The following is a 69,843-nucleotide window of genomic DNA, read 5'->3' on the forward strand; positions in this document are numbered from 1 at the left end:
CCTATGGCCCTCACCTCCCTCTGCCCTCCCCTGGGGCAGGAAGGGAAGCCCAACGTCATCCCACGCCCCGTGCCCTATTTGGGGGCCCTTTCCTTCCTTCCCAAGCCCTAACGCCTCCCGGCCCTTTGTTTCTGGGGGAGCCCCGGGGCGGCGGGGCCGTGGCGGCGGGCGCTCGGCCTCACACACGCCCTGTGAGGAAGCCGTGGGCGGGCGTGAGGCGGCTTATCAGGCCCAGCGCCTGCGCGCCGCCCGGCCTTCCCCCAGCACCCCGGCGGGGAGACAAAGTCCCTGGGTGAGGCCAGCGGCCACCGGGTGCCCATGGCCCGGTGCTGAGCCCCTGCCTCCTCCTCCCTGCGGCACCGGGAGGCCTCGCTCGCCCGGCAAAGCCCCACAGCGACGGGGACGGAGCGGGAAGGTGACTTGAGTTGGGGTTTTGGGGAGGCAGCAGGCGTCGGGAGCTCGCGGGTGCTGAGGCTGCCAGCCCAGCGCGACACGAAGATGGGGAGCCTGGCCGTGATGGCCGGATGGCCGCTGAAGAGGTGGCTCGGACTCGTGCTCGTCGTGCTTCACCTTGTTACTTTGGGTAAGTAAAAACAACCGGCACCGCGGCGTGCCCCACGAGGGAGATGCTTGCAGCTGCCAGGCTGGAGGTGCCAGGCGGTCTCCCCACCCGGGTGGGAGGACGGAGGGTGTTGGCGGGGTGGCTGATGCCCACGGGAGCACCCGGTGGGACCCCCCAGCCTCTCCGGCAGGGAGGAAGCGGTATGTCGGCCCCGAGGGGATGAGCGAGCTGCCGGCTCCTGCGGCGGGGTGGTTTCTGCAGTTTTTTGGCTGAAATTGAGTTTGTGGATGGGAGACAGGGCAGGGCGGTGGGCTGTGCTGCTGCATGCTGGGGCTCCCTCCGGCAGCACAGCTCCGTGTCGGAGCACAGCGAGGGCTGTCCCCAAGAACCGGCCACAACACACCAAAGATCACAGATAGCCCCGACCTCAAGAGGCTTAGGGTTGAGTCCTCGATGCTGTGTGAAATGTTCACCCTGAAACCACACGAAGCTCACTCCCGAGCTGGGATTTGTTACGGGTGCGAAACAGGCTGTGCTTACCGGTGGTCCTAGTGTTTCATGGCAGCTAGCAATACCTGGGAGAAAACCCGGCCTGAACAATTAAAAATGAAGTGATGCAGAATCAGGAGGTTTTCATGGTAGTGTTGTGAAACTACGAGATATTTGATGCTCTCCGCTGAGTTTCGTTTTGACTTTCAGTCTCAGAATCTTAAAACAAAACTCGGAGAATTGAGCAGGGATGCAATCACAGGGCTCGCCTGGGAAGAAGGCAGCCTCGGGCCCCCCTCGTGAGATCTCTGCTTGATGCTTTCCCCCACGCTCCTTCGCTGACCTCTGAGCTTGCGAAGCACATGTCAGACATGGGCCATGTTTTGCCCGTATTTCAGTCGGCAAATAACCTGCCACGTGCAGAACTGCTTCTCCCTCTGTAATTTAAGAGCTGGTGTTTTAATGTAATAAGGAGCGGGCGATAATTCGCCAGTCCTGCGGTTTTTCTAGATGGGGTGCTGATTCCAAGACCAAAGGCGGACAGCAGCCAGATATACCACTTGATGCTAATAAGCAGTACTGGAAATAGGGGTTTGACAATATTAGCAAACCAGGAGTCCCTGCAGTTACTGTACTTTTTTTGGTATGGTTTACTAAGGGAACGCTGGTTCATCCTGCTGGCTGTCTCTTCTTCTGTTTCTCAGGCCCCCACCTATAACTTTTGAACCCCCTGCCCCGTTCGGACCAAATCCGAAGGAAGGCAGAGCTGCAGTGTTCTTGCCCGCTGTGTGGAAGCTGCGGGCCCCACGTTGTGCCCAGGTGACAGCAAGGGCAAGTGGCAGCTGTGAGGGGGCTGTAAGCAGCATGATGTCCCCGAGGGCCTGGGAATCAGCTGTGAGAGGTGGGGAGAGGTGCCTGGGCCAGGAGACACAAAGGGTAGGCTTTGGTCAGCCTGCGGCTGAGCAGAGTTACTTCTATAAATCTGATTGATTTCAAAATTCCAGGGTTTAACTTGGCAAGACGCAGAGTGGGCAAAAAGCTATCTTGGAAGTGTTGCATCGGCTTTTGGGGTGTAATTGTTAGATGCTTCCCATGCGATGAGTCTGCGGGGGGCCTGGTGCCTCGGGAGGGGGTTGCTTGGCAGACTGATGAGGGCAGCACAGCCGATGCACTTTCTTTCTCCCTCTCTATGCACGCATGCACACCCTGCAACCTTTCTCTCCCCAAAGAGGTATTCCTGCATTAGTGACGCTTAAAAATTCATGGTACAGTACCCACATATGAGCAGTTTTAAAAGCTTCACTGGGACTTTTAGGCGATGCCTTCCCAAGGGCACCACAGGGACCACAAGGACCGGCTTCAGACCTTCTCGTGGCAAAACAGTGAAGCCCTGAGAGCGTGCCGTGGCCCTGCCAGTGAGTTCCCCATGCACTGTTGAGCACGTCACCAGGGCCAGCATCTTCAGAACCAGCCTCGTCTGGGACTGCTGATCACCACGGCACGGCACGAAGTGGGCACCCACAGCCTGTGGCTACATCATGCATCCTTGGGCTCAGCCCGGGTGTCCTGGTGCTTGCACACCTTCCTGCTGCAGCGCTCTGAAAGGCCAAAGAGCACGCGAGGGTGAAAGTGGGTGCGCTCCCTATGCTGTGTGTCCATAAAATGGTAATATTGGGAAGGCTAGGCTGAATTTTGATATGGTGGCAGTAGCGGGCATTGAGGTGGGGATTAATTAAAAAGGATGACTTGAAGATTGTGCTGTATAGGAAATGATGCATGCCCAAGCTGCCTAGATTTGTTTCCCCCTACAGTGAATTTCGCGTTCACCTGAGGTGACCCCCTGAAATATCATTGTAATTTAGAGCTGCTCCTGAGATGTCGTCTGCTGCTGGAGATGCTGATGAGCACAAACGCCCTGCCATCTCAGCACAGTGGAAAAGGGGCAGAACAGCCCTGATTACATCCCTGATTACAGCACAGACTTACTTATTTATGGTCTGGATGCAATGCTGGTATCCTCATGGGCTTGCTTTTCTCCTGCCATTGCACCTTGACACCCACCTACTAATCGCAGGATGGCCGTGTTCTCCAGCCCCATTTGCAGTTGTTATAATGGGAAAATATTGCTTGAAATCACCCGCAATGGCCTTTCAGTGCCCTGGGCACAAAGCTGGTGTAGGCATTGGTGGAAGGGACGCAGCCGCCCCCGGCCTGCGTCCACGCAGTATTCCCTTTTAGACTTCCCTGGAGTCTTTTCATCTGACCGGAGGCAGTCCCGTTCTCGGTTTCTTCCCAGTCGTGAAATTTTTGGGAAGTTCTGAGGAAAATCCCTACGGCTTTTCTGAGTTATTGGAGAGCTGGGGAGGGGAGGGGGGAATATTCACTTCCCTCGGCATCACGAACGAGTGTTTGCCCACAAGTAACTCACTCTGGGAATCCCCTCTCGCGTGTTAATACCGATAAAGTGCTCAGAGTGGAGCTAGGTTTTGGAAGGGGGTAATGAACCTTGAGATTAAGAAAGATTACCTGTTTCACGGCCTCTCCCAAACAAAAAGCAGCTAGTAGTAAGCTCCAGGTGCTTCGCAGCTGATTTCCGTGCCAGCTCCGGTACTAGTTGTGCTGAGGGCAGATTGCGTGGTGGAGGTGGAGGTACAGAAATTTTTCTTTATGTACAAGCTTTGCCCACTTTGACACTGGATGCAAATTGAGTTTCTATCTTATCACTCTTGCTGTCTTCAGCTTTTTTTCTTTCTTTTTTTGGACCAGTTTCTGTCTCCTCCCCCCATTCCAGATACGCAGAAAAGAAATGTCTTCAGTTAAATAGCAATGGCAGCGGAACTGAGGAACTCCTTTCTCTGTCTGTCTGTCTATCCAGAATGAAACCTGCTGTAACAGCCTGTCTGGAGAAACAGAAACCCATCTACAGGCTCCTGCTTTTGCTTACAGACTGCTTCACTATTTCTGGCTTTTTTAAAATGAGAGAGCTCTTTGGGGGGTTAAAAAATAAATTGAACAGACAAGAGAAATTCCTACACAGTCAAATTATAGTTATATGCACGTATACAGAGTTTGTAAAGTTAGCCGTGCAACATTTCTTTCACCCACATTGTTTCCTTTTTCCAGTTAAATCAGAATGAACACAAATACCGCCGGTGAGCTCATTACTCTGTGGCCAAAACGTTTTTTGCATTTCTTGGATCCCCGAGGCCTTTGTAGCCCTTTTACGATGTGGATGTCAGACATTCCTGCATTTAAACATGCAAAGTTTGGGGCTGAAATTTGTGCACGCTGAGGTTGGCTACCAGCAGAAGTGGCTGCCCTGCACGCCCTCACACCTCTCCTGCTCGGTGCTGCCTCAAGCCCCAGTTACAGGCGTGGTTGGTGGCGTAAGTAATAGGGCATAAACCCTACTCCTCTCCCCGCTGCACCTGGCAGAGTTTCCCTTTTTCCCCTTTTTTCCTTTTTATTTTTGTTTTCCTTTTTTTTTTTTTATCCTTTTTGCTTCCTTTTTTCCCTTTCACCCTGCTGCACCCTGAAGTTGTGCCAGGCTGGAGGAGAATTTCCACCCTCAGAGAAACGCTCCATCCTTCCTAACGTGTTTCCTCCCATAAGCACCGCGTGCCTTCAACGCGGTGTTCTTCGTGATGTGGCAAGGCCGATGCGTTAGACACACTTAAATCTGTTTGCCTGACGAAAGGAAGTTGGTTTTGTTTTAAGGATATGAACTTTATGTCGAATTGTAGCCATTCTGTCCCCTTGGAGGGGCATCAATATCAGGAGTCTCAGGAGGTCATTTGAGAATATGTAAATCTTTCCCAACGCGGAAATGCCACGGGCTCTGCTTCTGCTTTTTCACTGTTATGCTTTTAAAATATCATTCGTCCCAGGGGACTCCCTGACTGAAAATAAAATTGCTGACTGCTGGGTGGCACCTCTAGCTACACTGTGCTCAAAAGGCGTCCGTGCCCCAAATGCCCTCGTGTCATACAAAAAGCTAGAAAAGACCATCCAGGCCGGTCCCTCTGTGCATTGCTGAGCTCTCTCCATACCAGGTACCCTCCAGTGTAGTTTTATGTGCCTGACAGACCAGGACTTCATCCCTGCTCCCCGAGCAGACCTCGCCGTCAGCCGCTGCTTGCCACCGGCGGGGAGCCCCGAGCTGCGATGCTGCCGGCCGCTACCTGCAGCGCCCGAGCGGTCCCTGCCCAAGTGTCATTTCGCTCCCTCTGTGGTTTCTGCAGCTTTCAGACACCCCAGGGCCGCTCTGTTCTGGTTTTGTTAGCCAGCCTCTTTAATACCCGTTTGCCAGGCGACGCTTTTGTCCAGGCTGTTCAATCTTTCTCCAGCCGAGGGGCTATGACAAGCTCACCTCCCGCAGAGCGCCACCGAGTTAGTGCCGGGGCAGGGACTGCCGTGTGTGGACAGGGTCACGGCTGGCAGGCCTGCAATTTCTCCAATTCTTACGTGAGAGGTGTAATACTTGGTTTCCCTGGTCACTGGGCGTTTTCACCTCCTGTTAGTTTCAAGAGGGGCTGGCTACGTGGGGAGCATGTGAGGCAGCGAGATTTAGCGAGCACGGAAGAAAACAGGGGCCTTAAGCAGTGGGGGGACCTTGACTTCAAAAGGTTTGCTGTGAGGACAGCAGTACTGATGGCAGGGGCGCTGGAGGAATTCGGAGAATGATCTGAGGACATCTTCAGCTGGGAGATAAATATAGGGGAAGTACAAAGAGATCCAGTCAGCAAGGGACAAAATAAAAAATAAAATAACAAATTTATTTTTGTCTTCATGTGCTACAAATCTCCCCCAAAGGCCTGTCTTACACAACTGCCACATCTAGTTTCTGCCCCGAACTGGGAAATCATAAGAGTGCTGAGCCAGATGCAGGGATTTGAGCTTGAAAGGAACTAAAACATGCAAATCCTCCAAGGGCATCCAGATTTTGTGTTTCCCCTGCTCTTTTTCTTCTAGCTGGGTCACCCACTCCCAGTGCTGGGAACAGAGAAAGGGGAAAGGCTTGGAAAGACTCTTCCCTTCACTCCTTTCCCCAAGTCAGAAATGTCCCCATCCCCAGCCTCCCTTCTGGTATGCACCCATGGGCGGTAAGCAAGCCCTCCTTCCTTTCCTCCCCTAGCAACATCCATGCACAGGGCTCCGCAGCACAGGGGAGGATATTAAGAAATGATTTAGTCCCCCCAAGTACTTTGACTTCTCTCCAGCTCCATGCTCGGAGGTGACCTCCTGGCTAGCACCAAGATCAGAAATTTGCCAACTGACTTGTGATGTGAAGAGTTGCAATCTTAATCATCTTATAAGCAAAGCAGACTGGACATACCCGAGCGGTGGGCTTGTCCCAGCGCGAGGCACTCGTGACTCAGAGAGCGGCAGATTTTTATCTCAAGAAGTTCCGAAACAGGACTCGGGCAGGGCAGGAGCAGGGGGGGGCAGGACCGGATGGCTGGAGTTGCCCCAGTGCTGCAGTGAGCCCCTTCACCAAAGTACTTCAGATTCCCTTTCGCCTTCTCAGTTTCTAGTTGCAGATCGTGGAAGCTTTCATGACTGGTGGAGTTTCTTTCTCTTCAAGGCCAGGTTTTTGTCAGAGCAGCGACTCAGTTGCAGAGCGTCTACTCACCCCCTTGTTTTTCAAGTTGGTTGGTCTCAAGGCTGGTTTTCATGGCAGAAGGATAACCAAGAGGGAGTGAAATCAAGTTTCTGGTGCTTTTGTCAGGAACCTGCCAATGCAACTCTAGTCAGAGGGAGGAAGGCCACAGCAGGACCTGACGGGAGTGGTGCATGTCCAGGAAACCAAGCCCACACCTGACAGCACACATGCTGGGACAGCCACGTGAGCTTCTCTGAAGCAAGCGTTGCCCACAGCACATAACTTCTTACCAAGGTGTCATTGGGGAGACAAATAAGATTGATACTTTCCGATTTGTCATCACTACGGCCCTGGGTTAACAGCCTGCTGGAAAAAATGGGCTTAGTGCCCATCCCCAGATGATGCAGAAAGGTCTCCTCTGCTTTTCACAGCTGCTTTGCGGTTTCAAGGATTTCTCCTCTAAAGGAGAAACAAATATTAAAAAAAAAAAAAATAGCATTAAATGGAATAAAGGCTGCAGGACTGGGGCACAAGAAGTCCACAGATACGCCAGGGACACTAACACCGTTGCCAAATCGAGCTGTGTAAGGCCGGGCAAAGCGAGGTTGGTGTTTTGTTCAGCAGGAGCGTGGCTGTGAGGATGGAAGCACACAAAGGTAGGAAGCACAGCTGAAACTGCTGAGAAGGGCACCCCCAAGTTATGGCTCAAAACTAAGCAGAGCCAAACTTTTAAAAAACCTCCTTGACCCCTCTCCCTGTCTCGACATTGTAAAGTAGGATTAATCCCGGCTTTGCCCTGCTGTGGGCACACTTGCCAAGTGTGAGCACGTGAAAGGAAATGAGACTAAATGGAGCCGCTGCCAGATGAAGCCTGTGGCAGCTTTTCTTCAGGATGCCCTTAACCCTCCTCTCTCACCGCATCTGGGATGAGTAAGTGAACATGACCTACCAGAAGGTCACTGTGACGCCAGCTAACCAAACTCAGTTCACAGCTGCTTTGCTTTGCCAGAGCAGTGCAGAGCAGCTGAAGGATGGATAGCAGCGGTAATTAATTCATCACCGAAGGCTGGGCTAGAGTTTATAAAAGGAGAAAGGAGCATTCCTTCTTCCTTTGTGTGCTGAGACCTCCCTGCCTGCTGAAATGAAGCTTGGGCAGCAGGACCCTTGGAGGCTTCCTAGGCACTCGTGTGCAGGTTAGTAGCCAGTCCCAGCCTCTTTGAAGAGGGCTGCCAGCACCTGCTTGTCTCTGTTTCATCCGGTCTTTCTCATTTCATGGGGTCTTTGTAGTGAAAGGCAGAGTGAGGCAGCGATTTTGTCCCAGTGTCTCCAGACACAAGTTATCTGAGCATCTGTTGGGCTCTTTTCAGAATATTCACAGTGTGGGCTAGCTTACATATAAAGTATTTCTCCCAGTGTTCAAGTGTAGCACAGGATGCTTGCTGAGCTTTATCTTCATGGAAGTCTTTGAAAGAATCTGATCCCTCATTGGTAAATTTTCCTGGGGTAAAGAGAAGATCAACAGAGAGTGTCCAGTCCTTTAAAGACTCAGCTTTTCAAAATTTCTCAATTTTTAAGCTAATATAAAAGCCTGACAGTCTGCTTCAGAGCTTTTTGTAGAAGTGTCAGCTGGAAAATCGTACAGGTGCACTGTCATATGCGCCGCTTCCGCGGAGGGGCAAGGGACTCTGTGTCCACCACGAAGGACCTTTCCCTCCGTGTGGCTTGCCTTGTGGGTTGTGTGTGGAGCGAGGTGACACAAGGTAAGACCGAAGAACGTGTCAAAATGGCTCAGCAGGATAGAGAAGTGGTGAGTAGAAGGGAAGGAGAATGGCTTTGGGCTCTCCTTTCCCAGGGAATTAACTGAAGTTTCCAGCAGCCCGACACTGCTCCTCTAAAGCCTCGTGTGGTCTTTTGCTGCCTTTTACAGCCAAATGTCTCAGCAGCGCTCTGCCCCAGAGGCAAGCTGCTCTCCTGTGCGCCTGGCCAGCAGAACTGAGCTCTCTGTGACCAGGGGAATTTCTGAAACCTGGCTGTGGCGAGGGATGAAGGAAAGGGGGAAATCTAGTTAAAGATTTTGTTAAGAATTAAAGATTGTTAAAGACCTCTTAAAAAATGTGAGCTCAACAGCCTTTCCACCCTCTGTCTCAGAGCGAACAAGGAAGGATGCTTTTCCTCTAAGTTCACCTTTCTCTTCTAATCAGCCCTGTTCTGTTTAGGAGTAGTTTGAATGAAACACACCTTTTCTGGCTTTTTGGTCAGCCCTTTCCTCGGTTCAGCACCGCGGGCTGCCAGTGGAGGAGTAACGCGAGTGCCCAGCGAGCGGGTGGGCTTCGCTGGGTGCAGGAGGGTGGTTTGTTTCTTTTTCTAGAAAAGTCATTAAAAATTATTTCCATGGTGGATACCTCCCCCGCAGCCTGGTTATGGAGAGCATTCAGCGCAGAAATGGGACAGAACTGAGTTTTCATTTTTGCTTTGCAGTTCACCTTTAAAGTGAAAGGGGACTTTTGTGGGACTGAATGACTCTTCATGGACTTTGGTTCCTTCAGGCCTGCAGCATTCAGGTTGCAGTTTCAAGGGTGCAGAGCCTTGTAAGGGTAGATGTGACATCAGCAGGAGTTTCCAGCCCCTGCACATGTACTGCCGAGGAGGTTTTTGTTCTCCTTTTGGTTGCAAAGGAGACTCTTTGGGGCAAGGCGTGGAGAACCTCATGCAACTCATGATGTGATGTCTCACTGACATTTACTGTACGCCTACTCTTCCCCTATTGCTGCAAAAGAAAATAGAAAATACACACTCGACTGCGTTGTTATCACCAGGATCCGTAGTCCCGAAGCTTTGCTGGCTGCTCCTGGTGGTCTCACCAGCAATAGTAAGAGCTGAACTGTGAGAACAAGCAAAGAAGTGGTCGAGGAAAAACACACACAGACACACATGCAAGTGCACAGCAGGAGGAACTTCAAGAATCGCTGTCCCAAATGGGTTGCTTTTAGAGCAACCAGAAGGAAATGCTTTTTCACACAGCATGTAATCAAGCCATGTAACTCACTGCCATGGGAGTTTTGCTGCGGAAGCCAAAAATATACACGTGTTCCTGAAGGGGCAGGGCCTATTTGTGGAAGATAGCTCCAGCAGTAGCAGTAAGCTGCCAACGTCAGGAAGCCCCTAAATTTGTGACCGCCAAAGGTTGTTGGCATATGCCAGGTCTCATCCTGTGCAGCGTGCAAGAACTGCTTGTTCTACCCTTTTGGGCCAGTGGCTTTCTGCCACAGGTCAGTGGGCTGAGTGGGCCCGTGATCTGCCCCGGTCTGGTTGTAGCCATGCCTGAGATGCATTGTAAGGGGAAGTACAGGTGGGGGGAAATCGTGACTGAAACTATCACTTCGTTCCCTTTGGAAGATGAGCAAAGTGGTGAGACAAAGCTGGCACGAAGCATGCAGGAGGGACAGGGAGAGCTGTGCGGGAGACGGGGTGGGAGCTCATTTCACATTCTGTCTCAGGCTCTCTGTCAGGGCTCGGGACTGCTAAACTGAGACCCACTACCGCCAGTGGTCGGCACTGCACTCGGGGAGCGCTCCCTGCTCAGGACCCTCCCAGCATCTCTCAGATGTGTTTCTCGAGGTCTGCTCTGCAGGGAAAGTGGAGGGAGTCTGAATCTTTTCTGCGCCCAGCTTATTCCTTATTTCTCTGCTGTCAGTCAGTGGAGTGCAAGGGGTCGGTTTGTCTCCCCGCTTCTACCGGAGATAAGCGCCAAGGCGGTGGGGCCTAGGCAAGCAGGGCAACCCCAGAACAACCCGGCCCTCTGGACTAGGGTGTGCAGGGGATGAGCACCATCCCGGAGGCTGCGCAGACCCAGGCAAAGGCAGACACATCTGCCCTGGCCTTGTGCAGGGCTGCATGCCAATTCTGTGTTGCTCTTCCAGCAGCTGCAGGAGCCTCTGGCTCGGCGGCTCCCTTGCGTTGACTGCAGACCGGTGCCCGCTGGAAAGAGGAAGGGCAGTAGTAATGCAAAGCAGTGGGATTACTGCCAACTTGGTCAAAGGTTAGCAATAATGTACATATTTCCCTCTTGCAAGAGTCCCAGTTTGTCACTGAAGGTGCACACCTGTACACTGAGTGCCAGGAGGGGGTTTGGGAATACGTGTGGTGCTTTACAGGTAATCCCAAGGGAGGCCCATGGGCCTTCAAAAATATTATTTTGTTTTTAGGAAAAAATGTTTACTTGCTAATACCACACTAATATTATGATAAAAGTGTGGATCTAACCACAGCTTATTATCATAGGGCTGCTTCTAGCTTTTGGGATCTTAAAAGGCTGTTTGTGTGTTGTTGTTACTATAATGGCAACTCTTTACTCTGAAGTTTGGTGTTGAAAGTGCCACCAAAATGTATTTTCAGGCAAGTAAGTCTGCTGCCTTTGCCTTTGGTAATACACACTGAAATCCTTGTGTGGCCACTGGCTCAGGATCCTAAGAAGGACTGGAGCATCGCACAAAAAGGCACTGCCAAGGTAGTCTTCCCCTCAAGGGGAGCTGAAGTTGTAGGTGGGTAGAGGAGCAAGGTAGATAAGGGGGGTGCAGACAGCCGAGATAGGTGAGTTCTCCACGGCAGGTCCTGCCCCAGGGCTGCACCCCTGTCTCACTGCCTTTTGTTTGCCTCCCAAACAGACTGCGCGCTGCCGAAGGAAGTCAAGAGCAAAGTCGGGGAGAAAGTCGGCCTGCCTTGTTGCCACGAAATTCCCAGCTCGGAAAGCCTGCGCAACTACCGGGTCTACTGGCAGAAGAACACCAAGGAGGTGGTGCTGGCCTACTCGAAGGGGGAGAAGATCTCAGATCACGACCAGTACAAGAACCGGACAGAGCTGGACAGCAAGAACCTCACCCTGTGGATCTCCCCTGTGGAAATCCTGGACAATGGCACTTACCAGTGTGTGGTTCAGCACTTCAGATTTTCACATGACTTTTCACCCCGCGTTTTGTGTGATGCGCCCGTGTCCCTCTCTGTTACAGGTAGGTGGGCTGCCTCCCTGCACCTGAGGCTTTCTGGCACCAGCCCCTAGGGGAAAAGGACACTCCTTGAAGCTTTAATAACAGTGTAGCAGATAGCCTTTCATCAGGAAGCCTAAAAGAGCACCAGAAAGTCTGTTAAGTCCCCTGTATTTCCCTTCTAGCAGCTCCCTCCCATCTTTCCAAAGCCACTCGAGATACAGAAAATCGGCCTTTCCTCTCCCACCACCACCCCACCCCACCATCCTCCCCTTGATGACTCCCTCTTGGGAAAGGCCCTCTCCCAGGACACCTCCCAGTGGGTGTCCTGGGCCACCTCTGCCCCCTGCTGTCTTTTAGGCAAGGCTGAGACCCTCGTTGCATGGGAAGCACCCAAGCCAAAGGTGGAGCAGGGTGGTGCTGCTTCTCCATGGCCTCAGCAGCATCCCCTGTGGGGCTGGCCCGCGCACAGGCTGCACAGCAGCTCCACAGCCTGAGGCTGGAGACTTGAGGCTTTCTACCTCAAAGGCAAAACCCAAGTTCCTTTGCTCAAAACGAATCTGAATCTGTTATTGGAGGCTGCAGAAAGTTCCGTTGACATTATTTTCCACTTGCGCCACTGTTTTTGTGGTGGTTGGTTTCAACCAAGAGCAGAGATACTGTTAACGTGTGTGTATATATATTTAAACACATTTGAATACCTTTAGCAGCAGAGTTCCAGAAGTCCTCCAGACAACCACTGAATGAGAATTCCCTACCTTGAATGAATATTTGTCAGAGAAAAAAAAAAAAAAAAAAAAAAAAAACCACCACAAGTTCTTAAGGTTTGGCCACTGCCTGCCTACTTGGGTGAATGGAAGTTGGACATACATGCAATGAGACAAATTAAGTGATCCTTTTGGGAATCAATAAGTAAAAAATGGAATTGTGCTGCTGGAACCCTCTCTAGCAGTGGAGGAAAGTATTGTTGAGGGGATCAGTTATTGTGTGAACTAGCAAAGGGAAAGCTCCCTTTGCCACAGCTGGAGTCAGGCTACCCTGAGCGAGAGGTGGAGCAGTGTTATGCCCTGATGACTGATCAGGGAGCTTTGGTGAAGCAGACTGGGAGGTTTGAAGGGACTTTCCAGATGTCAAACTGGATGTCAACGGTGTATTGCTCAACAGCGGGCCTGGAAGGAGAGTTGGGTTTTTGTCTGCCACTAGTTGGCTATGCAATGTTGATCAAGTCTATTTCACTAGTTGCTTGGTAGTCTAGACTATGGTTTCATGGTCAGCTTAGGCCATAGAAGACACGCTACGACTATAAGGGACCGTTTCCCATTTCCTTGCCTTTGTACGCTGCCCTCTGCCTTCTGCAGGTCCTGTCAGTCATGTGGCCAAAGGGTGAGTCAGGCAGAGAACAACTGCAGACACAAGCGTAGCTGCTCCAAAAAGGGCTGTTTTGCAGTGAGATAAGCAAGTGCTGTAGCTCTCTGCATAGCCTGGCCATGGCTGGGGCTGTAGGGAGTGCGCAGGCTGTGGGCTTGGAGCTGGCAGGGGTGGGAGAGGGGGAGAGGCAGTTTGGTCCCTTTGGAAGCAGTGGTACTGGTGGATGCACACCCACCAGGAAGCCACATGTTGCACTGCTGCTTCTGACTGGTCCCTGTCTTGCCAAATCTGTGGTCCTGCAGAGGTTTTGTCCCGTGGAAGAGCTGCCTTAAATAGTCCCCGTGCCACCTTTTGCCTCCGCCTAGGCTATTTATTGCAACCTGTGGGCATCCCCAGTAGTGCTGATGCAACTGTTTAGTCATGCAATGAACCAGACTGGCAAAGGGATCCAGGCTAACAATGAAACCACCTTTTTCTCCACCTTCACCCATACCTGTTTTCTCACCTATTTCACCATGAAGCCTCCGAAACACTTGCACTGATACATCTAAAGCAGATGCGTGGAACAAGCCGTGTGGGTGGGAAGGCTCCAAAAACCAATTTTGGCAATGCCAAAAAAGTCTGGTGGGAACACAGTCTGCGGCCTTCAGAGGAGGACCTAAGGACTGCTATGCGTTTTTGCAATTAGCAGTATGACTGGGTCTTGCTCTCAGCTGGGCCTTCTGGGGGCTCTCATAAACTATAATTTATTCTGGTGCTGGCCGTCCTGGCTGAGAGGCCAACGTGATGGACCCTCTGTGAGCTCCAGGGTGGGAAAGGACAGGGCAGAGCTGGGTGGGGGAGGAAATAGTCTGCCATTGCCTCTAATGCAGATTTTTGTTCCACTGCTTCATATTCAGTCCCATTTTATGACTGTTGCTCCACAAACTGCTGTATGTAGAGAGAAACAGCAGCACTGGAGAGGTGGCATCACAAAGTTTGTGACAGCTGGGGTAGTGATCAGGAAAGAGAAGAAGCAAAGGTCAGCGCTATATCCTGTCAAGACCTGGGGGGAGAATGCTAGGGCACAAGAAGGGCCAAACAGAGGGAGTGTGTCCCATGGGGGAGTCTTTGCTTTTACCATGGGTGATCAGGACTGCGGGGAATCTGACAGAATGGTTTCTCCATCTTTCTTTCTTCAGCTGACTTCAGTGAGCCAAACATAACGTCAAATGTCATTAATACTACTTGTGAATCAACGGAGATGGTGGTAACGTGTTCTTCTCATGGAGGTTTCCCCAAACCCAAAATCTCTGGAGTCTTCAACAACGGGTCCCTGGTCTGGAATACCACCTGGGTGTCTGAGTCCAGCCTCAGCCCATACAATGTCACTGGGAAACTGCATCTCAACGTGACCAAGGACATCAACCTCACTTGCTCCGTTGAATACAATGGCTTTGTCAAGTCCACCAGTTTGCTTCTAAGTAGGTTTCCATAATTGTATTACAAAAATGCTTTGCTGAACCTGCTGATTTGCCTCTTTGAGAAAGCGGTAGATGTTTGTATATCTGTTCATGCAAGGATGACCAACAATCCCACCTGTGAGCTGCATGCTAAAATATTTCCATGGCTCTAAGACAGCAGGGATGGGAGAGCAGTTATGACTGTGGCTGGGGAGCAGACATGGCTCTGGCTTCCTGCCGCTCTGTTGTGGGCCACAGCTGGGCTGACAGGGCAGCCGGATCTCAGAGCCTCAGTGGCTCCCACAGGTTGGGATCGACTCCATTCAGTGCCTCTCTGCACCAGCACAGTCTTGTTGCCAGCTCTGTGACACAGACCAGGCATCTGAATGGAGGGACTTGAGAAACGTGTGCGCCTCAAACGCCACGGGCTGTGCTTACAATTTCCTCATTTAACAAGCGTGTTTGTTCTTGCTTTAGTGACAGAAACCATCAGCTGTGGTCTAGACAAAATTCTGCTTTCATATGTATATCAAATATAGGGTTAAGTCATACAGATAAAATTGCTTGTGCTTGGCTTAAAAGTGATAAAATAATAGGTAAGTGTATGCCTTGAAAAACTTGAGGGACAAGTGGAAACAGCATGAGGCAAGGCAGCATGCTACAGTCCACATGTTTTTGCAGTAGAAAGAGAATGCAATAAAATTCTTAAAGCCAAAAGGATTGTTTTTTTTTTTTTAATGCTGTTACCAGAAAAAAGTATTTTAAAATATGTCTCTGGGTCCGATGGTTTCACTGTAGAGATACAGGCATCTTCAAGGGAAACTAGAGAAGTGCTGTTGTTTTTCCTAGGGAATTGTACCTTATTCATCAATCTTACTAAAATCAAAGGGGCTCATGAGGAGAGGTGCCATTCAGCTTCAGGACGAATGCCAGAAACTAGTGCTTTATGAATTTTGGTTATTACTGGATGTAGCGCATAATCTCCCTAGAGATCATAATAGAAGAAGGTTACAAATATCATACTGCATAGAAAAGGAGAGCAACAAAAAAAAAAGTAGTAATAACAATACACTTTCGTCACGTTCTCAGAAAAGGAAGCAATCAGCAATGAGAACAGCAGCCACAAAAACCCTGCCTTTTGGCTTTTAAGAAGTGCAACCAGTCCCACTTTGGTACAATGCAAATAGTCTGCCAAACGAGTTTTCCATGAACATAGAGTTCTAGACAGAATAAATATAGCTTCTGGTGAACGCAGGAGGCAAAACCTACAGTGGAGGGCATGTGGGCCAGATTGTACAGTGGATCAGGCTAGGGTCTTAGGAGTTGAATGAAGCTTAATTGCACTAGAAGCAGAAGATGAAAATCTGAAGACCATGAACATGTACCTAGTGTGTCCTTTCCATTGGATTAGGGTTGTCTGGTATCCTACATGAATGGCCTGTTACCTACTCTCATTTCCAAGTAGCAGAACAGTTATCTCCAGTGGTGAGAAGCAAAAAGATGCTGATCACTGAAACTCTGTCCCCAACCCCTTTTCCTTCCCTGATGGTACTGACATCTCCAGTCTATTAAATACATCTTATTTTCCATCACCTGAGAATTCAGAGGGGAAAAATAGGCATAAATCAGGTAAAAGCGGTAAGAAAAACTGCAGAGTACCTCTGAGAACGAAAACTTCCTGGATATGGGCTCAGGCTTTTCCACCAAGCCTAACCAGTTTCTTTAAAGGAGCTTATGAGCCTGCCTCAGTCCTGCTCTGCACAGAGACCCAGCATGCTGGATGCTGTGGATGTGTTATAATTTCAGCAAAAAGCAAACATGGGGGAATGGGAGGTCCTCTACGTGTTAGGTGCCAGCTTTGCCTGTTTGTTTATTGAATATGTGCTGAATATCCCTGGTTGGATATCCCAGTTAGGATTTGGCCAGAACCACCAAAATTCATATACCTGCTCTTACATGAAAATGACAGAATGTTGTTGGGCCCTTTACTTATGTTTTGTTTCTTCTGTCTCAGCAAAAACAAATGACTGCATTGCCCCTACCATGCCTCCATCCTATAATGTCATTACTGCTACAAGTATCATCTTTATCATCTTTCTTTTGGCTATCACCCTAGCAGCAAGATACTTCCCAAGGCATGGTAAGTATAGCTCCTTTATCTAGAAACAGTCCCTTACTGTTTATGGAGTATCTATGTAAAATACACATTTATAGAAACGGTACTGACACACTAGGTATTTTTGTACCTACTTCTCATTTCCTTTTTTTTTTTTTTTTAATGCACAATCTACTGTCACAAAACCTAAGTCCAGCTCAGGACTTTCCTATATTTTGTGTGCACGCAGCACTAGCTGCCCAGGGGTGGTGGGGGTTTTGTCAGCTGATCAGTATATTTCCAAAGAACAGGGGCATACAGAGCTGGATTCACAAAGGTCCATTTTCATGTATTAAGATGCTTGAAGATGCCAAGAACCTTGGTCATTGCCATACATACAGCTGAGCAGTATCAGTTTCAAAATGGGATCGATCTGTCCATATGGACAATCCCTCAGAAAAGTCACAGAGCCAAAGTTACAAAAGTGCATAGTGCTAAGGCCACAGGAAGGACTTGAGTACAGCAACATCTCACTTTTTAGAACCGCAATCAGGAGACATGGATTTGCCCTCTTTGTTGGTCCAGAAAGGGCAGAGGTGAGGTGCCCGGTCCTGCGCTACGACGTTTTCAGTAACTTAAGAGATGTCCATGACTTTTTTGACAGCAAAGGGGATCTCAGGCACCTCAGGGTTAGGTGGCAGCTGTGTAGATTTTTTGTTTGTTTGTTTTTGGCTCAAAAATCTTAACTGTTAGCTGTTGCTCCTAGTGTTGTCTAAGCTGGCCTAGCCAGAAAGCCCCTCAAGATGTGGGTAGGCTTCTAAAGGATTTATAAAGGCAAATTGGCACCCAGCCGGTACTGAAACTCAACAGCAGAACATGTCCTGTCAGTGCCCTGTTAGCTTTGAAAAGCAGTCCTGGAGGAAGACAGAAGGCCGTGCAACATGCTATAAATATCACCCAATTGAGCTCTGTCAGGTCTATGGGGAAGTGGAGGCAGGAGACAAGAATCCCACACCGAGAGCACTCAACGTTCGGTGCACTTGAACCAAAAGCCACCAGTATGAGCGTCACAGCTCATCATGGTCACAGCGGTATCTATCCCCCTGCCGGAAAGAGGTCATCTGTTAGGCAACAGGGACTTGGTTCACTCGGGAACACGCAAGTTTGTCATGTTCCTCTCTTCTGCTACCTCTGCTACAATTTCAAGCAAGGTCACTCCCAAGTCAGGGCATGGAGGTGGTGTTGCTATGCTCTTCCCCTCGTCACCAACCACACCCTTCCAAAAACCAATGTGGCCACTGCGTCAGGCTGGGATGATTATTTTTTGGCATTTTATCACCACGAAAGGAAGCATCTGGAAAGCAGGAACCTTCTCTTACCCATACCTGTGCACCTCCCCATTTCCCACTCACGTCCCTCTTGAACACCAGTGCTGGCTCTTCCCTGGAGCTACGTCGATGGGTGAGCAGTAACCATGCGGAAAACATGAAAACCACAACCAAACAGCCTGTGCTGTTAGCTGCATGGACAGTGAACTTCTAATTATGGAAAAAAATGAAGTGGAATTGAAAGATCTGTCTCTAAATAAACGCAGGATGGAAATTAAAAGGTTCCCTGCTATTAGCATTCTGAGGTAGCCTTTTATATAGAAACCAGATTGCTTTTAAGGTAGATGCAAGAAGCATACCAATGCAGTAGAATGAGATCACCTGCACTGTCAGGAGACTTAGCTGTGTAAAGTCACATTTCCTTTTTAGTCCCATTCTCCTAACACACACAGGGAGCAGATCTGCCGAGTCAGGTGGCACAGTCACTTTCCAGACCGGGTGCGAGATGTAAGAAACCAAAGCTAGCGTTTCAAACCAACTTCCCAGTTTGTACAGCTTGCTGCGCTTCGGCGCTGCTGTGTGTTACCACCTGCCTGGGAAGGGAAATGCCTGTCTTAAGAGTGCTTCCCGCTGGTGCTGCTGCAGATCACCTTTCAAGAGACAATGTGGGAGCTCAGCATAGGTCTGAGAGTACCTCTGCTGCACTGACATAGGGAAAGCTGGACCAGGAGGTGCCGTGGTGCTCAGCGTCACTTCTGAGCTCAAAAAGCCATGCTTCATGGAGCTGAAGTGTGGGAGGGAATAGAAAGAGAGAGCAAAACGGAAATAAGGGTTCTCAGATGTGTGATTGTGGTGGTGACCAAAACATGTAAGTGCTTTGTTGAGGTTCACACCCCCTAATCTGAGGAGTTTGGTAAGCTGCATTTAGTAAGATGTACCTTTCACCATTATTTCCCTACTAACATTATCTTAGCATGTGGCAACCTGTCTTTGTATCAGGCTGAAGTTCTAGCTCTGTGCTAAGGAGAACATTTTTATCCATATGACACTATATAGGTAACATCTCTTTATAATGGGCCCTTCTATCAGATCGGATGATGTCTGTGGGCTAACAATATTCAGATGTACTGCAGTGATGAGCCCTACCAAGGAAAAATAGACATAACTAGATTTAAAAGACTTCTTTTCTTTGCTTTACTTTCTTGAAGAAGACATTTAGATCAAACACTTTGATCAGCAGTTCAAAGAATCACAGAATGGCTGAGGTTGGAAGGGACCTCCAGAGATCACCGGTCCAACCCCCCTGCTCAAGCAGGGTCACCTAGAGCACGTTACACAGGATCGCATCCAGGCAGGTTTTGGGTATCTCTAAAGAAGGAGACTCCACAACTTCTCTGGGCAGCCTGTTCTAGTGCTCTGTCATCCTCACAGTAAAGAAGTTCTTCCCCATATGGCAATGAACTTCAAATTCCAAGTGCTAATGAGGAATCTTCTCTTTCAGCCTGTTTTCATTGTTCTAAGAATCAAGATTCAATGGAAGAGGATGAGAAGGAAAGTATGAAGCCACCCACGATCTCTAAAATGACATCTGAAACATCATCACTATGACCAGATCACATTTGCAGGTAATTTTGTTCACCACTCCTCTCTTGGCAAAACAGATTCTCATGCAATGTTAGCTCACAAAACCGTGCATGGTTTTGATATGAGTGTGCACCTTAGCATAAAAGTGGTAGGACCCTACCACCAGTTCAGACCCGTGGTATTTCCCAGCCATGGGATGAGGCTCATGCTGCTTGTGGGGCATTGCCTTCTAGAAATTAATCTAGTGAAAAATGTTAAGAGGACCTCCTGGTCTACTGCCTTTCTCTCTGGAATGGGCCCTGCGTGGGTGTTACACAAGTTTTTGTGGCATTCATTTCTGTAATTAACAAATTTTTTTAGGGACTAGAGGGGGTGAAGAGAGTTAGAAGAAAAGGAACCTTTGTCAAATTTGACTGTTAGTGTCTCCTCTGGAACTGTCTAAGGAAGCTGGCTAATATCTGAGAGGTGGGCTTGTAGCAAGATCATCTGTCTACTGGGATTTGCAGTGATCCCCTGCCACTGGGGGGATCCCCACATTTTAAGGGCCTCCCAGCTAAGAACTGGGATCTTTTAGTTTCTGTCCTATTGGACTCATTTGCGAGTAGCATATCACCTGCTGTTCCCCTCTAAGACTGCCCAGAAACCACTAATATTAAAACCCTAACTAATACTAAACGGTAATATTAAAAGCAGTTACATTTGTTATGAGGTGTTGTAAAGGATGGTACAGGAATGGCTGGGGAACAGTGTGGCTTACCGAGGGTTTACGACTACAAAGCACTGTATACACTTTGGTTTGAAAACTCAGCAGTGTTCAGGGCTGTGTCCTCCAAAAACATGTTTTCCAAATCAGAAGGCTTGAGGAAAGATGAACAGCTAACTGTTACTACTTGTCTTGTTATCCAGGTGACTGTATTTCTTGCTCTCCCCCCAGCATGCTGAATTGCCAGGGTGATGCCATAGAGTAACAGATGTAGAGTCCTAGAAGTCATGAATTTGTCACGCTGCGTTGCAGTAATCTAAAGGCTTCGAATTTTTGAGACGGAAAGAAGGGGAAACTATCATTCAGGCCACTCTTCTCATTTCCAAACTTGACCACCCACTCATATTTTCCTCGGGGGAAGGCCCTATCTGGAACAGATACTAAAACCTTGGTTAGCATGAATCCTGGGGGGTTTTGTGAGTGCTGTTCATGGGTGGGAGTTCACCTACTGGATAAATCCATTCTGCCACATTCCTCTTTTGTTAAAAAAAGTTTTCCACGTTTTATTTTTTTTTTTTTTTGGTAAGCCGCTGTTATTTCCCAACTCCATTGACTGGAACAGCTGCTGTCTGCGGACAGGGATGGAAGCTATACATCAGGGCAACGTATTGCTTCCTCAGTGGCAGACTGTAATCTCGTAACTTTGTGATGCACTGAGCCATGTCCTATTGCTGCTTAAATAGGGCAGCACATTCATTAGTCACCCTCTCTTCGCTGAGGGATGGCACCTCTGTACGGTCCACAGGTTTTCACAGCAAGCAGGTGCTGAGCCAGTCTGTAGCTCACTGTAGGACCCACATTGAGCTGTCTAGTTCTGACCAGCTGTTTTTACTGTAACAGGAGCCCTCTTGTGGACTATAGCAGGTGATCCCAGTTTTTCTTGTCTGCAACATTTTGACTTCTGAGTCAAATCAGTAAAGTGTTCTTTTTTTGTGTCCCCCAGGTTTCTTATCCTGTGTATTCTGCACTGCAGCCCCCACCGTTCTCTACAGCAATGCTTATTGCGTTGACCCTTTGGCTCTCTGGAAGGGGATGACAGCAGTAGAAAAAATTGCTCAAGAAGACGGACAGCATAATCTTTTGTGACCGAATACAAAAACCCACCTACACCACAGAAGCTGTGGGGTGGTCCTGTTACAATGGGGTCACTGGAATTCCAGCTGGGAGGACCCCCCATGTTGCTACAACAGGTAGAAGAAGAATGCCGTCAGCATTGTGCTGCTCCAGCATGCCAGTGCACGAGTTTGGGATACTCTGACGTTGCCTCTACGAAAATCAAGGGGCCTGCAGAGACCTAGAAGGTAGCCCCCATCCACCTGCCCCTTTAGTAATGCAGAGCTGGCCCCAGACCCCACCACACAATCTCAAGTCAAGCTGCACCTCCGCGGTGCAACTGAGAGCAGCTACAACTTTTTATATTCAGCCTCGCTACGGTATTTGCCAGTACTGTTCTTTGTGCCAGACGAGTCTGGATTTAGACTCGACCATTACGGATATGCGATACGATATTCCTTCTTCCCCAAAGAGGCAATAATGCACACACTTTTCAAGAAAAAGCACCTCGAGGTGGAAATATACACCTCATGCTTATTTTCAGCGCTGTGAGACTTTGTAGGGAATGACAGATACTGACGGCACACCTAACAGCTAACTAATATTGCTTACCTACAGCAGTGGCACAAGTTCTCATAACCTTTCTCCCCTGAAAGGATGGCCCTGCCAACCCAGGTACGAAGACACAGCTCCTCCATTAAATGACTCGGTTACAGGGGCACATGGGATACAGTCCACCCCACTGGTGGTGGTGCACGTTAGCACACGCGTGTGCACACGTATACAAGCTCTTATACGCTTGTTTTATATGCTTCCTACCTGCACTTGTTGTAAAGCCCAAATTAAGTGTCTGTAACACTCAGCGGCTAACTTACATGTACCTACAGGAATGAAACTTAAGTCAGGGCCTTGCTCCATAAATACGGGTCTGCCTGTGTTTGTATATTTGCCTAGCAATAGTTGTTAGGGTAGGGTCTCAATTTTGGGGGGAGGGGAAGTCTCTCATAGTGACATAGGGATTTACTTTGCTTTGAATGCTGCTGCTTTCTGTCAGCGTTCTCTCTACTCAGCCAGGACTTGAAGGAAGTTCCCTGCAGGATGCTAACATGGGATAGGACTCATCTGATCTGGGTGATATTCTTGCCTACTGTGTAGGAAAAACAGGTTTCTCATTTTGAGGGGAAAAGAGGAGAAAACCCCAAGCCCCAGCAAGCTTCCTAAGCAACCATACATAGTAACCTAACTCAGAGAACTCATACTCCTGAGTATGCATACTAACTATGCATACTAACCTAACTCATACTCATACCTGAGTACAACGGGTTTGCCTTGTTTGTTTGCATACAACTACGCGTACTAACCTACTAACTGATACCCGAGTATGACAGTGTTGTTTTGTTTTCTCCTGTTCTGTCCTGCTGCAAGCTGCACCTGTTACCTTATTGCTTCATCCATGTACATATTTTAGTGGGGTAGACCAAAGTCTGAAAGCGCCACTCCATCATCTTTGTGGGATGTTTTGTTGCTTGAGCTGTTTATCTTGCTAGGACACAGCACAGAAATACTAATTTCACTTACTTCTAGCAGGTAAATACTGAGAGAAAAATTGCTGGAGGAAGCAGGAGCGCTAACAGCAGTTTACAGAGGCTTGAGCTGTGAGAGGCTAAAGGATCAGGGCAAGTCACTAGTGAAAAATAAGACACTGCTCCGTTTCTACTCCTGCAGAGTCATGCTGCCCCATCAGCATTTTTCCATCTTCCCATTCTATGAAGTGAAATGGGAACTTCAGAACATTTGTACTGAGGGGTTTTTGACAGATAAAAGGAGATAAGCTTGCCACAAGGACCTCAGTAGATGACAAGGAACCAGTGTTCTTTGCACGTGTGCACTCTAGTTGCAGGCAGGACAGGAGCGGCACAGAAGGCAGTGCTACCAAAAAGGCAACCTGACCTTATCACAGGAAGGCTGCAAGGGAAATGAAGTCTTGTGCTTTTCATGTTTCCATTTCTTTCAGCCTGCATTTGTTCTTCCCAGCACAAACTACCAGCTTCTTGCAGGCTAACATCCTCTTTTTAATTTCCATCATTTCCAACGTTTCCACCTTGCCGACCACTCTGCAGCTCTGACAGCGGTACCCGCACAGCGTCTTCCCTCCGACCGTCCCATGCTCTACTTCTGCTCCTGGCTGATAGCACAGGCCTCTGCAGAAGGGTTTGTCGTTTGCACAGTGCCAAACCTTTCTACATCACACCAGACTCCACTGACACTTTAAATAACTCCTTAAAAAGGAAACAAAAACCTTCACTGACAAATATGTCTAGCATCAGTTTGTTTTTATACTCTTGATGGGCAGGTTGTTTGGTTTATTTTTTTCCTTAAGCACTTACATTATGAAACATGTTTTCTATTGCTTTATGCTGTATTCAGTGAATTGCACACAAATGGTTTCCATGAGACCTTTTCAGCTTTATATCTGGGTCGTTGTACCAGGTGAGCTGCTCTGTTTATTGCAGGTATTTTGTATATAACGTTTTTTTTCCAGGGTTTCTCCTTTAATTGTATTAAAAGCGAAACGGTGAACTCGGTGTCCTTTCCTCGGTAATAAAAGATGTCTGTTCTACATCCTGGGAAGTGGTAGAGCCTTTCAATTATTCACACGAGCCCCATCCACCATGTCACAGGTACTAAAAGCGTGGGCCGTGTGGCACCAAGGCAGGCGATGCAGCTGGCTGATGAAGCTGTTACACTGGCTCCAGCTGGCATCAAGACCCAGCTCTGCTCGGTGTGCTCAACAGCGATGGCAGAAGAGCAGTCAGCAACCCAGCTCCTAACTTTCACACACCTCATGTTTGTGGATCTGCCAGGGATTAACTGAGGAGCTTAGCTGTGCAGCAGGTCTTTCTTTTCTCCCCCCCAAAAAGAGAGTTTCTCTGCAAAAGCAAAATCTGGTGTAAAATGTTCCTACTACATCCCTGCTACTTGTGTTACCTACCCTGCAAGTGGCCGACCGATAACTTCTGCATGGTGCTTTTCCGGAGGTGGGGGGTGAGGAAGGCCTTATGTTCGTGTTTGAGGAGCACGCTGAACTAACTCTTCCCACAATCTGGACAGTGACTTTGAGTACAAGAAATGAGGAACTACCTTTAGCAGGAAACAACAAAAAAATGGCTGCCAATCTTGAGTTGAATGTAGATGAAAAGTCTGTGCTTCCCCTTGCTAAAGGGCCACGTAAGGACATCTAGCACCCTTCCTTCTTTACATGGAGACAAAAAAACACACAGGACTGCTACATCTTGTCTCTGACTGCTCTTCCAAGGAGGAACATCCCTCATCAATGGTCAGACACAAGAAAATTAGTATTCCTTAGATATCGCATCCAATAGCCACTGAAAGAGGCACAGAGAAAAACTGAGCAATGACACAGCTAAATGTCATGAGAACTGCGGTACAGACAGTAAAATGGGTGGGATACTGGGTGGGGATGTAAAAGAGAAAAAAAAAGAACAAAGACAAAACATTCCTGTTTAACTACAATGGCAAAATGTGACTCAGAAGGGCCTATTTTGTCTTTTGAGGGGGCAGAGGATAATCACACCAATGTACACGGAGTTTAAAACCAGAAGAGGCAGAGACCTATCCATAGCTCGCTTCTTCAGATCCTTCACTTACACAGAAAAGGGAAATCAAAGCTGGGTGATGAAAACCCTGAAACATATGCACTTCTTCGATGGAAAAAATGAACTACACTGTGTTTAAAAGAAATAAAATTATCATTTCAGAAGTTAGGAAGCACAACACCTTCTTGGAAGCAAGCTGTGCCAAAAATTTGTTTTGGGTGGGTGGAATACACTCTGTGAAATCAACTGTTCGTATTTCAGCAGTAATTAGCTGTAACAGAGGAAAGCATTCATGTGCAACAGCAGGTGGGAAGGAGACCTGAACCCCCCTGCCTGCGTGTAATTCTCTTTAATAGGAGAAAAACCCCAACAAAAAAAAGGGATGAGGACTCTGACCTTCTTCTGCTTTGAGGGAAATGTCGGTAGGCCACCCGGCCCTTCTTGGTGCGGGCCATTGATGAACTATCTTCAGCCCTACTCACAGGTGAATGACTTAACGGTTACTTCTGGTAGTAACTAATAAACAGAGCTGGCACTCTGCTGATTCTTGTTACCGCCTGGGCAGAGGAAGTCTGACACTGCCGCCAGACTTACTTGCTTCCTGGTGGGATCTTAGAACTCTTCTCGTGGGACATCACTCCAGTGTGTTTCTCTAATGTAAACGTTGTACTACACATACAGAGTATGGACACAGTCACCACTGCCAGATGGCTTTATTGAATGTCATGAACCCCAAAGGTCATTTCCCCCAAAGGCAATCCCCTAATTTCCAGCCTTAAAATGAAACTAGAGAACTTTTTATTGCTGTTAAACCTGTCCACGGTGCCAATTCTTCCACCATGACCACCAGAAATAAAAAGGAGCCTTTCTGTGGCTCCCCTCAGCCACACTTTAACTGAGGAACCCAAACCGTGTCTTTTTCGGGGTATTTCCTTCCCTCTCCCAGCTCCTCCACCCTTCCTCAGCACTGACTGTGAAATACCCTCAGTAGTCAAGGAGACAAGCATGTTTTTCTGTAAAAAAGCCTGAAGAAACCACCATCAGCAAAAGAGAATCGGTCCCTGCCAGGCAAAGTCCAGGTGTGGGAAGGCGATGGCGAGAGCAGGAGGAACGCTCGCTCTGGTGCTGCTCGTGCTGTGCTGACAGCAAGGTCCTCGGGTGCTGTCTGTAGCGCAGCTCGCACCAGAACACAACCAGATTTTGGAATCAGGGTACCTTTAGCATCTGAACTATTAAAAGATTCCTTCAGTATTTCTACCTCACCAATGGCTTGGACATCGTCAGCAATGAAACAGGTTCTAGGAGAGGCCCTGGGGCTGCCCTCATCCCCAGCCACACCTAGCTGACACTTGCTAGTCTGGTGTCTACACGTCCACTTTCTGAAGTGGAAGAGGTTTGGCCTTTCCGAGCTCTCGTGCAGTGATATGCATCCATGAAAAATGTTTTGGGCAAACTGCTTTTTCAGAGGTGCAATGGATACAGCTGCATTCACAGAAGACTTCCATGACCCCTTGATTGAAGACTTTTATAAGCAAAATCAAAATACTTTGTAGTTGCTTATGACACAGACTTTGGGGAAGACTCAGCAGCTCCTAGATTCTTTTGCTATCTCCATCTGTGGTCCTCCCAGGGTGTTGCTTTCCATTTGGCCCAGGACTTCAGTCACACTAAGCCTGGATTGCCTAGAGAGGGTAAAGAGAACGCAAGCATATTCCTGACAAAGGCATCACTGCAGAATCCCAACTCTTAGAAAGTTTCTTCTAGAACTGGCACTAATTTGTGAGTTTTACATGCAATCAGTGTCACAGCTCCTCCTCCCCAAGAAGGTGCCCTTCTCTTTTCCTCTCTTTAATGGGAATGGAAAGAAGGCAGCAGGGAAGGAAAAGCGAGAGTTCTACCCTCTCTCAATTTTGGTAAAGAAACGCTAATGTGCATTAAAATACATCCACGTCTCCTGATTATCTCCTCAGACAGCTAAAAGTGAAAAATGGGTGCAGAGTTACTGGGGTGGGGAGCATAAATTCTGACCAAAACTTACTACAAAATAAGCAGCAACATCTAACACTGACTGGGAAGGTTAAATCAGCAGCTCACAGGCTGACGTGAAACGAACCAAAAATTACAGAGCAGAAATGAGGTTTACAAAACCTAGCATGTCATTGTTTCTCTCAATGTTTGAACCACGCAGACCCAGGCACACCTCTAACCCGAGACTTAACAGGCAGCACTGTCCCTTACCACTCTGCTAACTTCTGCTCATACTGCTCCCTGCGCTCACGATTTCTCTTCTCCTGCAAGGTCTCACCAGCAAGTTTTTGGATGAATATTATGAGGCCCCCTGCAGGGATCCTGGAGAAAGAAGGAGAGAAGTCAAATGTCACCCAGGGGACACACATTAGTAATAACTTACCGGCAACAGTAAAAGGAGCATGCGGGGGCCAGCCACCAAGTCACTGGAGCGTTAACTTTCCCCAGTACTCAAATCACACCACAGACTAAGGTACTCCTATTCTAACGTCGGTCACCAAATGCAGCCTGTCTTCAGCTGTGACTCACTGTAGCCCCTTTGATAATATATTGGAATTTACTCACTAGCAGGCACACATAAGACAAGCGGGTGGAAGGTCTTAACATGCCCAAACAACAGCTACAGATAACCTAATCCATGAGTTAGGCAAACATACCCCTGCTTAACTTCTGTCCGGCTCTGGAGGAACTTGTGTTTTCACTGAGTGAAATGAGAATGAAAACTCGTGTTTCTCATTTTTACACAGATTCCTAACCTACTGGCTGGCAGCTCCCACGGTGCCCCGCTGTTCAGAAGCTGCCATCAGGTCATCCAACACCCCTCAGGTGTTCAGCTCTGGGTTTGGAGCTGCTGAAGGAGCAGTTGCTGATTATGCTGAGAAGGGAGCCCAGAAGCTGCATCTCTTACCCTCCTGCCTTCAACCCTAGACAACACAGATCCTTAAAAGAGATGTCAAACTGTTCTGAGCACAACCAATTGGCTCTTTAGGGACTCTGCCTAGGAAGGGACACAGAAGACACACCTAAACCTATCCTCATAGTTTCCCATGTAACAGTAGTTAGTGCCTCCTCTAATATGCAAGCAGCAGAAAGATGCACCACGTTCTAATTACTGAGAAAAACAAATCATAAATCCACAAAAGAAAAAGCAGTTAAACATCTGGAAGAAAAATCATCATCTTGAGGTCCCAAGGAAAATACAGAAAACCCCTCAGGGCAAGAGAGGAAGGAAAGCTTCTGCAGACCCACCTATGATTCAAGGCTTGGTGTGGGAGGCCACCAGCTAACACCTACCATGCCAGTCACATACCGTGACTCAGCCCCTCACCGGCAGTCACAGCTTACCCAAAGGCCGTTCCAAAGATGAAGCCACCGGCCAGTCCTTGCAGGCCCAAGTGCATTCTGAAGAGGGCTCCTGTGAAGGCTAAAAAAAAACAAAACCACTGAAACCGTACACAGCCCCCTCACCAGCCATGGCAGACCTGCTGAGGGAGATGCTCTGCCTCATTTCTGCTCTCCATGAGCTGACATCCACTTTTAACAGAGCAGAAACCAAGCGCTGTGGCCAATGGGAGGACCCCTCACCATGCAGCCTGAGAGGCAGGCACTTTAACAGCCAGAGCTGAGCTGCTGTTGCAATGCTTCCCCAGGCCTTTATCTGCATGCTCTCTGCACTAAAACATAAAGCTCCTTCTTCTTCAGAAACACTCCCCAGGAAATGCTAAAATGTAAAAGTTAACTGCGAGATTAGAACTGACCTCTCTCCCAGCTGGAGCATCATCCCTCCACCTCTTTTTCCCCCTTCTATTCAGCAGCAGCTAATAATAGCAGCTGCCATGTAAGGCCAAAAAGAACAGTAAGGCACGCACCCAACTGCAAGGGCAATAAAGCCTCTAAAACTCAACAAGCAGATCACTTGCCAGGAGCCCTGTCGCCAAAAGCAGACATGCAAAATTTGGCGTGAAAATGGCAGTTCATAAACAGCGCACCGAACTGCTATGAAGAGCGGAAATAAGAAATGCTTTCCCTGCTGAAGAGGTGGTTGCGAGAGCAGGTTATGCACTACATGTTGCATTTAGGCCATGCAAGCATTCTTCACACAGAAACTCCAACAAGTATTTAAGATGAATAACCACAAAACTCCCAGATGGTTTCAGAAGCGCACTGATATCTCTCTGTTACAAAGGCAGACAGCAGCTGAGCAAAGTCACAAAGGCACTCAGCAAAACGGGAAGCAAACCCCAGAAGCTAGAGACCTGCTGAAACCCAAGAGAGATGGATTCCTGCTTAGGATGTTTTGTTTACGACTTCTGCTCCAAGACAGAGACGCACACAAAGATATAGCAGTCTCACCTCCTGCTGTAGCATAATTACCGATGGTGGTTTTATTGCGGTACGCAGACAGACTGGCGCTCACAGAGCTGGAAGGATAAGGCACACAAGTCAGCAGCTACACGTGAACAGGGCAGGTAGCAAACCACAGCTTGAAATAAAGCTGGATTTCATTACGCCCACCCTCAGGATGCTTCCAACTGCCCTGTTCCCAATCTGTCCAGGGCGCGCGCACACCAACCACAAATGCCTTGACTTCTGTAACTTCACTGCATGCAGCTGTACAGTCAGAGGCAGGGGAGTACCACTTCTAGGCCTGGATTTTGGATATTCCTTTTTTCTTTTGTAAAATAAGATTTATTTATTTTTTAAATCCATCATATATTCAAGTCTAAAAGGAACCGAGCAATGCAAAGGTCCTATCAGTCAGTCAGTCATACAGCTACCACCAGAGCTAAATCATGGCATCTGCAGGGTCACCCGCTCTTGGAGCATGAGGTTTCCAGCCAGGATAGACATACCATCTTCTCCAAAAACATTAACTAAGCCCCAAACCACTCTCTGTTCTCAGTTCAGCAGTTGCATCCTTCCCAGCAGTTCGGCAAGCCTCTGCATGACATCAACAAGTCAAGAGCAATCTTCCTCTCTTTACCGATGCTGTCACGGCAGCCTTGCCTTTGTACAAGTAAAGCTTACAATCTGCTTTTAAAACGGGTAACTTGAAATTCACACAACTGCAGGACAAAATCTTCAGCTTGGACTTTACGGAAACAATTAACACTGAGTGGCCAGTATCTCCCTTCAAAGCTTTTTACAAAGGGGTAGTGAAAAAGGGGGATGGATCTGGTGGCAGGGGAGACATCTGGTGGACAACGGTGAGGCTGCACGTCTAGTCCAAAAAAATCTGAAGTAATCAAAAGTCCTGAGAGAGAGCAAACAGAATGCTAACGAAACCTAAGAGATATCACAGCAAAAGGAGACAAAACACAAGAGAAACCTAGAAAGGTACAAAACTAGGAAGAAAGACAGAAATGTAAAGTCAGCCTACTGGGAAATAATGCTAGTCAGTATTGCTGGTATCTGGGAACTTGAACACAACATACCTAGAGATACAGGTAGTACATGTGTAGAACTACTTGAATATTTACCATTTTCCAGGACAGAGAAGGAGATACTGCTTGTTTTAAAGGGCTTTATTTGGAAGAACATGCCTAGTTTGACACTTTATTGTCAGCAATACACTGACACGTCTTGGGGAGAAAAATCGGAGAAGTGGAACACGACCTGTGCATTATCTGTGCAGGAAAATTTGAAGGACTACAGTGGTACATACATATGGTTTGTCCGACGATCAACGACTGCGTAGTAACAAGACAATCATCTGCAAGTACTTGAGGACAAGTACAAAGAATTGTGAGTAATGCTACTGTATACAAACTAGGAGTAATCAGACATAACAAAAAGGAGAAAAATTAGCGTGGGATAGAAAGCTGTTCCGGAACAGCCAACACGCTGCAATACTCTCCCAGAGAAAAATGCAAAAATACATCAAACTGAAGAGATAAAGCAAAAGCAGACATAAGCCACTAAGTACTGGGAAGAGCACTGTTCAAGTCAATAATGGTATGGATTAGATGTAACAAAGAGGGCTTTCCTAGTGTTTCGTTTTTGTGTTGGTTCATCAGAATACTGGGATAATTAAAAAAAGGATAAATCCTCCTCATGCTTCCACCTTATCAATCAGACTCGCTGTTAACACTGTATTTTGAGCCTCAAGATGTCACGAGGAGTCTGAACAAGCTGCATACGTTGAAGGCTCCTTGCCGCTTATGTTCAAACATCAGCCAGTTTTTCCTCCCGCTATTACTACTAAGGAAACACTTACTTGAATATTGCCACGAAAGCTGCTACTCTCCAGCTCCAGCGCCAGCCGTAGCGGATGAAACTCCTGAGACCCGCACGATGCGCAGATTGCTAGAGTGAGAGAGGAGAAAGGGTACTGGTCACAGACCTGCTCCTTTTCACCAGCACCATCCCACAGTGTTCCAGGGTACTGGCGATGGTTAGTGAGACTGACATCACTCAGACCGCTGGGAATGACACCCTGACCCGTACAGATAAAGTCAACCCTCTTCAGAGGAAAGGGAGCTCATGTTCATCCCAGCCATCATCAGGAAAACTAGTAATTCATTCCAGTTTTAATGTCAACTTGGTCTTACTAATCCTGGTGCTGCAACACATGTGGGGGGGAACAGCAACAGCTTTCTGAGGCTGATACAGGAGACTAACAGAGAAGAGGAGACAGACTAGAAACTAGTTTTTAATTTGTTGATATATTTTGAATACATAAATAATAACCCTCTGCATTAAAATGTTAATGGCCCATCAAGCTCTACAGTTTAGCACGGGCACTTAGAAGTTTGACAATAAGATGCTTTTTTAAAAGCTGAAATAAAAAGAAGTTTCATAAAAATTAAAAATATTGCAGTTGATACCAAGAAAGAAAATAAATTATCTTTTCCCATGACTGTGGTGTAAGTGCTTAGCACTGGTGCAGATACACAGGACAGTCTGCAGGACTGAGTATAGCCTGATACTAACACCTTGTAGAAAGCAAAGTCAGTGACCCCATCAAAAAGGGATGGACGTAAAATTAGGCAGATTTTTAAGGATTATTTTTTTTCCAAATAACTCAGGTAACCAGCAGCCAACCTGCCCGTGAGGTCAGGTCTCTGTCTCTCAATGATCATATTTTGAGTCCATCTCTGAGGGCCAGCACACGCGAGAGGCGAGCCTAACGCTACCTGGCTTTGGCTTTGGCCAACACGCCCAACCGTTCCTTGAGGAACTGGGGGGCTGTGAGCATGCCACGAGGGCAGGGCGATGCCCAGCGCATCCCTTGGGCCAAGCCGTGCCGTCCCCCCCGTTAAACCTCCCGGGGCTGGGGTCGCGAGGTGCCGTACCACCGCATCGGCTTGGTTCTGGAAGAGCTCGCCCTGGCTGCGCTCGATGAAGGCCCTCCGAGCCTTGTGGAAGGCGGGCACGCCGCCGTACACCCAGCCGACCACGCCGCCGGTGAAGGCCGATTTGATGATGTTCACCGTCTCCTCCGGGTACTGCTGCTGATCGCTGCGAGGGCACGAATCACAGAGTCACAGGATCATTAGGGTTGGAGGAGACCGCCAAGGTCACCCCCTGCCACCAATGTCACCCACTACGCCATGTCCCCAAGCGCCGGCTCCAACCTCTCCTTGAACCCCCCAGGGACGGTCACGCCACCACCCCTGTGCAAGCCGGGGCTCAGCGGCAGCGCCGGGAGAAGCCTCGCCCCCCGCCCCGCCGCCAGCCCGGGGAGCTCCCCCCCTCCCCCGCCCGGCCGACCCCGGCCCCTCACTCGCGCCTCCACAGCTCGCGGAGCCGCTCCCAGCCCGTCTGCGGCGGCGGCACCGGGCGCCCGAACCCGTCCGCCATGGCCGCGGCGCTGCGCGGGGCGGCGGCAGCGCCCCCTGCCCGCCCGGCGGGGCCCGGCTCTGTCCCCGGGCTGCTGCTTCCTCCCCCCGAGGCGGCGGGAGAGAAACGGGGGAGGCCCCGGGGCCGGCTGTTTTTCTGTGGGGGGCGGCCAGCCTGTCCCCGCGGCCTGACCCGCTGCTCCTTGTTCGGGTGGGCTGCCGGTGGCTGCCTGTGGGGCACGGTCCCTGTCGCCCGCAGCATTTTTCAAACTCTTAATGACCCCAAAAGTTACCCAGCTGGCATGCCGAGACCTCTTGCCAGCTTTTATTTATACTCGTTTCTTACAGCTTTAACTGGTGGTGAGGTTACAAATTCTTGTATTCATGCAATGGGTAACTCAGGGGTCTAGGTCTCCAGCACGACTGCAATACAAGTAATATACTCACAGAACGTCTTTCACATCCCACCCCATCCTTAACCTAAATCCTAGTCCTGAAGGAGGTCCCATCACCTCTAGAAGTGACCTGCCTGCCACTTCAGACCTCCTGTTTACCAAGACTGGTGGCAGAGGGATCAATTAGTCACAGCTGTTCTAGTAAAGCGAAAAAGGAAGCACACTGAGAAGTGACCCGGCCGTACAAGCTGTTGAGCAGAAAAGGTTTACAATCAACATCACCCAAGACTTGCCGTGGTGACTTGGACAGGAGTACGATTCCACTGAAACACCTTAAATATTAAGAGGAAAAAACAGAAAGACACGCTTCACCTTCTCTGGTGAAACATCTGGGGACTATCCAGACCTTTTCTTACAGTTCTGATTAAGAAATGATGCATCCAACAAGACTTCGTTTTTGTTTATTTTAATCCAAAAGCACATCATTAAAAATGGTTTAAAAAAAGTATACAATGTTGTTTCAGTTTCTCAGGCTGCTGTCTCTTCATTGGCTAAGAATACAAAACCAGAAAACCCCTTCCACTCTTATACAACTCTTCCTCAGAAACCAAGCTATTTTAATACTCTAATTTATTTTCTTTGCCCGCTGGGAGAACCCAGCCAGCGGTCACGTAAGTGGTGAGCTGCTCCAGCAGCTGGTGCTCGCCTAATAGTTCTGGCAGTTATTTCCCTGTACCAGGGGTTGGCAGTGCTGCTGAGGCCTCCAGATGCGTATGTGTTGTGCATGGACTCGGCCTTATTGTTCTTGCTAGCGTGTTCTCTGATCCAAACTGACTACAGACAAGAGTATGAGCTGTTACCATCCATTCTACTACTGTGCTGTTTCCCAGGACATGAGTGGGGCCCCTTCGTAAGCAAGGGAGCTCACCTGGGATGCAGAGGCCACACTGGGATCCCACGCTGTTTCCACTGTTGGCTCAGGCCAGTGGGAGCAGTTTGCTTCAGCTTCTGAAGACCTGGGCACCCACATGCCAGGAGTGCCAAGGACTGTGCTCAACTGACAGATGACCACTGACACCCAAAGGACATGCGTGGGACAGCGGCCACTCTGACCCTGCTCACGCAGACAAGCTGCAGCACAGAAGGAGCAGTGATCCCAAAGCATAATGGCAAGCAGCTCACAGTGGAAGGGACCAGACGGGCTAGGAACAGCAGTCTATCTCATTGCCACTAGAAAACTTGTTTTAATGGAAGGCTTTGATATTACTGAGCAAACAGTAAGTAGGAGAAACTATGCCTGTCTGGATGCCAGAGAATGTGCCGCTTCCTACCAGGCCTCTCAGTTCAGGGACAACAGAGCATTTTAGAAACTGCACTCCTTATGAGCTGAGCAGCCTGTACTTGGCATAAATACAGTTAGCCTAAGAAGCCTATGACTTGAACTTGTAATGAATAATAAAACGAGTAGCTGCCACTGTGTGATTGAAGGACATTCCCTCAACCAGACTGAGGAAGATCAGAAAATGAACATAACTTGTGTGTGAAAGAAAAGAGAATGATGAAGTGAACAGAGGTGTTACCCCCTTTAAAATAAAAAAACCCTAGTAAGATTGCAGAAGGGGATCAGAGCAGAGAATCTGTGAACATCTGGGGGGAAAAAACAAACAAACAAACAAACAAAAACCTAAGAGCTGAATTTACCTCTGTGTATACTTTCTCTAGGTTCTTAAGGGTCCCAGGACGTCTGGCCAGGGTGAGAGTTTGCTAACAGGGGCTCAGTTTTGCACGGCCATGCATCCACCTCATTGCCCCTTCAACAAAGGACAAACACTGCTTATCTCAGCTGCTTGGCTGTCGGCTACTCAGACTAAGTACTGTGGTAACATTATCATCACCAGACGTTCTCCTATGAGGTAGGTAATTTATCTGTGCAAGGATAATTTGTCCTCTTAACGGCGCATCAAAGCCTTGCCATCAACCTCTTTAAAAACCTGACATAAACATCAGAAAAGTAAGCTCTAAGCTATAAAAAGGCTACCACAAATCCCAGCACCTGCTTCTGTCAGAGAACTCCTAATATCCCAAGTGTCATCACACAGATGAGAAAACACTGATCACTGCCAAAATGGATGTGCATCTCAAAGCTGAGCGTAGCTGACCCTACCTTGAATATAAGTACAGAGGACCTGGCAAAAGGTCCAGTAAATTTAACATAAAGGCTTCTCATTGACTGAATGGGATTTAGGATTATTCCTAGACGGGAAGTAACAATGTCCCAAATGCTAACTATGCTCTTCCAGGCATGAGTGTAACAACCCCACTGAATAGCCATAATCCAACATTCAACTTTATGTTCTTACGGCGACAGTGGAACTGGGTCCCACTGCATGGCTGCATGGGAAAAAAAGTTAGCCTACTGCTGTTTTCTGTAGTTTTAGTACAAAGGATAATAAATCTGAGAACAAGCAAGAAGATACACCGATCTTCAGATTTCCAGAGAGATCAGTTTGAGCTGAAGAGAAAAATGGAGGAGTCTCTACAGCTCGGTTTTCGGCCATTCAGAAGCGATCTCACTGTAGTTCTTCCTCCTTTTCACTTTGTAAGTCAAGGCTTGGGAATATTCTGACAACAGATGCTCCCAGTAGCAAGAGATATCCTCCATCTGCAAGTGTTCAGTGATGAATTGGCGTCCCCTAGAGACATACAAGGCACAGTCAGAACCAATTTTCAGTTCCTGCAAGAGTCTTTGGTTCTATTTTATATGTATATCAACTTTCACTCCTGTTTTTTTCAAATGAGAAACAACACACATTGCTCTGTACCGTCTATTTCAATTTCACAACTTCCATTCAGTCTCATAGCTCTGACACTTGCAGTGCTTTTGTTATCCTCAAGATGGTATTTGTTATCTGGGATAATAAATATCAGATTTCACGTATCAGATACAGCCTGAGCGACAGCGATGCATGCTGCTTCAGAAGCCAGTCCCTGCCAGCCTGGGTATATAATAGTTATAATGCAGACACAGTTCCCAGGGGTCAACTCGCTTCACACCGAGAAGAAAGCTCTGAACTTCTGATGGTTTTCAGTGGGGTTCCTGACATGGGTCACATATGAACCGAAGACCTAAACATATAATCTTGTTATCCAGTTCCCCCTGCTTGTTTTAAGTTCTCCAAGCCTCCTGCTGTTATTGCAGAAGAAAAATATACTTTACCCTATTAATACTAGGCTGTCTTTGACAGGTAACCCCTTCAAAAGCTGCCTAAGAAAATGTTTTAGATAAGAGTGCTTGACAGACAGAAAGGACGCACAACTTACCTCTCTGCAATTTCTTGTGCTATGTTATCATTTTCCTTTACAAACTGCAACAGCTCCCTAAAATAACAACAAAAAATGCTATGAAACAACTAGTTCAGTGGAGAACTATTGCTAAACTTAGCTAAAATATTGTGGAGGATGAGATTAAAGATTTAGAGCTGAGCAAGGGATTGGTGCTCCTCATTTCAGTGCACAGAAGAAACTCGTCACTGCCGGTTGTTCCATGTAAGTCCTGGACAGCATGCTGAAATCCAGGAGCTGACAAGTTTTTAGCCCAATAATATGGTCCTCTTCTCCTGATCTGTGTTGCAGTGGCCACTTGCAAAGATAGAGTATGTAGTGCCTGCTGATTTCAGCGAGGCCAGGAGACATACACACCCAATGAAACTGTATTGTGCAAGTAATACAAGCAAAAGATTCTCTGGGTGTGGTAATAAAGAGAGAAGAACATGATCTCCAAGAGCATTTGACTGATGCCTAGGAGTGGAGGCTCTTCCTAGTGTAATACAGACCAAACCAAATGTAGCAGTGTTTTCCCACGGCATGCAATGCCCCACCGAGCACTCTTAGGGTCTCACACCTGACATCAGAGAGGTCTGATCTGACTGGGACATAGTGGACCCAAGGCTTCAGCTGAGGGTAGAAGAACTCCAACCACTCTTCTCCAACGTGAAAGACGAGAGAACCACACAAGAAGAGGTGCTTCAACCGGAAACTGGCAGCCACTCCCCGGAAATTAAACAGATACCTGTAAAAGAAGAAGGGAAAGGAGCTGATTACATCTGTCATTTTATGGAGAAAGACAGTTAGAAACTGGACTCTGAATAGTGATCAAGTTTCTCTCACAGGTAACATGTGAGGGGTAGGGGTCTCCCTCACACCAAGCTAAGCACTTCTCACTAAAGCAGAGGGAGGACGTTTATTTGAAGCTCCTCGTTGCACGGGTGAGCTGAAGTTACGGAGGTGCTAGGAGAGCTTCCAGTGCCTGTCAAAACTTAGCAAGTGAGGCTTTACTTCCAACTAAGACACCTGCTTATGACAAACCAATGAAGGCTTGCCTCACAGACCACTGCCAGAAAGGCACGGAAGGTCACAACCTGGATGCTGCTACTGGGACTCTACTCTGCTTCACAGACTCTGCTCCCATGAGGAGCTTTTTCCCAATTCTGTTGTCTTGCAATGAGCTTTTTCGTTCATTGTTCTTCTTTGACATATCTATTCAGCCTTTTTTTTTTCTTTTCTTCTGGGATCCTGCTTTAATCTGAATCTAATTGTTTCATATTAACTTGGGAATGTAACCCTAGGAGGTTAAACAGGCTAGCACAAAACAGATGGACTTTGCAGATAACAAAGAATCAACAATTTTGTTTTCGGTATTTTCTGCCAAGTTAGTAAAATGGGCTTGACTGGGGGGGACGGACAGATTTCTCTTAGCAAACTGTATCTCAGAGGGATGTTTGTTTGTTTGCTTTCTTTCTTTTTCAAACCCACGTTTCTCCAATTATATGGAAAGCTGTTTTTCCTGTGGGTAAAACCCATCAGTACATGGAACTAATCTTTGAAGTCAAACAGTTTGGGCTGGGGGAAGGGACTTCTCCCTTTAACGCAGCTATTTTGGGTGAGATGGGGACTATAGCTAAACTTGGCTCAGCAGTAAGTGAAAGGAAGTAAATCTGAAATTATTTTGCATTCCCTGTATTACATAGGAGCTCTAGGCAGGGATGAGGAGCACACTGTATTAGGAACTGAATGCCAACAAGAACAGTGGTGTGGAAGCAAGAAAATGCCTCTGTCAAGTTCAAGCTGTGGCTCGCCTGTGACCTCAGCCAAGTCACTAAGGGCTGCTCTCAGACTTCCGTATACACTTCTGCATAGCACAGAAGGAAACAGTGAGAAATTCCTGTTGACCCTACCAGACCCTGCCTCTCACAGCTTATGGACAGATGGAGGTGTGGCTTCTAGTTTAGGTAGTCTGATTACAGCCCCTCTTTTTGTACCTGTGTTTTCCCAATGACAGTCTGAAGTCAGTAATACACCATGGGACCACTGTAGGGGACAGTCGTCCGTAACAGACGCCACGGAGCCCATATGCCGCTGCTGACAACAACTATTGATGATTATTCCTAAATGGGGCTATGGCAAAAGTGTGAGGGAATGTCTTGGCCCACACTTTATGGAGGGGCTTAAGAGGCATCAGGAGTTGGGGAAGTCTATGTGTAACAGAAGGGAGAAATCTGGGCAACAGTCTAGTGAAATATAAAATGAGACAAGTCAATCACATTTGCACAAAAACACAGCTTCGGCCAAGTGACTGAGCTCTTGTAACAGCAGATTCTAGCTGGTAGAATTGTAACTAAATGCAAACTTTTAAAGCAAAAGAAAAATCAAAACATCAGACATACAAGTAGATGGAAGCCAAGTCTGTATTTCTACAGAGAAAGCCACGAGAATATTACACCAACAAAGCCTCCCGAAAGTAGTTAAAAAATAAAATCCTTTGTAAATCGAAACCACATTCTCCCAAGCTACATATAAAGTACGGATCAGCACTATATCTGCTCAATCATATGTCAGGTTTTCTCTTTTACTATATACATTAAACAGCAACCCTTGCACCAATATGCATATGAAGACATGATTCCTTCCTTCCTTATGTCCTCGAAGACAATAGCGCTATCACTGTAGCACCCAAATGAAACGATTTGGAACTCACAGCTTGATCGAGGAATATAAAGAAAAAATTATAGAAAGTCACTCTGATCAAACAAACAAACAAACAAACAAACGTAAATGTATTTTCTATCTATATGTTAATTAGTGATCTAAGATCTCTACTCTCCCCAAAGCACTTTATTTCTCCCGACCTGACAAGGGAGAGCTGACACTGACACAGGCCACAGTAAGCTCCCAGATTTTCAGCTGCTGTATGTCTGTTCCCAAACCTCCCTGTCTGCATGGAGCTGGTTGCTGGAATTAGATCTTAAAATAAAATGAGATGATACACCATGCAAGGAAAGAAATAACCCATAGCCCTTGAATAGCTTTACTTTTCAAAATTCTTACTTGTATTTGCAGTGATCAACCAGTGGAATTTCCTTTGCAGGAGGCTTCCCTAAGGTGTCCTTAAAGTAAAGAGATTTTTTTTAAAAAAAACAAAACAGTAAGTTTTATATGGTTATTTCAAACTCATTTTCCTTCTCAGTTACAAATAAATCTGAAGCCTCAAAACTCTCCATCTCACTTCTGAGAAAACCTTCCCTGGTGGGCTTTTAGAAGTAGTATAAAGAATTTGGAGCCCTTCAAACAAGAAAAAAAAAAAGTTCAGTAAATTACACATTGCTTGTAAGCAAATGCCAGTGCAAACACATTAAATGGTAATGTTTAGTTGGCAGCTACAGAGCTGAAAACAGCTTGGGACAATGGACTCTGTGAAGCCAAGTGTAACTGGATTAGCCAAGACTGTCTGGAGAGAGCTGGACTGTGCACTAATATGGAGCTAAAAAGTTAACAACAACAATTATCAGAACGTTATCAGCAGCAAGACAAATAGATGGAGATGACAGAAAGAGGTTTAGAAAGACTGACAGCAACATGCAAGCAGCTTGGGGCTAGAAGGGGAAGTTGGCTAATTTTTCAGTAATGGAAGAGGAGGGGATTGGCATAGGTTCATTTTCTTATCTGTGCTGGCTTTCTTCAACAAAAAGCATAGACGGGGAAAAAAAAAGGTGGTCCTGGCAGGCTCTAGAGACTCCTTCCTTTCATCCACCAGAGAGCCCTACCCTCAACAGAACTGCAAGCCTCCCCCACACTACACCATTCACAGCTCTCCAACAAGATGCATCTCAATCATCAAAGCCATCTTGCAATGCTACCCTTTCTGGCCCTCATGCTCAGAAGAGAGGCAACACCCACGCACCTTCTCAGATTTCCAAGCCTGATTTTTAGTGTACTCAGCATCAACGAGCTCTGGGTCTTCTCGGGACAGCAGAATGAGGGGATCTCTCTCAGGGCTTGTTCTGCAAAAGAAATGACATCAGTCATTGCCAAACCATCTCACCCAACACAGCTACCCAACTACAGGACTCGAGACCCTGCCTCTTTATGGAACTGACTTCAGTGTGTCCCCAGAAAACATTATTGAGTGCATACCGTACCGCAGATATCTGCCCAAGGGTATATTAGCAGAAGAAAAATGATCTGAGGCCACATTTCTTTGTTTCACTTATGAAAAAATAGTAAATGTTTAATAGTATTATTTAAGCAATTCCCAGCACATATCAGCAGAGATGCTGTTTCCTTTAGGCCTTACACTGATGGGAGCCAAATACTCCAACTCCCTAAGTCAGAGAGAGCTAAGAGATGGTAAGCATCTCCAGATCTGATCCCTCTGACCCCTACTGATAAACAAGGTTATGACATCCCTTAGGCTCACTCCTCATCATCTCCTGAACCTACCTATTAATAGCAGGATGTCAAGTCCATCCCTGAAACTCAATGATGCTGGAGGAACAGGGAGGAGCAGGGGTTAATATGGTTCAAACCGTCACTGGGGAGAAAAATAACCTATCCTCTTAACCCCCATCACTCAGGTAACTAACAGAAGAATACTTGTTGATTCACTGATAAGCACTTGCACAGAGAATAAAGTATTCACATTGGCAAGAGGCATGCCCATCAGTATCAAATCTTTAGATTTACATTATGCACCCGCAGTTCCTTTCACGGAACAAAAGAAGCTGGTTCTAAGAAACTTTTACTCTTTAAGAAATAAAGCAGCAAATCCATCATAACCTCTGATTCTAATATTAAGCTTACTATAATAAACTAGTTGCAAACTGTAACTCTTACAGTGGTGAAATGTAGCTGCACAAAATATCTCGCCTTCCTTACTTTTAAAGAAGATATTCTAGGTTACATTTGTTTAGGAAGATATGCTCACCTGGATCCTCGGAAATATCCTTTAGAGATTTTCTTCATCCATGGCCATTTTTCTGCAGATCTGAAATATTGTTTATACGTGGCAATAAATGATTTAATAAAACCATGAAACAGTAATCTCATCAGTTTTCACAGCATGATCTCATTTTACAACTCTTCGTTTTTGATGGAAATCATTTTCTTCACTATCGCAGAAAAAACTCTCTGCCAGGTCCAATGAAACATGTTTTCCTGTGAATACTGTGGTCAAGACCACATGATATAGGTTACTTTTTGGAACGCTTTTCAGTGAAAACAATAAATTTTCTCTCCTTCACTGACTATAGATAGTGCAAAATGACTAGAGAGTTTTTAGCTACTGTCATTTCCCACTTAGAAATAAAAAGGCCCAATGTTTTAAAAAGACAGGGGGTTGTCGTTTCCCCAAATAAATTTCATTTTGAATTTAAGTGAGCTCTTCACAATAACTGTTCACACGCTTTATTTTTGTCAATGCAGTCGCCTGCCTCCCTCTAGGGAGCTGTTTGTTGCACGTTTATGTTGCACCTGGCTTGACATGTACATCCTGATCCCCAGCCTGATCTGTGCAGGTTAAGCTTTGCATCTGCTTGTAACCCAGTGTCTTAAGTGGGACTCAGTAGTAAGGTGAGGATAAACAAATACTTTGAACCTTCACTGTATTATATTATAGTACATTTGGCTTAGGATTTTGAAGAAGAAAACATTCAACCTCACATTCTCATGCTAACTGTTTGACATCAAGGTGTTGTGTTTTTTTCTTGTTATGTTTCTATGTTCATTCACTGTTACATACTTTATCACTTTCCAAGGGAAACAGCCCCTTACTCTGCTAATAGTCAAAGATCTTGTGAAAAGAAAGACTCCCAGTCAGAAACATATTCTGTCTTATTCTCAGCCCAGTAATCATTCTTGCTTTGTGGGAATGATTCCAGATTCCTCTATTGTACAATACTCAAGTAAAAGCAGACCTAAAGAAGGCTTTCCTTTACCCTTTCAGGAGCTTACACAAACAGCCTGGATCATCTCTGCAGTAAAAAAAAACACAGCTCCTAGAGAAGCAGGTGTAAACAAAGAAAAATATTTCTATGTGTCAGGGGAGATTTCTGCAGGCAAAAGATAACTCCTGCTTTATTGACAAACCCTGTTCCACTGAAAATGATAGTAATCTAGCCCTGACAGCAGGTACAATGTGCATACTTTGTCCCCTGCATTCCTTACCAAAGTGTTGGGAACAGGGAAGCTAATTATAACTTCTAGTTACATCATCCAAGGTTTCCATGGAGAATTCTTATACAGCAGATAGGCTGTATGTAGTTAATGAGGCAGCAGGACAGATGACAGGCCGACAGACCTGTGGTCTTAAGACTTCAACGTTGCCCTAATCCTGCTCAGTGCTAGATGGCTTTCACTGTGATTTTTGTTTTCCATTCAGCCTCCCCCCAAAATATTCATTTCCAAAACATACCTTCTGAGGTCCTCTCTCATGAGGTCCCAGCGCCCTAAACCTGTTGGGTAAATTGGCCAAACAGCCGGTCCTCCTTCCCAAAACGTCCAGGCAGGATACATGATGTCATTGTATTCGTGTGTCTTAAGAAAAAGGAGAATAATATAAGAGTGAGAGTAGCATTTACTTCAGTTTACTGAGCCCACCAGCAGCGATGTCCTTTCAGGGCATTCTGCCTGGTTTCTCCCTCACTGCAGCCGTGAGAGCTTTGTGGTCACCATGGGGTTGCAAGGGGCTACATGAACACAACCCAACCGAAGAAAGACAGTGTATTTCAGCAGGCATGTCTGCTCTGAGTGGCGCACTGGACCAGCTGACTTCTGAAGGTCCTTTCCAAGCAAAATGTTTCAATGATTTCAAAAAGGCTATGCCTTGCTACATGATAACATGGCACTTCTGTGTTAGAAAGTAACAAAGAAGATCCATGATATGGCTAACTAGTATTTTAAGACCTGGGCTACACACACCTTTCTAAAGTGTGTTCTACTGACTGTAACTTAAAAGGCATTACTATCTCCTCTGTGACAGAGGCACTTCTAGGCCCTTTGACATTTAGGTTTCCAGTACTTCATATCATTCCAGCCTTCTCAGAAATCACTTGACAATTCACTGTAACAAACATCCCAGTCACGTAAGAATTTCAATTCCTCATTCCTATCTGGATGCTTAAATTCTCTTTTAATCAGGGGGAAAAAAAGTACCTAAGACTAAATTCTTGCATCAAACCAGACTACAGGCCACTTCTCTGCACTAGTAATCAACTTAGTATCCAACTTATCCATCTTTCTGTCACCTGGAAATACTGGAGAGCCAAGTCCACCAAAGTAGTTAGGAGGCTGGTGCACAAAACATATGAAAAGAAACTTGAGAACTGGGTTTATCGTGCACAGGAAGGCTTGCAGGAATCTAAATATTGTCTTCTGCAACCTAATGGAAGAATTTGGAGAAGACAGAGGCAGATTCTTTTCAGAAGTGCACTAAGACAGAATGTGAGGCAATAGACTTTGATTACAAAAAACAAAACAAAAAAATCCAATTAAAAACTGGGAAACCTATTTTCATTCTGAGGGAAGTGAAACACTAGAGCACGTGCCCAGGGGAGCCACGGACACCCTGTTCTTGGAAATGCTCAGAACTGGGCAGGATGCAGCCCCTGGCACCCCGATGGTCTTGCTATGAGTGAGGTGCTGGACTGGGAGACCTCCTCAGGTGCCTTCCAACTTAAATGAGCGTGTGCTTCTACAATCTGCTCCTTCCCAACCTTGCTATAAGCAGGCATTGGTAACAAACCGTGACAACTCCAGCCACCACCCTTCCAAGATGCAGAATATGACAGACAATCCTGCAATCCTTATGCTTTCAGCATTAGAAAGCACCATGGACCAGCATCCTGGACCCTCCTCATTCTGGCAGGGACTAACACGGTCTGTTCAAATAAAGGCTGTGCCTGGGTCACTGTGTTTCAGATAAGGATAGGGCTGGGATTACAGTTCAGATACTGGACAGCAGTGACTGGAAAACTCAAGTTTCTTGCAGAGTCCTGCAAGGGATTCAGGGGCAGGATGATGAATATGACTGCAGAGATTAAACTCCTGCAACCTGGTCTGCATTCATTTGGGTTCTGCTGGCTAGAGTTGAAGATGGGCTATGGTGCAGGGGCAAGACAGCTACCTCTACTAATACATCTAGCAGTGAACAAAGTTCTTGAATGATAGCACTTGCAATGCTGTATTGGAATTCTAGAGGTAGTTTTAGGATGCGGAGGACTAGGCAATGGTAGATCACATTAGAGTTCCGACCGCATGAGCTGAAGGCCTGAGTTCAGGGTAAGATACTATAATTTAGCAGAATCAGAACACAGCCTGAGCTAGCAAGAGCAAATGATTTACTGCTTCTATTTGCATCCTACAGTTTGCTGGGCTTCAGCCAAGGAAAGGGTCATCATGATCAGGGTTAGGTGGCAAAGCTGTAGAATTTGGGCATGTTGAGCATACACTAAGGAACAGCAAGATTTCCTGAAGTTTGAGGTGTAAGGATATTTTATTGGAGACATTGTCCTACAATCAGATTTAACAATGGAAAGGCAGGAAAAAAATACAGAAGTTCTCTCCAGTTTGGAAATAGAGAAGGAAAGAGCAAATGTCTGTGTGTGTGTGTCTGCCTCTGTGTGTATGAGCATGTTTGGAGATGGAAGAAGAAACCCACAGGAAAAGAGTTCACAGGAGACAGCACTATTACAGAAATGAAGATAAGAAACACTTATCTGCGGTGCCAAAAAAAAAGGACCAAAATATTCATATTAACTGAGATCAGCTATGACAGCTGACTGATGATGAAAAATCCTTAACAATGCTGATAAGCTGTGGCTACAATTTTAACAGAGGCATTGTAGCAAATCACAGTGATGCTGGCACATATCCCATCCAGCTGTGCATCATTCTGCTGTAGCAGAGGTACACTTTTTGACCTGGAAGAGGAGATAATGAGGGGAAAAACTGTTCTGTTAAATAAATCTGTAAGTCTGTCTGCCAGAAAACTGGAAGCAAAAAGCAGCATAATGAGTGAAAAAGAGCAAGCAACTTTGACACACAGGAAATCTGGGGGGAACCATCCTCAAAAATATGTGTTACCAAGAAAAAGGAGGACATGCATGTCTCAGGAATGCTCAGCTTTTAAAAGTGTGCGCACCTTACTGAAGGAGAAGACCGGGATAATGGGTTTCATCCACTTGGGGACCTGGGGGTAGTCTCGCACATTGATCACCATTTCCATGTCAGGGAGGCGGTTGATGATCCCCCGAAGGAAATACTCGACTCCACTACATCTGTGGGGAAATGACACATATGGCAAAGAACCATAAGGAGAAGCAGAATCCTGGAGACTCTTGCAGGCCTCTCTGCACAACAGCAGAAGAGATGGTGAGCCTGAGACATGCCATGGTGCAGGCTGGGAATTGCCTAGAGCAGCCTCTAAGCCACAGTGCAGTACAGACACTTCCTGCTTACATTTAAGGCTCATACAAAATTTTCTAGGCTCCTGCCCTGATAAGGGATTGATAAGGAAATGAAATACTGTTGTGCTCAGTGACTTTCAACGTGGCAGGGTTGGAAGTACTCTTGTGTCCCCGCTAGGGAGACGGGATCTTCTGCATGGCTCTTACCTTGCAGGGAACATGCAGTCGTGCTCACGGTACAGCTTGTTCTTAATGATTTGGTAGTGCGTCCCAAGCTTCCGGCTCACCACATCTGACATTATCTCCTTGGAAATGCCACCTCGAAAAGGAGCCAGGTCCTGCTTCCAGACACTGAAACAAAACGATCAGCCAAAATTAAGCGCAGCAGGGAGGATACTGCACATAAATTACTGCAACATCCAGGAGAGGCTTCTAGCTCTGACAAGTTCCATATAGCTTCCAGCTCCGCTACACGTGGCATATTGGAGGATTCAATTTCAGTCACTTGAAACAGCCGCTACTCAGAGACTCAAAGGTCCAAGCTTTGCTCTTTGATGATCTATGTGCTGTTTGCCTGAACAGAAAACCCAGCACAGGCTAAATCAACACTGTCAGCAGTAGTCATTATCCCAGAAAACACCTTACACACCCAGGCAGGTTATGGATAAAGCCTTCAGTTCACTTAACCAGAGTTCTGAAGCTTGAAGATTTCCAGGTATGATGGGCCAAACCAAGACCAAATTCCTCACAAAATGCTACGTGGACATAGAAAAGAAGAGTTTAGTTGTGAGGAGCAGCATCACCCAGTAACGCTGTATACAATGAAAGCTAGTTCAGGAGAACAAACATATGCAAAGTCTGTTCTGTGACATCTGCACATCACCAGTGAGCTCCAGGAACGCAGTATGAAAATACAACCCTAACCTATACAAGAAAATACAGATGGAGGATACAGTTTATATTAATTCACTGTAATGGCTCCCAGATCTAACTGCTTGGGGCAGTTAGTAAGTGCTGCTGGACTGTAAGAGCCATGAAGACATCTCTGCTACTTTTTGGCAGATACTGCATCAATGCCTTAGTTTCATACAACACTGCACAGACAGAAGGGGTGAACCCACTATGAGCACAGTCAAACCCTGGCACAGGTTGCCCAGAGAGGTTGTGGGCTTTCCATCTTTGGAGTTATTCATATTCTGGCTGGACATGGTCCTGGCAACTTGCTCTAGGTGGCCCTGCTTGAACAAGGACGTTGGACTTGATGATCTCAAGAGGTTCCCCTCCCACCTCAATGATTCTGTTACTCTGTATCAGATATAAAATTGTGAACTACATAAAAAATTGTCCCAGTACAGATGGGCTGATCACAGGATAAGCTGTGTGACAGGGATGCAAATCGAATGAGCCTGAGATCATGAAGAAAGTTGGAGAGTTTTACAGCATGTCCATGTCATTCTAGCCTATATTACAGAATCACAGAATCACAGAATCACAGAATTTCTAGGTTGGAAGAGACCTCAAGATCATCAAGTCCAACCTCTAACCTAACACTAACAGTCCCCACTAAACCATATCCCTAAGCTCTACATCTAAACGTCTTTTGAAGACTTCTAGGGGTGGTGACTCCACCACCTCCCTGGGCAGCCTGTTCCAATGCCTCACAACCCTTTCAGTAAAGAAGCTCTTCCTAACATCTAACCTAAAACTCCCCTGGCGCAACTTTAGCCCATTCCCCCTCGTCCTGTCACCAGGCACGTGGGAGAACAGGCCAACCCCCACCTCTCTACAGCCTCCTTTAAGGTATCTGTAGAGAGCGATAAGGTCGCCCCTGAGCCTCCTCTTCTCCAGGCTGAATAAGCCCAGCTCCCTCAGCCGCTCCTCGTAGGACTTGTTCTCCAGGCCCCTCACCAGCTTCGTCGCCCTTCTTTGGACCCACTCAAGCACCTCGATGTCCTTCTTGTAGCGAGGGGCCCAAAACTGAACACAGTACTCGAGGTGCGGCCTCACCAGAGCCGAGTACAGGGGGACGATCACCTCCCTAGCCCTGCTGGTCACACTATTTCTTATGCAAGCCAGGATGCCGTTGGCCTTCTTGGCCACCTGAGCACACTGCTGGCTCATATTCAGCCGACTGTCCACTATCACTCCCAGGTCCTTCTCCGCCTGGCAGCTTTCCAACCACTCATCTCCCAGCCTGTAGCTCTGCTTGGGGTTATTACGCCCCAGGTGCAGGACCCGGCACTTGGCCTTGTTAAACTTCATGCAGTTGACCCCAGCCCATCGGTGCAGCCTATCCAGATCCTCCTGCAGAGCCTTCCTACCCTCGAGCAGATCGACACTCGCACCTAACTTGGTGTCATCTGCAAACTTACTGAGGGTGCACTCAATGCCCTCGTCCAGAGGGCTACCTTTCAGTACTGCTACCTTTCAGTAGTCACTGAAAGTTCTTTTCAGTTCTTGGCCACCAGAAAACCTGACACAAGTAGAATCTGTTATCTGGGAAAAAGTACTGGCTTTCAATGTTCTGCTACACACTCACATATCTCCAAATCAGCTATCAAAATGAAAAGAGCCTCTTAGTTGCACAGTGTGTACATGCTGTATCATCTTTCCAGATTCTTTTGTAAAGCCTGTCACTACTGAATAAACCTGCTCTTTAAACAACCCTTAAATGAAATGCTGCTGTAATGAGAACTAGGTTTGGAGAATCACAGCAACTGTAACTTTCTGTTACTATCAATTATCATGTTCTGAAGCAGGTGTGGAAGTCATACCCAAAGGCGGGTAGGAGACGGTGGTGTGTATGTTTAAAGATTAGGAGATGTCTTTATGCTGTATTTGAATTGTAACTGAGGAAAAAGACTCGAAGACTCGAAGACTAAACTAGAAGAGACTTCTCATAAATATATAAAGAGCAATGAAGATCAAAAACTCCAAACAGTATACAAATGGTTGGCCCAGTATGACTCATCTGATATTAAAAGCCAGTCTGGTGCTCAATCTCACCTCCAAAGTGAATGAGCACATCTATTTTTTAAACAGGAGTCTGAAAATGGGACATCTGCATTTCTGCATTTGGAAGCCTAAGCCTAAAGACAGAGGAATACTTCCTGAATGAGCTCCTCTTGGATCATATTAGGTCATGCAAAAGTCAGGCAGTTAAATATCCACTGCTAGTCCAGTTCTTACAGGCAGTGAACTAAACTCCCTAGAAAGAGTGCTCTTCCAGTTCTCCCCTCCCTTCTTCCACTGGAAGCCCTGTCCAGGCACAGGGAGTGCACAAGGTACAACACAGTATCACACCAATGAATATGCTTTCTGTAATGATTATTCTTAATCTACATATTTTAAAATATTTTGCATGTACTTGATTTCTTCCACTTTTAAAAGCCCACCAGAAAAACTTGTTAGCAGTGTCCCACTGAGAGAGAAGGCAGAAGTGGATTTTTAGCACAGAAATATAACCAACTGTGTATGGGATTATCATGCACTCATGTATGAGATGCCAATACAGTTTAAGTTGTTCAGTCGCAGAGGACAAGGGCAGTGACTGATGTGCAGGTGGACACACCTTCTACTAGAACTATGGAGGCTGGCCTATTTCACACAATAATCTCCTTCTTGCAAGCACTGTGATCTATGATGGGTGAAGATACGCTACTCTAGAGCCCAAATATTCTATAGCTAACTCCCATCCATCAGTGCTGCCAAAAGTATTCCCGATCATGGCCAGAGTCCTGTCCAGTAACAAGGAAGCAGTGTCTCACCTTCGGTGGCAGCTGCAATTCTCCTTTACACATGGCTTATAGACTTCCACAGCTTTGTTAATTTGGTCAGTTATTGTTTTCCACTTGGCATCTGAAACACACAGGAAGGAAAAGTCAAAGTTAATTCATTAAACCACCAGAGCGACCAGCGGGAGCCGAGCAGGACTTCTGGTCCAGCTGGCAATAGCTTCTTAACACAACCCCACGACACACTTCAGTACTGCTGAACTGGAGCGCGCCTGGCAGCGAACCCAGCCAGGCCTCCCGAAATGATGGGAAGCGGCTGAACCCTACGGGCTGAACCCTACGGGCTGAACCCTACGGGCTGAAGCCCAGGCACCACGCGGCCCCGTGATGTGGTCCCCAGAGGGGTGGCCGTGGTCCTTCTGACGGAGACTGGCTGACGGCAGCCTGCAAAACCAAACTCACCTCCGCCAACCACCGCTGTTAAACCCAGTTAGCCGCTTTCTGCTGTGTGACTACAAGGAAGCAGCAGACTCTCCCCCCATACCTCGTGTTTGATTTTCTTTCCAGAACCTGGAAATGCGGGCACGGAGAAGGACCGAACGCCAATCTCCTCAGCCACCAGAGACCAGCACCATCCAGCCCGACCCCAGGGCACCTACCCGCCCGCCCGCCCGCCCTGCAGCAGCGCTCACCTCCCGGGCCACCCGCCGCCACCCCCGATGCCGATGCCGGTGCCCGCAGCGCCCAGAGGGCCAGCAGCGCCCACAGGGGCACCGCCACCCGCCCCATGCCGCCGCCGAGCCGCCGGGGGGCGGAGACGCCCCGGCTACAAATGGCGGCCGCGACCGCCACTGCCCCCCCCCCCAAAATGGCGGCGGGCGTTGGGCGCCATGGGAGCTGTAGTTTTTGCCGTGTCTCGGCCCGGCCGCGCTCCGTGGCGGCGCTGCTCCCCCACCGCCGCCACCACCCCGAGGCCGTGAGGGCTGCGTGTGGCCGGGACCCGGTGGGCAGGGTCCTCCGTGCCTCCCCCCCGCCATGTTCTCCCGGGAGCGGGTTGCCCCCAGGGGCCGGGCGCGGTGTTGAGCCATGGGGCGGCTGCGTTGAGGTGCCACGGCCCAATCTGCCCCCGCTGCCCCGGCACATCCAGGCTTGGCGGGGAATGGTGGCTGCCGCCTCTGAAACTGGCGGTGGAGGTGCTGGTTGTCACTGGATGCTGCCCCCCAATGTGTGTTACCCTCTGTGGGGCTCTCATGGGTCACATCGTGGCAACTTTAACCTACAAGGATAAGGGCACCGATGTGGCGGAGACACTGTTGTCAGGACCCTGGTTTCTCCAGCGTGAGACCTGCCTACTGCACGGCAGCCATCCTGGTGTCTGTTTCTCTTCAAATGCAGGAACTTTGACTGCGTTACTTAGAGTAAAACAGGGCCATCTACTGAAAAAATAACCAATGCCTGGAGAAGAGCTGTGTGTGTTTATGATACTTCCTCTGAATCTCATAGCTTTACTCATTTGCAGCTCAGGAGTCTCATGAGTGTTACGCAGCTGTTGCGTATCTAGCAGACCTCAGTCATCCTGAGGGGTTTTTGGAACTTCCCTGGACACCTGCGTTCATCAAACACGGCATCCAGACTGTAAGTAAGAGGATCCTTCTCCTGTTACTACTTACTACGTCTTAGGGGCAGATGGGGAGGGGGAAACAGTCTCAGATGAAGAGCGTGGAGGTGGATTTTACCACAGAGTATATCTGGAGATGGTGGCTTTATCGGCTGTCTTCACTAACGCTTATCGGTACCTCTAGGCTTGTTCTGGCCAAAGAGTAACAATTGCTGCCTTTGTGTATGGTAGAAAGCCTACGGGAGCCAACAAGAGCTGCAGGGAAGTACCCAAGAGGAAGAGGAAATAAAAAGTAAAAAAAAAAACATGTTGTTGCCACTGCCTTATTCATTTTGATTGTTTAGAATTAAGACATGATTGGTACTGTTTAGGAATAATAGTTGAGATTGGTTTGTGTAATTTTTTTTTGCAGCTTTGGGAATGTGAACTAAAAGAAAAGAGGGAAATAACAGGACAGTGCCATCAATGTAACATGTAGGACCTGCTCAATTCAGAATGGTTTCTAAGAATACTGTCTTCAGAACCACCTCCCACTTAGTGTTTCGGTCAGCTCAGTCATATTTATCCAGCCTTCAGGAGACAGGCTTATTAATCCACTGCTGGTTATAATAACCATGCTGATAAGCAGCCAAATTAACATAGGTTACAGTGCTTTGGGCTAAGCAGATGCTATCCTAACATGAATCCAGGCCATTTGATTGATGTTTCTTCCCAGGTTGAGTGTGGGAAGGCCTATCCCATCTCCATTGTCTCCCTGTATCAAACAGTGAATGCTAAACCTTCATCTTTCCTGGTCCAGCTTTATTTTGGTGTTCTTCCAGGAGGAGGTGCTGTAGCCCCTCATTAATAGGCAGGAGATGCATTTACATTAAGCTGGTATCTATAGCATGAAGGCTGAGTGATTAGCCACACAAACCATCAACGGGGTATGTTTTGTGTGAGACTGAAATGGTTATATAGGTAACTGTAGGTTTGGGTGGAGAAATAGTTACCAGAAAGCAGACCCAAGAGGAAAAGCATGTGCTGAGGAAGAACAATCAAGCTTTCCCAAGGACTGATGAATTCTGGAGACTAGTAGTTCTAATGAATCTGCAAGAGCTGGTAAACTTGAGCATCAAGTATTGGCTAAATCTGTGCAAGGCCAGGAGATGCTATTATCAACAGACGGTTGCATGACTAGAGGACAGGGGTCCCTATTTGCAGGCAAAGACCAGTGGTTTGTATGTGCATCCATCGAAATAAATGACTCTGAGGGACTTTCTGAACTGCTGCTCAGACACCCATAGTAATAGCTTCCTAGAGTGAAAAACTTGAGTACATCTGGCCGTCTCATCCCAGACTTGTGTTGCATAGACAAAGAGTTCTTGCGCGAATTAGGAAGTTAATACTTTCTTTCCGTTTTCTCCTAGGGCCCCTCTGTTTTCCTTTCTGCATAGGATGTACTTTTTTCCTCTACTGGTCCTTCTACAGCTGCAGTAGTTGTAGATCCCAAACTGGGGGTTAGTCTTAAGATTTGCCCAAAAGTATGAACCTTCAGTAAGTAGCCCATAGCAAAAAATGCTGAAATATGTATATTTGCTTCCAATGGTCTCACTCAGTTTTAGCCATTTCTACACAAACTAATCCAACAATAATTTCTAGCATCGTTTTCTGTCTCCCTCAAGTTCCAGACCAGATTTTCCTGCTTCTTCCCTGGCTCACTGATAGAGACATCAGTGTGCTGTTCCAACACTCTTTCTGGTTGTTTCTCACAGCTCTCCGCTAGTCTGTTACACAGCCAGTAGGACTGTTGTAGTTTGTTCAGTAGCAAAGGTTATTTCGGGTGCTTTCTCTGAGGCAAAGAGTAGGAGTGGTAGTCAGCATAAATGTTTAATAGGCCCTGAGAGCTAAGACTTTAAGATGAAGCTCCTTTTGAAGCTACATTTACAGTCTCTGCTCTCCCAGGCTTTGTATAATGAAAGCACCCCAGGCTACTGTGGTGTGGTTTTGGCATGTGCTACAGTTTCCCCCAAGCACGTTGGATGGTTGTAGGCTTCAGAACCCCTTGACTCTCACTTCAAACACACCTTTTGCCTCACCTTCTCTACCTTCTTAATTTCCTGCAAATCCAGAGCTCTGTGAAGGAGCATCTGGCTCTGATCTTTGATACCTTCCCTCAATCACAGTCTCTCCCTCATTTTTTTCCATGCCAAATCAAGCACAAACACCCACAAATTTACTTTCATCATGTTCCATGTGCCTGGAGTGAAAAATCACTTGGCTGTAAGTCTGGTGTCCTTGCTTTACATATTCAATATGGGTTAGAAGAAGGGTGCTTGGGAAAGAGTTTGGTTCTCTAAGCTGGTTATAAGACTGAGCTAAAGAAAACACTTTCTCAATCTAGGGTTTCTCTCAAAGCTATAGTCTGGCTTTTCTACTTGCTATTTTGTTTGTGTGCAGGGATGTTGGTGGAGGATTTTCTCTTAGATCATTGTTTTGTGCTAAATGGAAGTCCTAGATTTTCTAAACTCCTTGAAACACTAAGTTTTTTAATCAGTCCTATTCCAGTTGCTGTCAAAGTGCTTTTGAGGTGGCAGAGTGTTACCAGCTTCTAAAGCTCATTAGCTGAGACAAATTCCATCACTACCACCTCTTATGACTGAGTGTGAGCTTTTTAATCTACCTGCCCTTCTCCTACTGTGTTGTCAAGGTGTTGTGCTCTAAGAGGATCTTTAGGCCTCAGCATCTGGGCCAGGTACCTTTACAAGATTCTGTCAGTAGCTGACTGGACCTAGCTGTACTATGCACTAGTTTGTGCTGTGCCATGCTAACAACTTTGCTGTGAACATTTTGTTTAGCGCAGGGGCTCAGAGCAGGACAATACTGTGAGTGAAGGCTGGCCAACCTACCTGCACGGAAGTTCTCCAGAAGTATGGAGAACTAAAGGAGGTTTATGTGCAGATAGCAACGGTGGTGCTAGTTAAAGGGGAAATATCCAGGCGTTATAAATGAAGCTTCCAATAGATGTGAAGTAGCTAATGTATGGTTCTTCCTACAGCTTTTACTCATGTTCATCAGTGGGGCTAGTCAGGCACAAGTGTTACATGGGCTCAGTGCAGGAAGGAGGAAGCTACACAGGTTGCTGAGGTTTAGCATTTGTAACTGGTATTACTGGGGCCTCTGGGGCTGAGCTCAGCCATTCCCATAAGAAGCCACGTGGCTGTTGGAGAGCTGCTCATGAAGCTTATTTTCCCTTTGGCTGAGCTGTGTCCTGTGACACTCCACCCTGTGGCTGGTAGGGTTCAGGAAATCTGGTCACATCTGCGGTACCTGGCTTGGGGATGTTTGCTACTGAATATTCAATTATTTTAAGTGAAGGAGGCTAATTATAAAAGCATTAGAGCAACTGGAGCATACTGCATGAGAAATGTAGTACCGGAGTGAGACCCAGTAAAGGCTGGGCTCTTAAACTAGGATTCAAAAGTTCTGCAGAGGCTGTGGAGCTACTGAACTGGATTGGGGAAAACAAGTGTAGGAGAACCCACAGTTCAGTCTTGGTGAAACCCTGTCTGAATCTGCCAGCAAAGGGAGTCATTAACTCAGCCCTCAGCTAGCCCAAGGGTCTGTGAAGGGAGGCCAGGCTTTAGGAATGGAAGTGATGGAGGATCCAAGCAAAAGCGAGGCATCTGCAGCTCAAGCCTGGGGTCAATCTAAGGGCTTGTGTATGCGCTGGGAACAATAAACCAACTGCATCTCTTGCTTGAGAGAAGATGCAAGAGCTGCAGTGGTTTCACCCCTTGAATTTGTATGTGCCAGGGGGTGCCTGTGCCAGTGATGACAGTATTATGAAGAATTTTTCACAATGGCAACAGATTACAGCAGCCCCAAAAGGAAGGGAGACACCTGGTTAGTGTGAACTGTATGTGTAAGTGCACATATAAATGTGGGGTCAGGAATATATTTGAGCCTTTTTATTTGTACCCCTAAAAAGGTAACAAGGAAATCCACCTTAGTTTGAGTAGAAAGAATTTAGGACTTCATTATTATTATTTGTTTATTTATTGCACAAGGGATGGATGAGGGATTAAATCATTCCTGAATGAACAAACTGGAAAAGGTAAGGCTTTGTAATGGTGGGGCATGGGGGCAGATGTGGTCAATTCAGAGGGTATTGGGTCCTTTGCCTCATCAAAAGGATACATTCAATATTGAACCCATTTGCCTTTGCAGTTGCATTGCGTGGCACCAACACAAACTAAAATCGACTATATTCCTATAGAAAAGACCTTGGCGTTAGGCCATGGCTGTAAAGACTTTTTAAGATCTGTTTGAGAGGCCATGTTAACTAAAGCTGATCATAAATCACTTTTTGCCATTGCCAGTGGGGATCTGGCAAACACCTTCCTGCAAACAGAACGTCTCTTTCTTTAGCTAGAGTTGTATAACTTGCAAATTGAATGCGAACCTGAGAAAGATTTAGTAGTTGCAGGCATACTCTCTAGTGCCTTTGACAAAAATGCTGTGGAACAAAGTCCCAGGCTAGATTATGTATATGTCAATTGGGGAAAACAAAACAAAAAAAACCAGCCCTGTCGGTTCTCAAATGAAATGCAGACTTTTATTGCTAGTGGTTTGCTGAGGACGAGACACTGCAGGATGTAATTAAGGTTCTACTAGAAAATGATTTGCACAGCTTATTCTGTCCCTGTTTCAGTTTAAAACGATTTAGATACCACTTCTTTGAGGCATGAAGAAAACTGATCCTGCTGCAGGAAAATAGTTTAAAGACACAGAAAGCCATTTAGAGCCTGAAGGCAACGTGAGCCATGTCTGCCTCCCTCCGTGGTCAGAAATACAGGTGAGGGTAGATGGAGGAGCATATGCCGGTGGAAAGCTCTCATCCTCCAGAAGGAAGAGATAACTTCAGCTTGCGTCAGCTTGATGTGAGAGTCCTCTGCAGCCATTTTCATATTGCTGGGAAGCCATTATTGGAAGGCATTGCAGCGTTATAAGGGAGCAGGACTATATATCTGCTAATAAAGGATTTTATATGCATGTGGGTGTGCAAATAAATATGTATATTTATCAGAGGACCACAGTTTAGTTCAAGCTGATGTTTATGGCAGCTGGTCCCAGTGGCTTTATCTATCATGCTGGTGGAAAGCCATGTCACAATACCACCAGAAAGGGGGCAGTGTCCATCTATCTGTTGCGCTTTCATCGCTACTCGGTTGCAGTGGCTTGTCACACCTGTGTTAGCAGAAACTGATTTCATCTGTGTGGGTTTGTTGAGATAAGCAAACAGAAAGCTGCGCAAAAATCTTCGTGGGGTTTTGTAGCTTGGGACTGCCACTGTTTCAGAAAGGGTTTGTGTCAGCAAGAGACAGCAATTACAGACAAAGTGTGCTCTGTGGAGGTTTCGTGCTCGTGTGAGGTGGTTGTTGCAGACACCGTGTGCTGTGGAGAAATAGATTGACATTTCCCAAATTCCAGAGGGCAGCGGGAGGGTATAGATTGCTGCCGTTCGTGGTGGTGTTCTCTGGTGATAGATGCGTCAGGTTAGGGTGGCTGTAGTCCAGAAAGGCAAACAACTAGAAATAGTGGGCTTTCTGCTAACTGGCCATGCTGTGGGTTTTCCAGAGGACACAGGAGGCGGCACTGGAGGTCTGAGATAGGGCTGTTTGAGGGAGTAGACAGCTTGTATGTACTTGGCATTGCCCGTCAGGTGAGTGCAGCTGCATGTGAGTTCAAGCCCGGGGAGCTGTAATATTCAGAAGCTCTCCCAGGAGGTGCCGTTGTGCAGACCAGCACCGATCAGCTCGAGATCAGACAGTGATTAATGCAAAGCTCTTCAGGGTTCTGGCTCAGAGTAAATCCTTAAAACAGCATGGACGGTGGGACCTCTTGCCTGCTAGTTCACTGACAGCAAACGGCGCGTTCCTGCACAGAGTGCTGTGTTCGGAGGGCTCCCCTTCCTCCTAAGGTCCCAGCACTTGTCGCTCCCACTGCCATTGCTTCTTCCACTCCTTTCCTTCCTGAAAACCATTATCACTGGAGAGTTCCTAGATGTTTGTGACTCCATAGGCTTTAATTCATTCAAGTTGTTAAATCATTGAAGCATTGAACTGTAATTGAGTAGCTTTGTTTCAACCAGTCTTTTTTTGCAGCTCTGCAAAAAATAGTGCATTTCTCTATCTTAACGTTGCTTGTATGTAATGGAATTTCCTTCTGCTAATAAAATGAGGCATTAAGCTTCTAATTTAGGGATGGGATAAAATGAGTTGTGCTGTGATTTCTAATCATGGGAGAACTCTTCTAATGTGCACACATTCGGTGTTTGTCTTATGAAAACGGTTCCTTAACAATGCCCATTGCAGCTAATTTGTAACTACATAGTGTAAACATTGATTTCCGAAGTTTTTTTAATAGATCCCCATGCTACTTAATTATCACTAACTGACCCTTGTTTTCTAATGGTGATTAGTTTAGTTTCCTCAAACTTTGTAAGAGATGAGTCTCAAATGGCAGTAAGATGGACAACTTATTTTAAATAGGAATAGGAAGGTGTTACTATGTCTTCCCAGGGGTAGGATCTTCCCTTGGCAGTGATATCCCTCATAGTTGGGCATCTAGAATGTTCTTTCTGGTTCATACAAAGCTGGATTAAAGTCAGGGAGAAGCAAATTGAAGTCAATTTCTTTGGGGTTTAAAAAAAAAAAAAAGCAATCCCACTAAGTCCCTTGCTTGTGGTAGGTTTCTTCTGGGTCTGGCACACCGTTTAGTCCATGAAACAGCTGGATTCTTCAGTACCCATGTCTACATGAGTAGAAGGGAAAGAGCAACCTGCTTTCTGAGAACAACTTGCCGTGAGAAAACTCTAGGCTAACTTAATCCCTGTTGCAGTTCCATTGCATTAAAGATTTATCAGAGAGGAATTTCTCTGTTAGAGATCAAGTCTTCCACTGCAGCTTTGCATCCTGGTTGTAAAATCAGAGCATCACATCTTACTCTGATGTTCTTATAGAGCCAGATGGTTTGAGAGCAGTTCAGGGACTTGACCACCTTGGATGAGCCGTCCCCAGCGGGAACGGGGATGGCTGTAGGAAAAGTTGGTCAGGCTCCATCTGCATGTGGGAAAACAAAAGGTAAGATGTGGAGGGGAGATTGGGAAAGGATGCAAATTTTTAGAAGGTTGTCAGACGCCACAGATTCCAGAAGCTTTTAAGGCTGTTCGCAGACCATAAGCTATGCTTGTTATTGTTTTTGTTCTGCTGTAGATTAATCACCAATTTGTAGTGAGCAATAATTTATACCTTGAATGCTTGTCATCAGAGTACCCCTACGCTGCCTGTGCTACAAAAATAATAGTTGTACTTCACCTGTCAGGAAAACCCTACAGTTTATAAAGGGTAAAAAATTACCAGCTCTTGAAAATCTGAGGAACAAGAGATACGTGCATCCAGAAGAGATGTGAAGCAGTTGGCTTGTGCTCCTCTGCAGAAGCTGGGATGACATCTTGTAACAGAACCAGGTGGAATCTCCTTGGTCCGGGAATCCAGGCCCTTGGACGATGTGCTGTGAGCAGCTGTGTTGTGCAGAGTAGCCACAAGAGTATAAAAGCACTTGTCTCGTTCAGTCCTCCCGCAAGATGAATCCTGAGCCTGATAGCATTGCTGCTTGCTGAAATATTTTGAGACTGGGGAAGTTGGAAGTGTGAGGGAAAAGTGCTAATTAAAGTAAAAGGCATAAAACAGAAAAGTTAAAAACCGATCTTGATTATATTTAGGTGGAAAATTTGAGAGAGGCCTTTAGTGATCAGAGATTCTGGAAGAGACTTCCAAAAGTAATAGTTCTTGGTTACCTTCTTACCTGCTATCATCCCAGGGCTAGATCTTAAAAGGGATGTGGAGGCAGTCGGTCAGTGATGGTAGGACATGGCTTGGATGCCCACCACTCCAAAACAAGCAGTGAAACTTCTCTTCTTGTCAAGCAGAGCATCACTGAAAGCTCCGAAAATAGGGCTGTAGGATCCATCGGGACGCTTTCTTGCCCATCCCCCTATCCGATAGCGTGGTTAGCTGTATTTGTCATTCCTGACCAACATTTGCCCTGTTCTTGAAGACATGCAGTGATAGTAGAGGCTGCTTAGCTAGTAGAAAACTGTCTTATTTTGGGTTGCTTCCATGGTAAGCACAAATCCTTTATTCTAGTGCTAGCACTGTAGCTCCTGTGTAGCTAGTCCTACCCCAACTAGATTTGAATAACTGATATTTCCTAAGCAACTGTAGAATTTTGCTTGTCTTTTTTTGAATAACATTTTGCCCCCCCCAGACTTTCTCAGATAATCAAAGCTGTTTTGAATACTAATTCTGTTTTCCAGCACATTTGCAGCCCCTCCCAGCAAGGTGCCATCTAAAAGTTTAATAAGCTCAGTCTCTGTTCCTTCATTCTCGTCGTTAATGAAAATATTCAATAATACAAGTTCTGGGAGAGCTCTCTACAAAAATCTAGCTTGATGGACCTCTCCAGCCGGATGGAGAACTAGCAGTTAACTACTGATTGGGTATGAAATCTTCCCCTTCCCCAACTCACTTGATCAAGAACAATTTGCTTTCACAGGTTGAAATGTTCCAAGTTTAAAGTCTGTTATGAAGAAAAGTATCCAAAGACTGGGGGAAGCGTAGAATAGTCCTAACAGCAAAATCTACTCCTAGATTGTAGAAGATCAGTGTTCTAGCTGTAAAATCCGTAACCATTAGGAGGAAGATGATCTGCTCAAGAAAATTCTTTATTTTTGTCACCCTGCCAGAAAGATACCAGGCAAAGACACCTTCTGGCCTTGAAGCTGGAGTTTTATAAAAATAATCTTGGTAGGTTGTTGAGAAAACCCTGTCAATTCCTGCCTTTTGGAACTCTGCAGAAAGCTTGGCAATTCTGTAAAGGTTTTTTGTTTCAAAAAAAAGAAGGGGGGAGGGGGGGACAGGGGGACGACCTAAAAACCAAAACTCTCATGATTACTCCTTTTTCCTCTGGCGTCATACGGTGATCTCATACTGATGGTATGTTGATCTTCATGTAGCTAAGCGCTTCTCAAATATACGTCTAAAGCTGCTTAGACCTTCAAATGACCAAGAGGAGTAGCTGAAGTTTTCAAGGTAATGATGCCTTGTACCTTCATGATTTAAGCCAACCTCTGACTTTTCGGTATCAGGAAGAGCTGTCTGCAGAAGGCAGATTATTTCAGATGGTTGTGCTGCCGTTCAAAGGGACTGTAGTAGGCTGGAGAAATGGGCCAACAGGAGTCAACAGGAGTGAAATTCAACAAAGCTTGAAACACCAGCTCTGTTTCCTGGACAGGAATAACCCCAAGACACCAGTACAGGCAGGGGGGCAAAAGGCTGGAAAGCAGCTTTGCAGAGAAGGATCTGAAGGTCTTTGTGGACACCACGTTAAACGTGAGTCAGCTATCGCACAGCCGTAGAATGGTTTAGGTTGAAAGGGACCTTAAAGATCACCTAGTGTCCTATTTTTCTGGCAGCAAAGAAGGCTGACAGCTCCTGGACTGCATTAGGAAGACCATCACCAACAGATCAAGGGAGGTCTATCTAGTCTGTGCTGGTGAGACATCTGGAGTGGTGTCCCCAGTAAGAGACAGACATGGGAGTACTGGAAAGAGTCCACCAAAGGGACACAAAGATGGTTAAGAAGTTGAAGTGCTTATATGAGGAAAGGCTGAGAGAGCTGGGACTGTGTGGCCTGGAGAAGAGGAGGCTCGAGGATCTCATATGTGTGTAAATACCTGGTGAAGGGAGTAAAGACAGGTGAACACTTTCATGTGGCATGCGGTGAAAGGGTGAAAGGCAACAGGAGATGCCATCTGAACATAAGAAAATGCTTTTTATACTGTGTATGTTGAACACTGGAACAGGGATGGAGTCTCCATCCACAAAGATTCAAAATCTGTGAGGGCACAGCCCTCTGAGACCTGCTCCAGTTGACCCGTCTTTGGGCAGGATTGGACTACTCAGTTTTGAGAGGTCACTTCCCACCTCAATGATTTTGTGATTCTTGGGGAAATTCTTGCACGTTGTTCTGAAGCATCCACGCGTGACACTGTTAGAAGCAGGGCACTGACTTGATTCCCAATTTATACAGAAGTACAGAGGAAGAATTTGTTTTGATGTAAGTGAATGAGAGGAAGGTGTCTGTTCCCTGTGTCCCTGTCACTTAGCAGAGGCACCTCTACATGTGCCAGCTGACAACAAATTAGCATTTTACGCACAACTGACTCTGGAAAGCCAAAGGCAAGTGGTAAAGAAAGCCCTGTGTGCTGTAAGTGTAGACCTGTGTGTACAGGTCTAGATACATCATTAAGAATGCTTTCACTCAGATATGGACTTTATCCTGTCTATGCTATTATTGTTAATGTTTTCCTATTATCATCATTATCTCTTTTTAATTACAGGCATAGATGGAAATGTAAATCATCTCTGCTCTGACCTAATGAAGGAGCAATTGCATTTTCTTTCCTGTACTGGGAGAGGATACAGATGAAGCAGGCGCCCCAAGCTGCAGGCCTGAGCATAAGGCAAGCCATTTGTTTCAAATGACCTGTTTGAAAAACAGTGGACAGGGAGCTGGCGAGCTGCTGCCAGCAAGGGCAGTGGGAAAAGGTTGGGAGCGTGGCAGTGGGAGAGAAAAGAGTGCTTGCTCCAAAGGCAGACTCAAATGTCTGTACTGGGAAACCGCCTGTCTATGTGTGTTTCCACAGTGTGTAGTGAAACAGGGCTTAAACTAAAGACTGTGTCAAGAAACACTTTGCTGATACCGATTTCTTCTCCACATAGAAATAAGCCAGCAGAATCTCGACAGCTAGACAATGAGCAAACAGCACATTGGATTTTTCTGTATAGTTATATTAACAGCATGTATTTTTCTCAGCTTCTTGGGTAGACCTTTTCCCATTCTATTTCAACATCCTTTTTTCTAAGTTGAAGAATCTTTGTATGTGCTGCAGAGATGTTTGTGAATATAGTATGTCCTATAGGCCCCTGTTACATAGCTAGATGCTGCTTTCTGAAGGCATCTATAGGATCCTGAGGGGGGGAAAAGTATTCTGTATTGTATGAGTAGGTCAGAGAACATTACCTATTGCTCAAGCATAGGATTCCTCTTCCAGTACATGATCTGGAGTTCTGCTTGTGCTCAGACTTCAGATTTTGTGACAGAGCTGCCTGGGTTATGATATAACAAATTTCACGTACAAGGCAAGCAAAGGTAAGGCAAACATTAAGTGATTTTTTTTTTTTGTATACATGACGTGTAATCGGTGTTTCCGTAATGCTCCTCTGTATCCTGAAGCAGTGGTGATTCAGTCTTTCTGTATCAATGGCCAATAATTCTGGACTAAATTTGAGGGCTGGCCAGTTATTTGGATGTAATGGGTGCTGTGTGAGGGAGAGAGGCAGAAGATGGCACTATGTTACTGCATCTGGATCCCATATAAAGTCTCTGAGCAACCTGTGGTCAGCAGCTGGCATGTGTAACCAGGTGGTTTGAACTGGATTTGCAAAGCTCTGCCATGGTGCTGGTATCAGCAAGTTGTGACTGGGGCAGCGTCAGTCGCAAGTGCCACTGTTTGTGGAGATTAACTGGTTGGTCACAAGGGCTTTTTCAACAGAATCCAAGCTGCTTTAACAGGTTGTCTGGCACCACGGCACCCAGACAATGTGGCATACACTGGTGGAGTTAGCTCCTGAGCTCTCTGCAGCCCAGCTCTGCCATCCTCGTAGGACCTCTGTGGTAAAACAAAATGGCCTGCAGGTCTGGGGTGAGGCTTCTGGAGCTGCTTCTGTTATCCCAGATCTGAGACTCCAGGAAGAAGGAAGAAATTCTCCTGAGAATAGTGTTTCTCATTAGCACTAGTTTCAGGCAAACAGTTTTCAGATGGGCTGGTAGGTATCCTTCAGCAAGGCGCTAACATCAATGTGCTCCTTTGGGGACCATGGGCCTCGTACCTTAGTCCCTTCTGCCTTGACAGGCGAGGCGTGTATATTTCTAGGTTTATCTGGACAGTGGTATCTTATCCATGTGGAGTAGCATACACTGAAACTTTAAAATGTGCCAGACTCCCTGCCTTTTTTCTTCAAGCCTTAGGGTGTTTCTGATTTGCTCTTCACTGCACCCTCCTTGAACGGAGGAGTATTGTGTTGCTTAAGTGGCAGCCTTGGGCGAGATACGGTATATGATTTCTCACCAGCTCTGGGGTTAAGTGCCAGCATCAGGGTACTTTGCCTTCCTCTCCTCTCCTGTCTTGCTTTTCCTCTTCAGAAGCAGGAAGAAAACGCTGCCCCTGTTGTTAACCCACATCTATTCAGGACAATTGGGGCTTTTGCCTCTGTCTCCAGGAGAAGTGGAAGCAATCCCTGCTGCTGGAGTGTCTTCATCTGCAGCCCCGCTGAGGTGCCCCTCCTGCTGCTGAAGTGTAAATCCCCAGCAGCTCTTTTAACCACCCTTCTCATACTACTTGAAAAATAACTTTCTGTTGTCATTAACGCTGATCTATAGCCGCATTAATGTGTGAAATCACTGGGTGTGAAAATAGTGTACTAACCGCTACTTAATGTAATATTACCACAGTAATGTCTCTAAAAATATCTTGTCCACTTGATTGCTTTCATTGTGAACTAGAGATAATGTACCACTTACAGCTGATGATTAAAATTCATAAAGCTTTGGTTCTTAATTACAGCAACTTGCAATCAAAGTGAAATGTCAGATCCTGAATGTTGTTTATCTGTATACAAATTCACAAAAACAAGAAAATAGAGGGACCGTCTACACAACAAAGCTGAGCTGCTTTGGTTTAAGGTTAAGTAAAATAAATACTCATGCGGGTATTTATTGAGGCAGTTTGGTGAGCGTGAGATCTTTGACATGGCAGAGCTCGTCTCTTGTGAAGCGTACACCTTTGGAATATTCAAATGCTGAAGTAAGGGAAGAAATTTGGAAAACATTGATAAAGATGGAAATGTAGACTCGATAGAAAACTGTTGTGGATGGATGGAAGTAACTAATTTATGTGCTAAGAATGGAAATTTTGCAATTCAGGCTCAAGGTTAAACTGAAGAGGCATCCAAAGATGGAGATACCTGAAACTGCAGAGGTGGATTCCCACTGCCTTGGGGAATTACCATGGTCACTGGCAGGAGAGGGTAGAATCCTTGCCTTAAACATTAACTGCAATCACATGCTTGGTCACGAGTTACACAGTAGAACAAAATTACATCCTTCTAGGTGCCCTTAGCTGTACATTTCCAGAGCTGTTGTATTTCAGATTTTTTTCAACTTAATGCTAAGCTCTGAGGGTTTACAGTGTTCTGGGATGTGTCTTACCCTAGATTTACTAACACAGTCTCAGCCCTAACTCCTTGTTAACACAGCTTTCTCCCCCCCTTTCCTTTTTTTTTGTTCTGGTATGTAAGAATGTAAGATACATGCATAACTAAGTGTGGAAACTACAGTTCTATTCCATTTATAGTCCTACAGGCTTTCTTTATTTGTCATATCTACCCTGTGCCAGTCTTTAAAAATCCAAACCCGAGGGAGCCAATTTCTCATAACATCAGTGAAACAAAATAACATCAGAACAATAGGATCCCTTCCTTACTAAATCTGAGTAGTTCCATTTATTTCTTCTGATTAAATGTCACTTTGAATGAGATCTGGCCCATAGTATGGAAACTTCTTTTGAAAAGTGTTTTTTTTTTGTTTTGTTTTTTTGTTTTGTTTTGTTTCCCACAGGGTGTTCCCAGTGTCTGCAAACTGATTATTTTTTCTTGTCCTTTTTGCCAGTAGATTAAAAAAAATAATCATTGCATAGTTGGGAATTCAAACCTTGACAATGGTATTCACTTTCCTAGGCTTTTCATGCCACCTGTCCTTCCATGTTACTCTTCTTGGTGTTTTCCTCATCAGTGTCACTGCAAAGATGACTGAAGGTGCTCAATTTTAGAACTGATCCAGTACACCGAGTATTATTCCCTTGGCAGTTTGTCTCTTAGACATTTGCTATTTGTCTACCTCCGTTCCATCTACAGTGGTGAACTTTCTCGAAACAGGAAAACCATTTCCTCCGCTGGATGCATCATGCAGCTCTGTTTCACCGAGTTATCCTGGCATGCAGTCTGTCCTGCTGGCTGCCGAGGCTTACGCTGATTTTGTAGCTCTCTGCTGGTATTTACGCTACTTATGCATCACGAACAACAGGACGGCTAGTTTGCAGTGGAAACAATTTCCATGGCTGTTTGGTGTGGTGAATTCCTTGGTACGTGCTCTCCTCATGTAAGCCTTAGCCATCAGCAATTTCAAGCAGCTCAGCACTTCTGGGATGTCCCACGGCTACTGCAGCTCTCCTGCTTGGATTGCTACTGCAATCCAGAAGCTGCTCGTCAAGTGGAGCACGCTTTGATTGGACTGAGCCTGTTCCTTATGGGCTTCTCTACCTGCTTTGTGGGCGAGATTCAGAAGATATGCTCAGCCACAAGTAGAACAGAAACCTCTGAGCAATGCATTGGCAAACTGATTCACCTTCCCTCCTTGCTTCTGCCCCTTTGTGACTTCTGGTTAAGCCCTTTCCTGAGGCTTGGTGTGAGCTTGCTGGGGTGTTAACTTTGTAGCAGCTTGTCCTCCAAAGGTGCCTCATGGAGGTGTGCTCAGACCTTACCTCTGCTTAGAACCTTACTCCTGTTTCAGCATATAGGGAGTATGTGGCACAGTCCAGGCCATAGAGGAAGATTCTCGCACTAAAAAATCCCATCATGTTCTTCCCCCTGACATCCCAACCAGAAAACTAGTAGGAAATTCGGTGTGAAGGTCCCATTTGCCTCTGTGTTGCAGGTAAGTTGGTCCCCTGCATCTTAAGCCATGTTTCTGCAATATATTACTTCCTGCAAAATCTGTAAGAGATGTTCTTTTCAGTTTCAAATGAATCAAGTTTTATACGAGGTGGCTTGCAGTTGTCTTGCTGCGTTTGTGTGTGCCTCCTAGTCTGCTTCCAGAACGTGAACATCTTCATTGACAGGTAGCTCAGGTATCCCTCCCCTCCACGCAGTGCGCGCTGCGGACGTACCCTTCTGCTTACTTCCCAGCCCCTCTCTAGGGGCTGTTTGCAGTCTTTGAGAGGTTTAAGTGCTCCTCTTGGGAGTGTGTGGCTGTGGTGAGGGTGTGAAGAGATGCATTTAGCTAAGCTGTGTGTACGTTGAGCGCGGAGGTACAGATAAATGCCCATGTTTTCACGGTGCAGTTGCAGCAGGCAGCATCTGGCACCGTGGTGCAGAGAGAAGCAACTGGGAGCTGCCTGACTTGGGAGAGACATCCAGGATTTTCTGAGCAGCATGAGCCCAGTGAGGAACGTGTCCTCAGAGGCAACGTCTGACAGCTATCCCACTCGCATGAGGCGCCACATGTCGAGGAATTTAATGTGAGTACAGCGGGCCAGGTTTGCATTTCGCCTGTTGCCTCTTCACACTTCCAGAATGCTGCAAAAAGGCCCAAGTGTAAAAGGGAAGGCAGCCCCTTGCAGTCGTGCTTTGTGCCACTGGAAATCCTGCAGGCTCTTGCTGCCATATGCTGCAGGTTGCTTGGGGAGGGAAGGCGCTCTCGTGCCTCTCCTGTTAGCCTTTTATTCTGTGTAACGGGTTCGGGGTTGGTGATGACAGCTTTGCACCTAGGGGTAAGATGGTTCATTCAGATTGGGCACCTGTTGTTCCCTCGTCCTCTCTGGCTGAGGATACAGCTCCTTTGAATGCTGTATTTATTACCTACTCCCTGAGCAAGAAATCAGACCGCAAAGGAGGCGAGGAGGTACAACATGTAAAAAACATGTCCTCCCACTCTCCCTCTTCTGCAGGATAGGCTATGTTTGACTTCACACTTGAGGAAGCAGCTGAGAAATTCTTCAGATGTTTAAACATTTCGAACAGTTTGGATGTGTAAATGTCCTAGATTTTTAAAAATTTTTTGCAGAAGTGCTTGAGTTACAAAGTGGACCACAAAATGTTTGTGGAAATGTTCCTACCCGTCTGTTACCCTGTTATTCATTCTGGTGTCACTGAGGGCAACAGGGGGGGAGATGGGTGTTGCAAAGCGAATTTCTTATCCTTAGAAAGGACACAGTACACTTGCTGTTTTCGGTTTCCCTTGTTTCAGAGAGAACACTTCATTTCTGTGAAAATTTGCCATCTCTGTTTAATCGCATTTATGTTTCAAGTGATGCTTTCTGTCTGAGGGCTGCATTTCTGGTGACCCCGCGCTGAGGCTTGGGCTAATCAAAGGTCGCTGGCAAATCTGAAAGGGAGAGTTTCCAACGCTGGTAAATCATGATTTAGTAAGCCAGAATGCATAATGCTGTTTCTCAGTGATTCTCAGCTTCAGTTTCACATTCAGCAGCGTGGATGCGAGTGATTTTTCCTTCACTGCATAGTAAATATGGTGTTTGTGAGAGGTCCTGGTCTGACAGCCCTGGAAAACGAGCCCTGTGTAAGCCCTCAGCAGAGAGGCAAAAGATGCAAGCTACAGGCTGTTCCTCTCATCCGGTTTCAATGATGGAAGAGGAAATAGAGTTTATACAAAACCTAGCCCAACCCCCAGAAACATCTTGCTTTGTTTATGTTCCGAGCTGTTTGGAAGAGCTATTCAGGCATTTCTCCATCTGACTGACTTGACATCTATTCCTTGATCTCATCGAGAAATCTGGCTTTTAGCTCCTGCTCGTGACGCTCCGATTTTCTCTCTCTCTCTGCTCTCCTGTGTTTGAAAGATCCATGTATAACGTGATTATGCAACCATGCAAATGGACACAGCTCTTTCCATTTACTGCGAACCGCCCTTCAGGTCTCCCTTTATGAAAATAAAATCGTCAGTGAGAGACGCCGTAGAGTGCAGCAGGAAGGGAGCTTCGTGTGGCTGGGCTCGAACGTCTGAAGGCAACGTTAGGGATGGGAGCAGACGATTTGCAGTAAACCAGCGTGCCAGTATCTATCCACAGGAACCAGCGTCAGTTAATAGGCTCAGACAGTTCAACTCTGAATCCTTTCCCCCTAGGAAATAGCAGATACTCGCCTTCCTGGCTGCTTCCCCAGCTGGAGGTCTTTCCCCCCACCCCAGAGCCGCTGGGAAATCAGCAGAGCAGCTCTCCCAGAAGGGCAATTCGCACCCTCCTGCTGTAAACACGCCGTCCTTTCTCCGCCTTGCGCCCAGGCGGGAAGGCCCTGGGATGCAGTTAGCTTCTGTGCCCGGCTTTGGCACAAGCGCTCCCAGCACCAGGCTCAGGGCGATTTTTTGCCCTGTGGGGATGGACCTGCCTCTTAAATTGCTCATGTTGCCTGGAGGAGGAGTGAGGAAGTCCCTCATGGACAGGAGATCGTCTGGGGGCTGGCTTTGCCCAAACTAATATTCCTGTGCTTTATCACAGAGATATGTCTTATGCTAATGTACTATAAACCCCCTAAGTTGGGGGGTGATGATGGACTATTGCTCTGTTAGCCATGTTTTTGCTTCTCTTCTATTCCATCTGGTTTCCCCTACCTTTAAGTTTCAAAAAAACTTGGCGTAAAGCTCCTGCTGCTTGGCTGATGGTTCAGGATGCCACGGCCACCCCTCCTTGTCCCTGTGAGGGAAGATGCCCCTCTCCGCTGTGGTAGGAGCCAGAGCTGTTTGGTTCTCGTGGCCTTTCCCATCTCAGTGCCCGAGTCCCTTATCCCAGGGGATGCTGCCATGGATTGTCCTCGTCTTACCCACGCCGAGAGCGGAGGCGCAGTGCGGTGAGGTCCCCAGCCCCGTGTCTGTCTTACACGGGCACCCCTTCTGCGCTCTCCGGTGGCGGTGCCGCATTGCTGCCTGCACGGTGGCAGGGATGTGGCACCTCTCCTCCTCCAGGAGAGCTCACTTCCCATTTCCCTCGCCTCCAGGTCCCGTCCGCCCGCCGGGGCGCCCCACGGCAGTGCCGGGGCCGCCAGGGGGCAGGCGCGGCTCGGCCCCGCTCTCGGCGGGGGCGGCCCGGGGGTGCCCGGCCCGGTGCTTGTGCCCACCGCGGGGCAGCGATCCAGGGGGGCACCTGCCGTTCTCCCGCCTTTTTCCCTTCCTAATTTCTTTATTTTGCTTTTAGGAGGGGGCCACTGTTGCATCCCCTCCTCCCCGGGTGCCCCCGAGGCTCGCATTTTGCCCGCGCCCCCTGCTCGCTGCCCTCCCCGGCTGCCTCCCCGTTTCCTCCCGCTCCCCCTGCCAGATATGTGTAGCCTGGCGTGTTTCTCTGTTTCTCTCCCCGCCACGCAGCCCTCCCTCTGTGCAGCTCTCTCCATGAAATGGAGCTGAACAATTGCACCGGAGAAGCTTTTTCTGTTCCTGCCATATGTCCGTGCACCCAGACACCATTTCTCTTGCCGTGTTTTGAACGCGTTTGTGCTGGAAACGCTAGGACGGTAACAAAACTGGGAATTTCTGCCTCTGCCTTTTTGGATTGTGCTGAGGTTTGAAGGCGAATGTGAATGAGACTTGATGGATGGTTGTACTGATATTTTGAGCTGATTTAATTCAGAGTTATCTCAGATGCCCGGCCCTGCTACTGACGGGAGGACCTCTCAGGAGGAAAGGAGAGCACCCCCAGAATGTTACCCATCATCCGAGCAC

At 46.9% G+C, this 69,843-nt stretch overlaps 3 protein-coding genes across 4 annotated transcripts; 1 reads left to right on the forward strand and 2 right to left on the reverse strand.

The window, feature by feature from the left end:
* Positions 1-211: 211 nt before the first annotated feature.
* Positions 212-22,588, forward strand: CD80 (CD80 molecule). Of its 2 annotated transcripts, none has more exons than XM_035315286.1 (6): positions 212-583; positions 11,318-11,659; positions 14,185-14,466; positions 16,460-16,585; positions 19,370-19,493; positions 21,159-22,586. In XM_035315286.1, the coding sequence occupies exons 1-5, from the start codon at positions 499-501 to the stop codon at positions 19,474-19,476; spliced, it is 942 nt and encodes a 313-aa protein (XP_035171177.1). In that variant the 5' UTR covers positions 212-498; the 3' UTR covers positions 19,477-19,493; positions 21,159-22,586. The 2 variants fall into 2 exon arrangements, with proteins under 2 accessions (XP_035171177.1, XP_035171178.1); XM_035315287.1 differs by lacking the exon at positions 212-583 and adding an exon at positions 7,712-7,846 and having other exon boundaries at positions 21,159-22,588.
* Positions 22,589-25,568: 2,980 nt separating this feature from the next.
* Positions 25,569-32,766, reverse strand: TIMMDC1 (translocase of inner mitochondrial membrane domain containing 1). The gene is made up of 7 exons (XM_035315288.1): positions 32,639-32,766; positions 32,208-32,373; positions 31,130-31,218; positions 29,266-29,333; positions 28,258-28,336; positions 27,124-27,234; positions 25,569-26,567 (listed from the first exon to the last, which is right to left on the reverse strand). Exons 1-7 carry the CDS (start codon positions 32,713-32,715, stop codon positions 26,468-26,470), a joined length of 690 nt encoding a protein of 229 aa, XP_035171179.1. The 5' UTR covers positions 32,716-32,766; the 3' UTR covers positions 25,569-26,467.
* A 2,714-nt stretch (positions 32,767-35,480) lies between these two features.
* POGLUT1 (protein O-glucosyltransferase 1) lies at positions 35,481-50,363 on the reverse strand. The gene is made up of 11 exons (XM_035315294.1): positions 50,252-50,363; positions 49,593-49,683; positions 46,033-46,176; positions 45,561-45,696; positions 42,834-42,955; positions 41,349-41,408; positions 40,326-40,425; positions 39,473-39,531; positions 36,990-37,157; positions 36,410-36,466; positions 35,481-35,781 (listed from the first exon to the last, which is right to left on the reverse strand). The coding sequence occupies exons 1-11, from the start codon at positions 50,346-50,348 to the stop codon at positions 35,625-35,627; spliced, it is 1,191 nt and encodes a 396-aa protein (XP_035171185.1). The 5' UTR covers positions 50,349-50,363; the 3' UTR covers positions 35,481-35,624.
* Positions 50,364-69,843: the final 19,480 nt, after the last annotated feature.

This window comes from Oxyura jamaicensis, chromosome 1, assembly GCF_011077185.1.
Source record: "Oxyura jamaicensis isolate SHBP4307 breed ruddy duck chromosome 1, BPBGC_Ojam_1.0, whole genome shotgun sequence".
Classification (NCBI taxonomy): Eukaryota; Metazoa; Chordata; class Aves; order Anseriformes; family Anatidae; genus Oxyura; species Oxyura jamaicensis.

What these genes read in the sequence shown, in the direction of transcription:
- CD80 (XM_035315286.1), top strand. Translation starts at nt 499, where the DNA reads ATGGGGAGCCTGGCCGTGATGGCCGGATGGCCGCTGAAGAGGTGGCTC. An exon ending in GCTTCACCTTGTTACTTTGG is followed by an intron (nt 584 to 11,317) that starts GTAAGTAAAAAC and finishes CCTCCCAAACAG; the next exon opens with ACTGCGCGCTGCCGAAGGAA. An exon ending in GTCCACCAGTTTGCTTCTAA is followed by an intron (nt 14,467 to 16,459) that starts GTAGGTTTCCAT and finishes CTTCTGTCTCAG; the next exon opens with CAAAAACAAATGACTGCATT.
- POGLUT1 (XM_035315294.1), bottom strand. Translation starts at nt 50,348, where the DNA reads ATGGGGCGGGTGGCGGTGCCCCTGTGGGCGCTGCTGGCCCTCTGGGCG. An exon ending in GGATATTTCCGAGGATCCAG is followed by an intron (nt 40,426 to 41,348) that starts GTGAGCATATCT and finishes TTTCTTTTGCAG; the next exon opens with AACAAGCCCTGAGAGAGATC. An exon ending in TCAGACCTCTCTGATGTCAG is followed by an intron (nt 36,467 to 36,989) that starts GTGTGAGACCCT and finishes TTGTTATTTTAG; the next exon opens with GGAGCTGTTGCAGTTTGTAA.
- TIMMDC1 (XM_035315288.1), bottom strand. Translation starts at nt 32,715, where the DNA reads ATGGCGGACGGGTTCGGGCGCCCGGTGCCGCCGCCGCAGACGGGCTGG. An exon ending in GCTTTCGTGGCAATATTCAA is followed by an intron (nt 29,334 to 31,129) that starts GTAAGTGTTTCC and finishes TTATCCTTCCAG; the next exon opens with CTCTGTGAGCGCCAGTCTGT. An exon ending in GAGCAGAAGTTAGCAGAGTG is followed by an intron (nt 26,568 to 27,123) that starts GTAAGGGACAGT and finishes TACCCTCTCTAG; the next exon opens with GCAATCCAGGCTTAGTGTGA.